We start from the raw sequence: 70,082 nt of genomic DNA, 5'->3' as shown, positions 1-70,082 counted from the left end.
ACAACGAAGAGCTTTCTGAAGTAAAAGCTGAAAGAAAAGGGGTCTGTTTTCCTTTTTGCAGGATAGAAGATTAATTTAAAAATTTTTTTCGTTTGTGTTTGACCCTTGCAGGGACCACTGTCGAAGTGTCCGTCTGTCTGTCTGGCCTTGCAGCAGCAGGGATGAGCTCGAGTCTGCACATGGGGTGCGGGAGGGTGGGTGCTCCCAGTGCAGAGTGGTCCTGGCTCCCAGTCTCTGCCCTGCCCCTTCTCACCGCGGGGTGATCCAGTCCAAAGTACAGACACCCTTGAGCCTCAGTTTCCCCCTTCATGAAATGACTGCGTGGCCAGTTCCTTCCTCAAGTGGTATTACAGGGACGAGACTGCAGGGGATTGGTGAGCACAGAGGACTTTAGCCACCATTGGCACCGTGGCCTGTGGGTGGGGCCCCGGGGCTAACAGCTCCTGCTTTCTGAAGGGAAGGTGGGGGGGTGTGGGGGCTGCAGGGGGTGGGTGTCACTCAGAGGGGAGCACGGCAGAGAGGGGGCCTATGGCAAGTTTCTGGATCAGAGGGGCATCGACACAGAGCTAGAACCCTGAGGGTGAGCTGGGAAAGGGCAGGGGAGGGCTCAGGGCTTCAGCTCTCTCCTGTCGCAGCTGCCCTGGCCAGGTAGCCCAGTGGGACGAAGCCTCCTGGTGGCAGATGCTGCCTCTCATGACTGTTGATGTGCCAAGAAGGTATGGCCAGGGGCTATCCTGGCTGGGGCTGGGATGGGGGACGGGAGCCAGGATCCCAGGGTGGAAAAGGGTGGATCTTAAAGTCCATGCCACACCCCCCAACCCAAGGTGGATTCTCCTTCCTGCCGCACCAGTCAGGGCCTGGGGAATGAACCGGCCGCTAAGGGTCACGGGCCCCCCCCCCTCAGCTCCTCTCCTCATCTGTAAATGGAGGCAGGGAGGAGTCATTGCCTGGGGCCACCGGAGGCCAGCAAGGCCGGGCTGCAGAGCCACTGCCCAAATGCAGGCTCCCAGGCCTTCTCCCAGACACTGTGGTGTGGGCGCCTGAGACCCTGAGACCCTGAGAGGCGGCCTCATGCACTGGGGTGGGGAGCCAGAGCGAGGGCACCCAAGGCCTCCCACACCAGCCTCCTTGATGTGCTGCTCCCACTGGGCTTGGTGCACACAGTAGGTGCTTATTAAATGTGTGTTGAGTGAAACAGACAATTGCAAACTGGTAGAGTGGGGGCTGTGGGAATAGGCACAGGAGCCCAGGGGCTGTAATCAGGGCCAGGCTGTGTGGTGCAAGGGCCCTGGAGGAGGGGTCATCAACCTTAGGTCACCTCCTGCAGGCCAGGGTGCACAACGTGAGACAAGAGGCAGGACCACGCCAGCCAACAGGGGACAATCCTATCAGACAGGCCGGGGACCACACCATCAGATAGATAGGCCGGGGACCACACCAACCACGCCATCAGATAGGCCAGGGACAAAGCCATCAGACAAGCCGGGGACCACGCCATCAGACAGGCCAGGGACCACACCGTCAGATACATAGGTCGGGGACCACACCTTCAGATAGGCTGGGGACCACACCATCAGACAGGCTAGGGACCACGCCATCAGATAGACAGGCTGGGGACCATGCCATCACATAGATAGACTGGGGACCACACTATCAAATAGCTCAGGGACCACACCATCAGACAGGCTGGGGACAAAGCCATCAGATAGGCCGAGGCCCATGCCATGGGGCCTGAGGTGGTGTCTGCTGTCACCTGGTCAGGGAGTACAGCATTGCCCATCAGTGCCACCTCCCTGAGGCCCTGGCAAGCGTCATTCTCTAATGCAGACAGATGGCTGGGGCGCCAGCAGGAGCCAGACTGCCGCGGAGCAGGAACTGGGCGACTAAGGGTGATTTGGGCCGTAGAGAAGTGATTGATGTGGACAATGGAGCCAGCAATGCGGGCCCCGCGCCACCCTGGCTCCCTGTGTGAACCCAGGGCTCTGCTGGCCTGGCAGGGCTGACTCCATGGACAGGGGTGGCTCATATAGGGCTGACTGGAAGTCATCATGTCACCCCCTGTAATCATGCCCCAGGAGCTTAGAATAGGACCCTGATCCCTCCTTTCTGTCCTATCCCCTCCTTTCCTTCCCATCTCCTCCTTCCTGCTTCATCTCTTCCTTCCTGTCCCATTTCCTCCTTCCAGTCCTATCTCCTTCCTGCTCCCATCTCTTCCTTCCTGTTCCCATCTCCTCTTCCTGTCCCGCCCCCTCCGTCCTGTCCCGGGCCCTCTTTCCTGTCCTGCCCCCTCCTTTCTGTACCTATTGACCTCATCTGGGCTGCAGCTGGTCACTGCTCCAAGGGGTAGGGGGAACAGTGTAAAGTCCTGGCCCGCTCTCACCTTCAAGGGCATCCCTGAAGGACCATATCCACTGTGGACCTCCTTGGGATCAGCCGAGGTTTGTAGAGGTGACATCATAGCCCAGCGCATCCCTCCGCCCTGCCCTCCTCTCTGGGCAGCTGACTTGGAGTTTGTGATCTGAGCTCTCCAGGCCCCTGAGCGGCTGGTGCCTTGGCCCTGCAGTTCTGCGGCCGAGACCCCTCCTCTGGGATCTCGTCTTGCCCTGCTGCTCGCACCAGGGCTGCATGAAGCAAGGGTGAATGGCCCTTCTGCCCTCTGCCTTCTGGCCCCAGGACACCCTCTTGTCTCCAGGGCTTCTGTGCTCCTGTTCCCCGTGGCTGCCCAGGGACAGGTGTGTGGGATGGAGGAGGGCGGGAGAGGCTGAATCCTCCCCAGTGGGCCCCCAGGTGCAGACCCTGAGGCAAGGGAGAACAAGACAGTGAAGTAAAGAACACAGCCAGAAACCAAGAATGAATCCCAGCCCGGGCCACTGTGAGCAAAGAGAGCCGAGCCCCAGGGAGCCCTGGGACAGTGTGGGAGCGGAGGCCTGGGGCCCTCTGGGGCAAGGCGGAGGGGTATTTATGTCCGAAGCCCTGCCAGTCGTGGATGGAGACACACACTTCAGTGTGGGCTCCAGAGACAGAGGGAGCCCCAGGTCAAGAGCTGCGGGTGCTGGGCCAGGTGGGCGTTGGCCAGCGTTGCCCCCACTCATGGCGGGTCCACCTTAATTCGACGGGTGTGACACTCTCCTCACACACGTGCACGTTCAAGAGGTAGTAACTGTCTGTTTCTGTAACTGGGTGCATTTCAGTCTGGAGCCATCGAGCCGGGGGTGGCCATGAATCCCAGGCAACTTGGGGGGCCCACTCCAGGGTTGCCTTTTGGGGGCCTTGGGGTGGCTAATGCAGTCCCACGTGCTGTTAAGGACCTTGAGATGGGAGATTATCACGGATGGTCGGGGTGGGCAGTGTAATCATAGCCCCTGTAAGAGAGGTTGGGAGGGTCAGAGTCAGAGGAGGAGAGGGCACGACGGAAGGGAGAGAGAGGCTGGGAGATGCTGTGCTGCCAAGGAGGGCAGGAGCCTCTGGAAACCACAAAAGGCAAAGGAAACGAACTCCTCTGAGGCAGAGACCCAGGGCTGCCCCGCACCGTCGCGCAGACCGCGCACTGCCCTGCGCCTAGGGAGACCCGGGGCCGCCCCGCACCGTCGCGCAGACCGCGCACTGCCCTGCTCCTGGAGCTCATTCACACAGGTGACTCTGGCTGTGGGATCCCTGGGGCTGGGCTATCTGCCGCCCTGGGGGATGCTGCACCCTGCTTTCTGTCCCGTCTACTCCAGCTTTTCACACTCTCTGGTGCCCTTGTCCTTGGGCATCTCAGGAACTGGAAGGAATTGGGTCTTGAGACACAGCTGAACCTGTGAGTGCTGACCTGAGCAAAGGAGACGCCGGAATGAGACATCTCCACACACAGAGAGCTGCAGCCGACGCCGGCCGGCGACTTGGGACTTGAATGCTTAACGGGAGGCTCCCCCTCCCTTGTAAGGGTAGGACGGGGTTGGGGGCACATGTCCCAGGGGCTGGCTGCACTTGCTCCTCAGCCCCAGCAGGTGCATCTCCCCCCACGAGGCCCTGGTTGCCGTCATTCTTCTAGAAGGCTGCACTGAAGGGACCCTCTGATCCTCATGCCAGCTGCTCCACTCTTAAGACAGAGACAGGAGCTCCTGGGCTCATGCACCTCCCTCTGCAGGTGTCCAGGAGAATGGGCACTTGGGGGTCACAGTGTGGGCTTGTGGCCCATGAGGTGGGACTCGAGCCTGCTCTGCCTTGGGTTCTGAGCCCAGAAGCAACACCTCCCTCATGCGGGTCCTCACGAGGACCAAGTGGAAGACTGGCAGGGGGCGGGGCCTCAGAACTCCACCCACATTTGCACACTCAGCCTTCCCACGCCCAGCCACAGCTTCCGTCCCTCATCATTGTCCTATCGTGGTGGTGAAAACCATATCTCTGTCAAAGGGGTTTATTTTCTCCACTCGTTTTCCTCAGGTTGTAGTTTGGGGCGGAGGTTTGAAAATTGCCTGTTCTTGGTAGTTGGTGGGAGTGCTGGGGCACCTTGTCTTGGGGTCTTCTCTTCACACAGACCCCTGTTGTGGCTTCCATGGTCCCCTCAGTCCCTGCCTGGAAGGAGCACGCAGGGCCCTCCACCTGCCCCAGTGGAGGGAGCACAGAGCCCAAGCAACCCCCTGGAGCTGTCCCCAGCATGGCCTCACGGTCTCGTGGTTTCTTCTCCAGGTAGAGAGCAGTGAGGAAGGGAACTCAGCCTCCATGCCTCCTGCCAGCCCAGCTGCACCCCGAATCACCTCCCTCATGAAAGGACGTCAGCCTCTGCTTGGACACCACGGAGACAGGGCCCTCCTCGTGCTTCAGAAGCAGCGACATGTCGGAAAATCATCTTAACGCCAAGTCTGGAGAAAATGGCTTTGAGGTTGTGCACACAAAGGAAGGAGGGAGAGCCCCAGGTGTCGCCGAGGGCGGTGCGGCTGACAGAGCCAGCAGGGCGGTGGCGTGTGAGCCGTGCTCTGGATATGTAAGGATCCGAGGCTGCTGGCAATGTCTGGGCTCTACGCTCGCCCGTCTGTCTGCCACAATCATCTCTGGGTGGGATTAGCGGAGACTTCACTCCGTATGATCCACTCTTTCATATTTAAATCTTCACGAGAGAATGAATCACTTTTACAATAAAAGAGAAAGGCTGTCCATGTTGTCAATGTGCACACAGCAAGTTGGAAGGCTGGGGAGGGCAGCGGGTGGGGACGCTGACCCAGGTGCCGCCCTGCAGCCTGTAACAGCTCCGGGCCCGCTCCACTGTCCCCTCGGGGTTCCCTGTGGAAGAGGCCACAGAGTGGAGGGGCTGGTGGGTAGAGGGTGTGGAGCTGTAGGTGTGCAGTGCGGCTGCACCTGGCAGAGGTACTTCATTATCAAGCAAAGGCCGAGACAAGGTACTTGGAGCTCCTTCATTCGCAGCTGGTAACCCCCTGCAGGCACAAGGCTGGGCTGGACTGGGGTCTCCGGGAACCCATGACAGCCTTGGGCAACCTGGAGCCCACCGCCGCCCCTCCCCAGGTGCTGCCCCTCGAAGCTTCGCCCCACGACTTAGTATTTTAGGGCTGGCACATCTCATTTGGATGAGAACAGCCATCACAGAAACAAATGCTCAGAGTGGACCGGTGTTTTTTCCCGGCCACCCTGGGATGAGCATGGCTCACGTTGCACACCAGGAAGCCCAGGAGCAGGGAATTGAACCAGTTCCATCCAGTCCCTGGCAAGGGACCACCCTGTGTCCGAAGGCCACGTCCATTTTTCAGATTGCAGGAAATGGCTCAGCCTGAAGTTCAAGTTTTCCTCTGCGCTCCTGTTGATTAATGTGGCAGAGAGAGCATGCTGTGGAATACGCTGGCAGAAATGTCAGGCGAGCTAAAGCGTTTCATTGCGAACACTCAGGCTGGCGGGGAGGTGCCTTGGCACAATTCTGCAGAGGGTATTTGGCAATAACAACAAAATCACAAAGGCACAAACAGTGTGACCCAGAAACACCAATTTCGCGGTAGGAGCTGATGCCGCAGGAGTTTGCCCGGAGCACAAGGAAAGATGTGCTCGCTGTGCTCGCTGGGACAAGCAAGAGATTGGAAACAGCTCGGTGTCATCATTCAGGGTGTCGTCTGTATCTCCTGATCGCTTAAGGGGTTCGAGGCTGGGCCCCAGGGGAGGGGCTCCTGATCCGGCAAGGGCCCTGCCCCCTCCCCAGCACAGAGTTGGTGAAGGAAGTGGACATTCATTCGTTCAAGATGTTCTGAGTATTTCAGCACCACCAGGCCCTGTGAAATCAAGGTCTCCGCAGATGACGGTGGCAGTTTGAGTTCTGGCTGAACTGTCCTCTACAGCAGTCACTGGGGGTTGCGTTTTTCTCACACTGACTGGTCATGTGGCACACAGAAGCCGTCCACGTGCCGTGGGGAAGTGCTTTGTCTCCTGCCTGGGCGCCCACCTGAGCCAGTGAGTACAGCCCTGCCTAGTGACAAGGTGAGTGTCCTGTTCCCAAGTCATGAAGATGCTCTTCACTGGGGCGGGTCTGCCGAGTTGGGAAGGGCACTTACGGTTTAAACCGAGAGATGCTCCCTGCATTTGAAATAGAGAACATAGAGTTCTTTTTTTCTTTTCTTTTCTTTTTTTTTTTTTTTTTTGAGACGGAGTCTTGCTCTGTCTCCCAGGCTGGAGTGCAGTGATGCGGGTGATGGGGCAGACAGTCAGGGCGGTCAGGTGGGACCAGGTGGGCATTTCCCGAGGATGACCCTGGAGGTCAGCTGCCCGGTGTGGGCGGCCATGACCTTGGCAGCCTGTGACCTTGGTGGCCGTGACCTTGGGTGACGAAATTTTCTTTTTCTTTCTTTTTTTTTTTTTTGACACAGAGTCTTGCTCAGTCGCCCTGGCTGGAGTGCAGTGGTGCGATCTCGGCTCACTGCAAGCTCCACCTCCTGGGTTCACACCATTCTCCTGCCTCAGCCTCCCGAGTAGCTGGGACTACAGATACCCGCCACCACGCCCAGCTAATTTTTTTTTTTTTTTTTGTATTTTTAGTAGAAACAGGATTTCATCATGCTAGCCAGGATGGTCTCGATCTCCTGACCTTGTGATCCACCTGCCTCGGCCTCCCAAAGTGCTGGAATTACAGACGTGAGCCACCATGCCCAACCTGGTGAGGACATTTTCTTCTGCCAGTGCAATGCCCAGAGAGGCAGGCCGCTGAGGGCTGGGGCAGTGACCCCCGGGGACATCGCATTGGGAGTCCCTGGGCGTCACAGTGCAGTGTGTACTCTGCCGTGGCTCCTGGATGGCCACTCATGGGCAGTGGAGCTGGGGCAGGGACGGCATTCCAGGTCTGCAAAGTAGGGAAAGTGACGGCCCAAAGGAGCGAGGGTCCAGGCGAGCTGCACACTGAGCAGCGAGGGTCTGGGCCAGCCGCACATGGGACAGAGGCTGCAGAGCACGTGCTGGGACGGCACACACCAGGTGCTCGGCCTGCTGTCCCTAGAAAATGTGGGTCAGAAAGAACGGACGCGCCTGCGTGCTCCTTGCTGGAAGTGGCGAGCAGCTCTTCTCAGGCTGGATCTCTGGACACTCCCTGTGGTGCTCTTGCCTGGTGGTCCACCGCTGCACACGGTACATGGCAGGCTCCATCCCCTCAGTGGCCACTCTGTCTCCTCGTAAGGCACGTCAGAGAAACAAAGCCCTGGACAGCTGTGGCTGGGCTGGGCATTCCCCTCAGTCCTTCTAAGGGTGGGAAGTTTCCAAAACAATCTGTTATCCACACCAAGCTCCTTGACCAGAGTCCAGTAATGGGATGCTGGCGGTGTCCAGATGCCCCGAGACAGGCGGGAGAGGCACCGTACTGGGTTCATCCAAGGCCAGCTTAGGTCCTGGGAGCCCAGGACTACCAGAGAGGAGAAAGGCAGGGCAGGGACACAGCACTGAGACGGAAGAGAGCACGCCCAGAACAGAGACCCCAGGAGGGCAGAGACTCTTGAGAGGTCAGAGACCTCTGAGGCCAGTGACCTCCAAGAGAGCAGAGACCTGTGAGAGGCCAGAGACCCCTAAGAGTAGGGACCCCTGAGAGGGCGGAGACCTCCTAGAGGGCAGATACCCGCTTCCTTGTTTTTCCTTGTTTGCCAACGTCAATGTCATTCTGCCCTCCCTTCCCCGTCTGAGTGGGTGACCGTGGTGGCCTTAGTTACCCTCACGTGGCTTTAGGACCCTAAAAGCATAACTAAGCCCCCAAAGGCTCTGGTCTTCCAACAACACGATTCTTAGAGAGCAAAGCTCCTGCGGCTGCTGTGGGTAGGCAGGTGTGACTCGCTGTCCCTGGGAGGCGGGGCCCTGCTGGCACCTCTGCCGGTGAGAATCAGGGGTGGTCTTTCTCTGCGCGGCTGCATGGGGTGAGAGCCTCTGTCCCAGGGCAGATGTGGGGACAGGCCCTGGTGGAGTGTGCGGGCCTCTGCTGGAGCTGGGGCGCCCGGAACTGTGGTTTGTGCAGGCCCCAGGAGCCTCTGTCCTCGTGTGATCTTCATGCATTCAGGACTTCGAGTCACATCTGGATTTGGGGAAGGACGCTGGTTTTAGTTCCAGCTCTGGCAGTCACATCTGTGGGATCATGGGCAGGTCATGTTCCGTTTCCCAGCCTCAGTTTCCCCATCTGTGCAACATGCATCCTCCTGTTGTGAGGATGTGTAGGTGCAGGAGATGTCCACCTCACCCGGCCCTGTCTGCAGGCATGAGGCTCTGTGAGGCGGGGCCCTCCCTGGGGGCTCTGTGGGGATGAGGCCCTCACCTGAGGCCTCTGTGGGGCTATGCTGTCAGCTGGGTGAGGGGAGCCCTGGGCCATGGTAACAACAGGGCCAGGAACTTGCCCCTTTGCCCAGAACATTCCTCTCATCTGCCCCCTCCAGGCCTCGGCTTCCACACCTTTCCCTCCAGGGGACCTCCTGTTCCTTTCCTAGTCCCCCCCCCTCCATATTCACCTGTGCGCATGCCGGTGAGCAGGTGTCCAGGCTGGAGTGCTGGTGTCTGGGTCCCGGTCCTCACAGTCCCCACACCATGGCTGTCTCCTGATGTTTTTGGCTGACTCTCCCTGGAAGCAGAATGTGAGGCCAGGGTTGACGTGGAAGCCATTCATTTCTTTGGGAGGTGACTCAGGAAGACAGGGAGTAGGGAAGGGGGCACGCCGGGAAGGGCTGATGACTTAGTACCCCTGCTGAGCACCCTCCAGTGACTCCCCCGGAGCGGGAAGGAGGCTGAGTATTTATCCAGCTCCTGCCTGTGGGGATAACAAACGAGGGATGCGACTGCCTGACACCCGGCCTGCCCCGACCCAGGCAGAGAGCCCTGGGCAGAGCCCCCTATTGCTGCCAGTGTCCTTTCCTGGCTGTCATTCTCACTGCTGTACTTGCAGCGTGGTGGCCCAGCCACAGGTCCCCCCCACCCCCAGGGTTCTGCCCCATCCTGACAGGGCTGGCCTAGAGCCTGGCATTGGGGACCCGAGATGAGACGTCAGTGCCGCATGGTGCCTGGGGTGGGGGACCGACAAGAGTGGGTGGGAGGCAGGTGCTTTCTGAAGTGTGCCTGGCCTGGCCTTTGTCCAGCGAGCTCTAGACACAGCTGCTAACCCTCAGGGCTCCTACGCCTGCCCCTTTGCCTAACTGCAGACTGGCCCTCAGTGGCCATGGGTCTTGAACCAGGTCAGGTGGTGGGGGTTGAGCTGACAGGACCTTGCTGCAGGCCCTGGGTAATTGGCTGGGGTCTGGCCCTGGCTGGGGGTGTCCCTAATGGCTCTGCTAGTCGCCTGGTTAGTTGGCCTGGCAGGATGAGAAGTGGCAGGTCTCACAGACCCAAGGAACGTGCCGTTCCTAGTGAGATGGGAGGCCCTATGCAGGCTGAGTGTGCCCGAGTGTGAGCACTTGTGCGTGTGCACTCATGTTCACATGCCATACCTGTGTGTGCGTGCAAGCATGTGTATATGCACTTGCACGTGTGTGGGTGAGTGTAAATGTGTGCATGTGGGTGCATGTATGTGCACAAGTGTGCCGTGTGTACACACGAGTGTGCCTGTGTGTATGCATGTGCTGGCACCTGTGCATGGTGTGTGTGCCCATGGGTGCATGTATGTGCACAAGTGTGCCTGTGTGTATATACGAGTGTGCCTGTGTGTATGCATGTGCTGGCACATGTGCATGGTGTGTGTGCATGGGTGTGTGTGTGCATGGGTGTGTGTGCATGCTGTGTGCATGTGCGTGGGGTGCATGTGTGTACGTACATGTGTGCTGGGGAGGGCCTGCTCACCACATGCTGCAGGCACCGTGCAGGTGCCAACCCCTCCTTGTCTGCCTTGCTCTCGCTGCCCTGCCTTGGCTCCCAGCCTTCCCCTACCTGGTTCTCTCTCTGCTTGGCGTCATTCCTTTCATAAATTCAGCCTGGCCATGGTTTCCATGGTGCTCTGATAAAACGGGAATTCCAGTCATAATTGCAGGGAGTGAGGGAGCTGGGAGAGAGGGAGGAGGCGGTAGGAACCTTTTCTGTACAGAAAGCTCAGGTCTCAGTGGCTGTGGCTGGTTTTTCTTCCTTCAGAGGTATTTAGAGTGTATAGAGTTCTCTCCCAAGAGCTCCCCTGTTGCCTCGCGATGGCGACCGGCCAGCACTGTCCTCCTGGGTGGGTCTTACAGCTGATGGGCTTCTGTCTCTGTGCTGGAACAGCGTGGAGCTCAGCAGACCTGCTGGGTGGGGAGGGCTTGACCTGGGCTCTGGCTTCATGGGACTGGTGATCGAGGGTGCCTGGGGTGGCTGCCTGGCCAGTGTCCCCAGATCTCCTGCTCCATGACGGTGAAATTCCACGATTGTATTTCCATTCCTGTGATGTTCTAATCAATGTCAGTGTTCCTCGGGCTGGGGTGCAGTGATCTCCTACGCCTTGCAGTGAACAGGGGTTGTGAGAATTCCCTGCAGGGGCTGGGGCAGCAGAGCCCTACATCCTCCGTTCTGTGCCAGCCAGGGGGGTGACGAGTCAGCCAGGTCCCGAGGAGCACGGAGCAGATGAATGAATGAATGAATGGATGGATGGGTAGGTATAGGGAGGTGGCTCTCCCACCCCAGGGCACATCTGACTCTCCTGGAGAAGTTGTTAACATGCAGATTTCCAGGCCACCCCAGCTTCTGATTGCCTGGGGCTCAGCTGGGGCCTGGGAAGCTGGTCTGGAACAGGCTTCCTGGTGGTTCTGACGTGAGCCCACCCATCTGCCTGCCCAGGAGACACAAGGCTCAGGGACAGCGGGAGCACTGCAGGCCTGTGGCTGGGAAAGGGGCTTTCTCTTTGTTCCCCAGAGGACAGCGTTTTGGCTGTCAACAAGGCCCTGCCTCTGCCCTAGAGGCTTGGGGCTGGGCGGGGGGGCTTGAGGAACCCTGTGCGTGAGATGGAGGCAGAGGCAGGGAGGTGGGAAGGGAGATGAGGCAGGGACACGCCCAGCACAGAAGGCACTTCTGTGGGGTGTCAGCTCTCCGGGAGGGGGTCCTCCTGTGGGGATGGGAGGGACATCCTCATCAGCTCACAAGCAGATAGTGGGTGAGTTTTTCCTTCCTTCCTTCCTTCCTTCTTTCCTTCCTTCCTTCCTTCCTTGGTTGATGAGACCATGGTCTTCAAGCTCAGGGAGGCTGTGGGATCCTGGCAGATTACCAGAGCCTTGGCTTCCTCGGCCAGTCAAATGGGAACAGTGACCTAAGGATACTCAGCCCCAGGGCGGCCGGAGGCTCCCTGCACACAGCTGGGTTCAGCCGGGGCTCCCAGGAGATGCCTGGCAGAATCTGCCCTTAAAGTCCTATCTCTCAATCCTCTTCCTCCTCCTCCAGAGATGCAGTCAGAGAGACAGCCCCCAGCTCCAGGGAGGAAGCTGCGAGAGGGAGGGGCAGGGAGAAGAGAGGAGAGGGAGGAGGGGCTCGGAGGGAGGCTCAGAGGGGAGGGAGGTTTAGACCAGGGAGAGGCTTGGAGGGGAGAGAGGCTCAAGAGTGGAGAGGACAGCAGGGACCTGGTTGCAGGCAGTGCTATACCCTGGGCCACCTCCAGAGTGACAGGAGGGGTGGCACCAGGCTCTGCGGTTGGTGGAGGGGGCTCAGACTAGACCAGGGCAGAGAAGGAGCCAGGCAGCCAGGCACGAGGCTCATGAATGACACCAGTTCCTTAACCTTAAACATTGCGGAGTGTCAAACCCTGGGGACGAATTGGGCCACCGTCCTCCTCTGAAGGCTTGGGGGTGTGGACAGGTTCAGGCAGGGAGCCTGTGGAGGGCAGCAGTCGAGGGTCCAGGTGCCACTCTGGGCCAGGAGGGACACTGGCCTGGCCGCCAAGGCCCGAAGCCAAGGAAGGCAGCCTCCGCCTCCCTCCCAGCTCCCCTGGCGGGGCCAACCTTGGTCCTGTGGGCAGGGCCCTGAGTGCTAACTTTCACCTTATCCCACGTCCCAGCTCACAGTGGAGAGCTGGAGTTCGGCCCAGGACCCTGTGCGTCAGCCCCTGTGCCCTCACAGCTGTGCTGTGCTGCCTGGGGAATAGGGAAGAGCTGGCATCCCCTCTTCACCCAGCGCTCGCCACTCAGCCTCTGGGTGCACAACGCAGGCCCCCCAGGGGCTCCACATGGTGAGTGCCCTCTCCCTGTGCCCACCTTGTGACCACACACAGCCGAGGGGAAGGGGGACCCCAAGGCAGCAGGCTCTCCTTGCCCCCATCCGGCCTCCTCCTGGCTCTGGGCTTTCCTCTGTCGGGGATTTAAGGCTTCCTGGAGAGAGCAGCTGTTGGGTGACAGGGTCTTCCCAGAGACCCTGCAGCCTCTTCTGATTCAGGGGCCCAGGAGTCCTCTCTCCAGCCACCCCCACCTCCGAGCTGGGCAGGTGCGGCGTGGAGAGGAAGGTGGGGGACCGAGCTGGGCAGGTGCGGCGTGGAGAGGAAGGTGGGCGACCGAGCTGGGCAGGTGCGGCGTGGAGAGGAAGGTGGGGGACCTTGCCCCTAGGCTGGGTGGGGTTGTTCTGTGTTTTTGCTGTCCTTTGGGTAAAGGTGGGGGGATCTTTGTTACCAGGAGATGCTGTGGCCACTAACACTTTAGCACAGACAAGGACAGGCTGAGCCTGGTGGGGATCTGGGGCAGCGCCCCTTGGGAGGGCAGGTGAAGGTGTGTGCTGGGTGCTGGGAGGGAGGGGCCTGGCAGCATGTGCCAAGACCCCATGAGATGATCAGGGTTATAGTTTATCTCCCCACCCTCACCCAGACCCCTCCCAGCCCTTCTCCAGCCGACTGCCTCCAAAGGAAGGAGTCCTGAGCCCCCAGGCACAGGAAAACAACACTTAGAGAATCTCTAAGTGCTGCAGGGAGGGGCAGGCAGGGCCAGGACTGCTGAAGATGGCCAAGAGGACCCCCTCAGAAAGGGGTGCTCCCTGCCATCAGGAGCCAGGAACCATGGCAGTCTCCTGACCATGGGGGCCCCAAGGCTCCTCTGCTCTGCCTCCCGCCAGGGCCCTACTCAACCCCTCCATGGGCGCTCAAATCCCTCAAGCTCCCGACCCACCTTCTCCCTCCCCTGCTGCTCCCCTAGCACCTGTCCTTGTCCTCTCCAGCCACTCTGAGCCCCACATGTCCCTGGGGAGACCCCTCACTCCTGCCCTCTCCCTTGCTCAGGCTCTGCCTCCCACCGGCCCACCTGCCTCCTCCTCCAGGCAGCCTTCCTGGACTGTTCAAGCCCAAGCAAATGCTGCTTCTGCTGAGCTCCACAGGGTGAGCCCAGCACGCCTAATCCTGAGGTCCAGGAGGCTTGTGAGAAAGACTCCAGGGCCCCACCCTGCAGACTCTGCTGTCACCAGCCTCTTGTGGCTCAGGCTCAGGCAAGCAGGAGAAAAGCTGTTGGTGCCCTAAAAGGGAGCACAGCAGAGAGCCAGAGCCGCCCATCCAGGGATGTAGAATGACCAGGGCCTTGGCGGGGGAGAATCGGAAACAGTGGGTCTGGGAGGTGCCTGGGAACCCTCATTTTTAGAGCAGATGTCCTGGGGTGAGGGTTCAGCTGCATCTTCTGTCTCCTCAGTGGCCTGCATGGGGTTGGGCCCAGGCCAGTGGCTCAGTACTGCACCCAGGCCTATCTGTCCACTGCTAAGGCCTTGACAGGGCCATGACCCCACCAACCACAGGACCCCTGGGTTGGCTAGAGGGGGCCATGGAGATCTGAGCTGAGTGGTCATGGGACCCCGGGCTCCCCGCTTCACTGAGCCTCCTCTGTGTCCAGTGCACAGATCAGGAGACTGAAGCTCAGGAGACAGTGAGGACTTGCCCACACAGGCCCCTCAGTGGTCACTAGGCCCTGCAGGAGGTCTGCTGCTCCTTGAATAATTAGGGAGGGCGGGTGGGCTGTGAGCAGAGGGATTCTGGCACCCCCGCCCGCCAGCCTCTGGGGCCAAAGCCCTGTGGTGTTTGGTAAGAGGCCCAGTGCAGGCTGGCTGCTGCGTCGGTGTGTGTCTGAATGAACGAATGAGCGAATGAATGAGTGGGTGGGCACGTGCAGGCCCTCAACACTCAAGTCCACATCCAGGGCCCTTCGGACACCTTTATTGAGAGATAGGGGTTTGTTTTCGTCAACTGCAGATGGTGGGAGTGGGGGTGGGCGTTTGAGCTACAGGGCTGCGTCATCACCGGGGGCAGCTCAGGGGCTCCAGACTCCATGACCGACGCACTCATGGCAGGCAGGGCCAGCTTCTGGGCACACCTCGTGACCTGGCCGCAAGCTAATGATATAAGATCAGGTGTCGTGGGTATGTCTGTGGTGCACGGACATGTGTCCCTACCTACAGCAAGTGCACAGAGAGGAGCATAAAAACATCAATAGGAAAAACCGACTTCAGTCACAGTCACAGTCACAGACTCCGCCCTGGAGATCCTGCATCTACCGAGGGTCTGGGGCAGTGCGGCATCCACGTTGCCCTTTCTCAGAGCACCATCCTGAGAGACACCATTCTGTCTGTTCCAGGGTGTGTCCTCCAGAACAGTCCCATCCAGGTGAGAGGGTAGAACAACCACACCTGTTTTTTAGACGAGAAAACCGAGGCTCAGAAATTATGGCCCAAGGTCCAGGAGCCCCAGAGAAGGGTCTGAGGCTCCCCTGTCTGGCTCCGAGTCCAGGTCCGCGTTCAGAGCCCAGCCTGAGGGGCCTTAGCATTTGCTAAACTCTGAGCCCACTCCTAGCACTCCTGAGCAGGGGTAGGGGCTGCACTGGCCTCTGGACCCCCCTGGCTGGCAGCAAAGCTCCTCTGTCCAGAGCAGACCATGTCATGGGAGCTCTGTGGGGGAGGAAGGTCCCTCTGTGCTCGCCCTGTTTCCCCGGGGTTGGTGGCCCTCGGTCGCTGGGAGGGCTGCCTGGCTGACAAGACTTGTGGGAGGCAAGGTTTGATAGGAAGTGCAGCGAATGGGCCTGACTCCCCTGGGCCCTGTTCTTGGCGAGCCGAAGGGTCCTGTGGCTGGAGAGGGATTTTGTGGGGCTCAAGGAACCCATCAACTCAACAGCCAGATCCAAGTGACTGCAGATACTATATCATTCAACTCTCATTTCACAGACAGGGAAACTGAGTCTGGAGAAGGCAAAGTGGCTGAACACAGCTCAAGATCAGGTGTCCGGGTCCCAGGTCCACGTGGCTGGTGCAGGCAGCCTGCCCAGAGCCCACTTCCCCTGGGCAAAGGCTGCTCCGAGACATGGAAATCCTTTGAAGAAAAGGCTGACTTTTGCTTCCTGTGGCTCCCAGCTCCTGGCTGGTCCCGGCCAGCTTCTCCTGGGAATGTCTTCTCTTGGGCTCAGGCAACCTTCTTAAGCCAGGGGCCTGGCCAGTCCTGTCCTCCGTGGAGCCTGGATCCTAGAGACCAAGGAGGCGCCAGCTTTTTCAACTGCTTGGAGGCTGGGGCTAGGGCTGCCGCCGCCAGAGGGTGACAAATGAGTCTGTGCCTCAGCCCAGAGCTGCCAGCCAGCGATGCCTGGACGCACGGCTCCTTCTCACCTGAAGCCTGAGTTCCTGGGACCTGGAGTCTTACTCAGGGACCAGGCACCATCGCCCCTGTCCCACATTCCCCTTTTCAAGGCCCCACCCTGAAGCCAGCTCTGGGCATGGCTGCCAGACGTCAGCCTGCACAGCCACAAGCAGAGCACACGGAATGCACACCCCGTCCTGGCCATGGCCACGTGGGCAGGTGCGGGAGACCAGGCCCCTGATCCGGTGTCCCTTCTGCCGAGCCTGAGAGGCCACAGCTAAAGATCGTGAGGCTGAGGCTTGAGCCCCCTCCCACTTGGTGTCCCAGCAGAGCCCCTGGGCCTTGGCCTGGGTGAAGATGGGAGGGAGGAGGGGAGGCCGAGGTCTGGGCGATTCCAGGTCAACCCATTTTTGTCCTTTTTGGGCTCATGGTCCCTTATGGGGGCTACGGCTGCCTGCGGCAAGGGTGGTGGGAGGGACCCCTGGCCCCAGCAGTGGCCCCCAGCTTGCCAGGCCTGAAGGGGAGAGTCAGGGGGCTTTCTTGGAACTGCCTGAGGAGGGGGGCATGGGTCTGCCTGGCAGGGTCTGCAGGCAAGGCCCAAAGGCACGGAGCCTGTGGGACTGGGGCTGGACTCCCCGAGCTAGACAGAGGGGGTGCAGGCCTCAGAGATGTGGACATGGGAACAGCAGCCCGGACATCAGAGGCCCAGCCCCACACAGCACCTTTCATTTCCTTCTCTGGAACCATCCATTAGTCCGGGAACAAAGAAAACGCCTTTGGCTGCACACTAATTTCTCCTTGTGAGAGGCCCTTTTCGTATCTGGGAGAGGAGCGCTCTCTTGTTCTGGCTTTCAAAGAGGAGATGGGGGAGGGGTGGGGAGGAGTTGGGGACAGGCCCGGGAGACGCGGATGAGAAACAGGGGTTGGGGGGTGGAAGGGGGGGTCCCAGGCCTCAGACTCCAGCACAGGCTGGCCTCTGCCCGACCCCCATCAAGGCTCCCGGGTGGGGGCTGCTCTGTTTGTCGGGGGCAAGGACCCATGGCCAGGCTCCTCCTGGACACGGCCTGGGGCGCAGAGCCTAGTACAGCGTCTCGCGGGTGGCATTGCTGGACAGGGTGTGGTTGCTGGACACGCTGTTGGCCTTCCTCGAGAAGGCTGGCCTCTTCCTCCTACGCCGCCACACAGGGCAGAGGCAGGCCAGTGTGGCCAGGAAGATGTGGCGGAAGTTGGCGGAGACGAGGTTGTACAGGATGGGGTTGATGGTGGAGCTGACGTAAAAGAGTGCGTTGGTCACCATGTAGAAGTAGTGGTAGAAGTCGTAGAGGAACCTGCAGGGAGAGGAGGCATTCAGACCCCAGACAGAGCTCTTGAGGGCCCCAAGGCGGGGGTGACAGCCGGGGCCACAGTGGCCGAGGGATGTGGTGGCTCAGACGCTAATTAAAACACCACTTGAGAATGGCTGCGCATGGGGACATTTCACAACTAACTCCAGGGTCTGGCTTCTCCTGAGCAGCTGCAAGTTCCAGTTGTGCTCCTGCCCAGCCTGGGCTTCTTTAGGTGGGGCGTGGGCTCTGCTTGTCCATCCCTGCCTCTCCCTGCAGCCGCCTGCATTGCCCTTCGCAGCTCTGTGCATCCAAGGGTCCAGGGCTCAGCTGGTCCTGGCCTAACCAAACAGCCAGGGCAGGAACCCCCTCCACGCCTCCCCAGCAGCCACACACCGTGCCCTCCTCCCTCACCAGGCAGCTCAATTACCACCAGGCAGTCCCGAGTTTCAGAAGCTTTTGTGGTGACCGCACTCTGTTGCCTGTGCCTTCTCCCCCACATTGGTCCTAGGTGCGCCCTCCCCAGTGGTTGTCACTGGAAGGAACCTGTTATTCTGGAATCTGGCAGTCCCACTGCACAGAAAACAGCTCACAAGTAGGTCCCAAGGTGCCATCTTAGGACAGCCAGCGGCAAGGCTGGCCTCTGGCTGGTGCCTGGGGCTTTGGATTTGGGAAGGCTCTGCCATTTTCGGATGAGGGGGGCTCCCTGCACCTGAACTGTTGGTGCAAACAGTAGGGGTTTTGCCAGGCAGTGGGTGCCCCTGTGATCAGCCCCCACATCGTCCCATGAGGCTCCTCTGGGAGGGGGCCCTGGAAACTGCATCTGGTCTCCCCCTGACCCCACTCCATGTGTCTTTTCCCTTTGCTGACTTTGCTGTATAAGCAAAGTTTGTCAGTATTGCAGCTCTTGCTGCCATAAGTCACAGCCCTGAGTATAACTCCAGGCTGAGCCCTGTGGGTCCAACCTGGGTGGCCTTGGGGCTCTGACAGCTCCCATATGAGCAGGTGACACCCCCACCATGTCCCCAGCAGAACCAGGGATGTCTCTCTTTACACCTTCAGGAAACTGCCTGGGCCATCTCTCTTAGGACCGACTTTCCTTCTCTGCACCAGACTGGCCTGCACAGTCCCTGCCCTGAACCTATCCCTCCATGGCCTTCTCCCGGCCCCAGTCACAGCACACCCCTGCCCAGGGGGTTCACCGGGGGACACACCACACCCCTGTCCTGAGTGGGTCCTCTCAGCAGTGCCTGCCACACCCACCCACTGTTTTGGGAGCACTTACTTGTCCAGCACCCAACCTCCCAGTACTCACGGAGTCCACTGCTCGTCCGAAATGTAGCAGAACATGAGGCGCCGCACGTGGTAGGGCAGCCAGCAGACCACAAAGGCGATGACCACTGCACCTGAGGCACAGAGACGTGGGCTCAGAGATAGGACACGGGCTCAGAGAGGGAGAGACGTGAGCTTGGGGAGGGAGACACAGGCTCAGAGACAGGACACAGGCTCAGAAAGGGAGAGGCATGGGCTCAGGGAGGTAGACACTGGATCAGAGACGGAAACGTGGCCTCAGAGACAGAGAGATAATGGCCTCAGAGAAAGAGACACATGGCCTGAGGGAGGTGCAGGGAGACATCCCATGTTCATGGATTGGAAGGCTTGATATTGTTACGGTATCAGTGCTACCCAAAGCCCTCTACAGATTCCATCCCTATCAAATTTCAAGAATGCTTTTTGCAGAAATAGAAAAATCTATCCTACAATTCATATGAAATCTCAAAGGATCCTGGGCAGCCAAAACAATCTTGTAAGAAAATAAAGTTGGAGGTCTTACACTTCTTGATTTCAAAACTTACTACAAAGTTACAGGGTTGTGCTGGCTTAAAGATAGACAAATAGACCAAGGGAATACACTAGAAATCCCAGAAACGAACCCTCACCTTTATGGTCAAGTGATCTTCAACAAGACCATTCAGTGGGGAAAGGACAGTCTATTCAACAAAGGGTGTTAGGAAAACGGGACATCCACTTATATGAAGGTGGATCCTCCCCTCACACCATATACAACAATGGACTTGAAGTGGATTAAAGACCTGAACATAAGAACTAAAACCATAAAACTCCTGGGAGAAAACATAATGACTTCACAACATTGAGTTTGGCAATGATTTCTTGGGTATGACACCAAAAGCACAGGTCACAAAAGAAAAAAGTAGATAAATTGAACAACATAAACACTAAATTTCTGTGTATCAAAGGATGCCATCGGGAGAGTGGAAGTCGGCGCATAGAAAGGGAGAAAATATTTGCAAATCACATCTGATAATGAGTTAACCTCAAAATTATAGCTTTCTTGGCGGTATGATGGCTCAGCCTGTAATCCCAGCACTTTGGGAGGCAGGAGGCAGGTCACGAGGTCCAGAGGAGATCGAGACCATCCTAGCTAACAGGGTGAGAACCCGTCTCTACTAAAAATACAGAAAGAAAACTAGCGAGTGAGGTGGCTGAGAGCCTGTAGTCCCAGCTACCGGGGCTGAGGCAGAATAAAGCGTGAACCGGGGAGGCTGAGGAGCTTACAGTGAGCTGAGATCTGGCCACTGCACTCCCAGCCTGAGGCGGAAAACAAGGCAGGCCAGTCTCAAAAAAAAAAAAATTATAACTCTTAAAATATTATGAAAACAAAAATCCAATTCCAAAAAATGGGCAAAGGACTCAGATATTTCTCCAAAGAAGATACAAATGGTCAACAAGCACATGAAAGATGTTGTGTCCATTAATCCTAAATACTAGAAATGCAAATCTAAACCTGTGAGATGCCTCAAATCTATTAGGATGGCTGCTACAGTAAAACAGGCTGCATGGGCAGGACACACCTGGGGTGGCAAGCCAGCAGTCCTGAGCTGGGGCTGGTCCTCCCATGGGGTTTGACAGAATGGGTACCCTGCCTGTGTGAGCCCACGCCCAGGCTTCACTAGCCCTGAGAGCTCTGTGTCCAAAGCTCTGGCTGGTTCCCATGAGCAGGGAAGGCTGAGCCCAGGGCCAGGCTCCCTTAGGATCCTGGCAAACCATATCTCGAACCGACCAAAGGAAGGAAGCAACATCATAAACAAACCGATCAAACAATCTCGAGATCGGCGATCGTTGAAAGAGGATAAAAGTCGAAGGAAGAAGATCGGTAAAGGTCGAATAAAGATCGTCGATGGGAGGAGGGAGGAAGGGAGGGAGGGAGAGGTAGAGGAGTGAATGGAGGGAGGGAGAGAGGGATGGTTGGATGGAGGGAGGGATGAAGGGAGGAGGGAGGGGTAGATGGATGGAGGGAAGGAAGGATGGATGGATGGAGGGAAGGATGGATGGATAGAGGGAAGGAAGGATGGATGGATAGATGGAGGGATGGAGTGCAGAATGGCACTCACCCCTGGGGGGAGCTGGCACCCTTGGGTCTTGGCCTGATAGCTCCATCCCTATGTCTTTAAACCTTGCCCAGGCTTGGGGTGGTTCAGCGCTCGCTGCCTTTGCTGGCCCTGGCCTGCCTCCCGCCCCTGGAGGGCCCAGAGGTTACGTACGTAGAACGCGCACGCCGTGCCGCAGGGCCTGGACCCTTCCGGGCTCGATGGCCATGCTGAATGTGCTGTGCTCGCCCCCAACCGTGCACACCTGGCCCTGCTCGGCCGCCTGGCGTACCATGACAGTCAGCTTGTTGGCAATGATGGTGTTCAGGACCGAGATGACCACCATGGGGAATATGAAGGACATAAAGGTGTTGACCTGCGGAGAGGAAGGGGGAGGCCGTCAGAGCCAGCAGCGGGACTCACGCACCCCCACCTGGGATGCCTGCCGTGCTGGCTGGAGTGTCAGGCCTGCTAGGTGCGAGGCCCTCAATCAACACAAGTTCAGGAGGTCCGGCCCTATCCCAGCTGCCCGGAAGACACAGCCACCCCAGCCGCTGTTCCAAGCTGGCCCTCAGCCTGCTCCCGACCCTGCCTCGGACTGGGAAGTTGTTCACAGACTCCCCCACCTTCATGGGCCCCTCCTGAGGGTCCCACTTATACACAGCAAGGAACACAAACACTGGGGTGTCCCGGCTGTGGCAAAGGCCCTGGGCTCTTGGTTCCCAGGTCTGGACACGTTGTGTTTATGGCTGAGGCCCGCAAGCACGTGGCTGCCCCCTCCGAGGCCCGTCTTGTGGGACAGCCAAGCTCTGCCCTTGCAGCTGTGTGCAGACGGTTCTCTTAGGTCCTGATAGCTCACACTAATAGAAGCCCCTTCCTCTCGCCCACCCCAGCTACCTCTCAGGGCATTGAAAGGTACAGGGCCCCTGTTATTAGCACCTGGAGCCCCGCTCCCCAACTCTAGCTTCCACATCAACCCACAAGGCTGGGTCATCACAGCTACTCGGCACCTGATCCAAGTCCTGGACAGGCTAGTGGTCCTGCCCAAAGACTCCAGCGCAGGAGGGGCTGCGCCTGGATCTGAGCCTGGCCCGAGCTGAGTCCCGCTCCTTCTGCGACTCCTGGCTGAGACGTGACTCTGCAGGCACCGGCAGCGTGGCCATGGCTTCCCCAGATGGGGCAGTGGCTCAGCCTCCTCCTCAACCAGAGCTGCTGCTCAGAACAGGAAGGGGATGCGTCTGTGGACGCGCAGCAGGAGAACCCGCCAGGACGGCCACGGCCCAGCTTCCAGTGGAGAAACCGGCACCCCTCCCCGGGGCAGTGGAATAACAGCCATCAATGGCTTTAAAACCTTCCTTGGCCTTGGATTCTTTGTATGATGCTCTTCTCTGCAAGCCAGATCTTGGTGCCTTTGGCTTCCGCACTTGCGGGTTCGATCTGGTGCCAGAGACGGAGGCTGTCCCCTCTCTGCCAAGCTGCCTGGGATCCTCATGCTGAATTTCTGATTCCAAGAAGCTTTTGGGAATCTTGGAGAAGTGGCGTGTACTGGCTCTGCGGCCCGTGGCTGTGATTTCAGTAGAAAGTTCAGGAGTATCTGCCGTGGGATTCCCTGGGCTGGGCTGCAGGGGCCACCTCCCTCCCGACCTCCTCCCACCAGGGAGGGCAGAGCCGTGTGGCCTCAACAGTCCAAGTCAGGACGGTCCCAGTGAGGACAATCCTCACCGTGTCCCGCTAATGAAGGCGGCGGTGGCCATGGGACAGGGCAGCCACTGAGAGGTGCCGGGTCGTGAGAATGTCGGTGGGTTTTCTCCCTGGCCCCCTCTGGGCACTGGCTGAGGCACCTCTGAAGGTCCTTCCTGCTCCCACTGAAGCTCCCGGCTCCACTCAGAAGCACTCAGAGGCCTTCAGGGAGGAGGCAGCCTGAGTTCACCCTCATGTTCCATTTCAGCAGAGTTCTGCTAACAGATCAGAAGACATGCATGGAGAAGGGGCACTCAAACCCCCGGAAGGCAGCGTCCTGCACCTGCCAGCCCCGCGTCCCTCGCTCCTGCCACCTGTGTGGGCTCCTGACAGCCACTGCCACTGCTGCTGACCCTGGCTGGACGACGGGTCTCTTCTGCCCTCCCCTGCATGGGTGTCTGGATCTGAGGCTGCCCCATGTCCCTCATTTCTGCTGCTCTGGCTGAAGTCCACCTTCTGCAGGACAACAAGGTGCTGGTGGGACTGGGGGCAGGTAAAAACTCCCTCTTCCCACTCGGGCTGCTGGGAGCGGGGACGGGGGATGGCCAGGCCCAGTCTCAGGAGACAAATCAATTCCCTGTGAGTCACTGCAATCCGGGGATAGTTTAAACAGCACCAATGTATCCAACACAGATTTTAAATGTCAAAACATTTAAAATACCAACCTCACCGACACGGGCGGCAAAAATAGCTACCTCTGGGGGCCGGTGGTAGCTGCCCCAGGGCCGGTGGTCTGGCCCCGGCCCCCTGGATGCCCCTGTGGAAGGATCCTGCAGTTTCCAGAGGGAGGGAGCAGAGGCTGCCGCAGGGCCGTGTGTGGGGACAGAGGCAGGGCAGCCCCGCCTTGCAGAGGGAGTGTGGCCCTCCCCCGCCTCCCCCACCTGTCCACCCTGGAGACTGAAGCTGAGTAGGACTGGGGGGTGAGGGGAATGCACCCTGACTCCCGGGGCCAGCCTTCTCTTCCCAGACGCACAGCTGGAAGCAGGGCTTTGGCTCATGGTGTCCTTTCCTGTAATCTCTCCCTCTCTGAGTAAGGAGCTGCCCTCACCTCCACGACAAGCAAAGGGAGCACGTCCGTGAGCAGCGCAGGGCTCGGAGGAAAGGCTGCGATGCTGCCGGGGTGAGGGAAGGACTGAGCAGGGGCAAGGACAGGCCCCTTCCTGGACAGAAGGACCCGTTGAGATCACCTCTGTACATCCAGTCCCCATAAAACACGAGAGCTATGTGCATAGACACACGGACTCTACAATTCAAGTGGGAAATAGTCTCAGAATGGCCAGGAAGGCTCTTGAAAGGCAGTGTGGCAGGTCACTGAGACAAGGGAGCCTCAGCCTTGCCAGCCACCGGGATGTACCTGAGTGTCACTGTGAGTGACCTTAATGAGGGGAATTCGGCATTGACTGTGCCAGATCAGACAGAAGCTCCGTCTGTGATGGAGACAGCATCCAGATCATCGGGCAGAAGACTGGCCACCCAGGCATGGTGCTGGACAGCTGATGGCCTGGACCACAGCCTCCTTCCCCTGGGGAGCCGTGCACCCTCCATCCAGCTGGCATGTGGCCCAGACCTGGCCAATCAACACATCCCAACAGGCCTGGGTGGACCCTCATTGGACAGGTCAGCCAAAGATTTGCACCAATCACATTTGTCTGATGAGGGCCGGCCCCAGGCCTTTGTTAGACACCAGCTTTGCCTGGGCTCACTGAGCGGGAAATGCATCTGTGGCCATCGGTGCCGTTTTCCTACCTTTTAGGGAAGACCTGCCAAAGAATGGAGCCAGCACCGGTGGAACAGAGCACCCTAGGACGTCGTTTGTGCTCTTGGATCAAGCGGTGCCTGTTGGACTTTCAGTGTGTCTTGAGAGAAATAAATATTCCTTTTTTTAAGGGATAAGACAATTTGACTTAGTTCCTGGAGCTTGTACCATAACTCAGAGATCTTACACCAAAAAAATTCCAGATGGCGAGAAGATTGAAATGATTAAAACCTAAAACCAAAAACCTTCATGGAAGTTTTAAATTTAAATGTATGTATTTTTAACCTTTTCCCACAGCTTTATTGAGGGATAATTGACAAACAAAAATTGTATCTATTGGCCAGGTACCGTGGTTCATTCCTAGAATCTCAGTATTTTGGGAGGCTGAGGCAGGAAGATCCCTTGAGGCCAGGAGTTTCAGACCAGTCTGGGCAACATAGTGAGACCCCATCTCTACAAAAACTAAAAAGTCATCCAGGCATGGTGACATATGCCTATAGTGCCAGCTACTTGGGAGGCTGAGATGGGAGGAGTGCTTGAGCCCAGGAGTTTGAGGCTACAGTGAGCTATGACTGTGTCACTGCACTCCAGCCTCAGTGACAGAGCGAGATGCCCATCTCAAAAAATTTGTATCTATTTACTGTGTACGATGTGATGTTTTGATCTATGGATAATTGTGAAGTGATCACCACCATCAAGCTAATGAACACATCCATCACCTCACATAGTGACCCCCTTTTATTGTAGTGAGAACACAAGATTTATTCTAGGAAATTTTGAGTGTGCGATACAGTATTGTTAACTCTGGTCCTCATGCCGTACCTCAAAGCTCCAGAACTTACTCGCCTTATACCTGAAACTTCGCAGCCCCTGATCGTCCTCTCCCCGTTCCTCATTCCCCTCCGCCAGCACTTACTCGCCTTATACCTGAAACTTCGCAGCCCCTGATCGTCCTCTCCCCGTTCCTCATTCCCCTCCGCCAGCACTCAGCGCTCTGTTCTCTGTTTTCACGAGTTTGGCTTTTTCAGATTCCACACATAAGCGAGATCACACAGTATTTGTCTTTCTGCGCCTGGCTTATTTCACTTAGCATAATGTCCCCAGGTTTATTGAGGTTACTGCAAATGACAAGATCTGCTTGTTTTTCAAGACGGAGCAGCACTCCGCTGTGTATCCGCACCACGCTCTCTCGATCCGTGGGTCTGTCGAGGGACACTTGGGGTGATTCCGTATTTTGGCTATTGTGAACAGTGCTGCAGTGGACATGGGCTTGCAGGGATCTTTTCAAGATCCAGATTCCATTTCCTTTGCATAAACACCCAGAAGTAGGATTGCTGGATCCTATGGTGGTTCCATCTTTAATTTTTTTGGGAGTCCCCATACTGTTTTCCGTAACAGCTGTACCCGTTTCATACATTCCCACCAACAGTGCACCAGGATTCCCTTTTCGCCACATTGTCCCCACCACTAGTTATCTGCCTGCTTTTTGATGGTCGCCATCATAACAGGTGTACGGGGGTAGCTCACCGTGGTTTTGATTTGCCGTTTCCTGATGACTAGTGGTGTTGTGTTGAGCACCTTTCATAAACCCATTGGCCATATGTAGCTCTTCTTTGGAAAAATGTCTACTCAGGTCCCTTTTCCATTTTTAAGTTGCTTATTTTTCTCCCATTTTGTAGACTGCCTTTTCATTTTGTTGTTTCTTCTGCTGTGCAGAGACTTTTCAATTTAATGTAGTCTCATTTACGTTGTTTTTGTTGCCTGTGTTTTTGCTGTCATAAAAAAATCATTGCCGAGACCAATGTCAAGAAGCTTTTCTTCTATGTTTTCTCCTAGCAGTGTTACAGTTTCAGGTTTTATGTTTAGATCTTTAATCCACTTTAAGCTGATTTTTTTTTTTTTGCATGGGGTGAGATAAGGGTGCAATTTCATTCTTTTGCATGGGGATATCCAGTTTTCCCATCACTGAGGAGACTGCTTTTTCCCCACCGTGTATTGGTGCCCTTGTGTCTAAGTCCATTTTATGTTGCTTATAACAGAAGACCTGAAACTGGGTAATTTATAAAGAAAAGGCATGTATTTATCATGGTTATGGAGGCTGGGAAGTCCAAGGTCCAAGGGATGCAACTGATGAGAGCCTTCTCGCTGGGGGGGACTCTTGGAAAAGTTCCACCATGGCGTGGGGCATCACATGCAGAGGGGGCTGAGCATGCTAGCCCAGGTCTCTCTTTCTCGTCTCATAAAGCCACCAGCTCCCCTTGTGTGATCGCCCCTTAATCCATTAACTTATTTATTTATGAATGGATTAATCCATTCATGAGGGCTGAATCCTCACAGATCCCATCACCTCTGAAAGGCTCTACCTCTCAATCCTGTCACACTGGGGATGAAGTTTTAATATGAGTTTTGGAGGGGACATTCAAACCATAGCACCTTGTCAAAGATTATTTGACTGTACAAAAGTGGGTTTATTTCTGGGCTCTCTGTTCTGTTCCATGGATCTATGTGGGGTTAGTACCATGCTGTTTTGATTACTATAGCTTTGTAATATAAAAAGAAATTAGGAAGTGTGATGCCTTCAGTTTTGTTCTTTCTTAATATTGCTTTGACTATTTGAGCTCTTTTGTGGTTAAATATGAATCCTAGGATTTTTTTTCTATTTTGCATAAAATGTCATTGAAATTTTGATAGGGATTACACTGAATCCTTAGATCACTTTGGGTAGTACAAAAATTTTAACACTATTAATTCTTGCAAACCATGAACATGAGATATCTTTCCATTTATTTGTGTCAATTTCTTTCATCATGTTACATTCAGTGTACAGGTCTTTTACTTCCTTGGTTAAATTTACTCTTTTTGATGTTATTGTAAATGGGATTGTTTTCTTGCTTTTTTTTTGTTGTTGTTGTTTTGAGACAGATTCTCATTCTTGTTGCCCAGGCTGGAGTGCAATGGCACCATTTTGGCTCACTGCAACCTCTGCCTCTCAGGTCCAAGCAATTCTGCTGCCTCAGCCTCCCAAGTAGCTGGGATTATAGGCATGTGCCACCATGCCCAGCTAGTTCTGTATTTTTAATAGAGACTGGGTTTTGCCATGTTGGCCAGGCTGGTTTCGAACCCCTGACCTCAGGTGATCCACCCGCCTTGGCCTCCCAAACTGCTGGGATTATAGGTGTGAGCCACTGTGCCCAGCCCTCTTGATTTCTTTTTGGGATAATTCATTGTTAGTGTATAGAGACACAACTCATTTTCATATGTCAATTTTTTATCCTGCAACTTTATTCAATGTGTTTATTAGTTCTAACAGCTTTTTTTTTTTTTTTTTTGGTGGAGTCTTTAGGGTTTTCTATACATAAGTTCATGTCATCTGCAGAGAAAATTTTACTTCTTCCTTTCTGATGTGAATGCCTTTTATTGCTTTGCCTTGCTTAATGACTCTGGCTAGGCCTTCCAGGACCATGTTGAGTAGAGCATCCTTGCTTTGCCTGACCTTAGAGAAAAAGCTTTCTACTTCTTACCACTGAGTGTGGTGTTAGCTGTGGGTCTGTCATATGTGGTCTTCACACTGAGTGTGGTATTAGCTGTGGGTCTGTCATACGTGGCCTTTACACTGAGTGTTGCGATAGCTATGGGTCTGTCATATGTGGCCTTTACACTGAGTGTGGTGTTAGCTGTGGGTCATACGTGGCCTTTACACTGAGTGTGGTATTAGCTATGGGTCTGTCATACGTGGCCTTTACACTGAGTGTGACGTTGGCTGTGGGTCTGTCATACGTGGTATTTATACTGAGTGTGGTGTTAGCTGTGGGTCTGTCACACATGGCCTTTATTGCGTAGCATGCCTTCAATACCCAATTTGTTGAGTGTTTTTATCATGAAAGGATGCTGAGTTTTGTCAAATGCTTTTTCTGGCTCTTGTCCTTCATTCTGTTCATATGGTGAATCACGTTTACTGATTCGCGTGTGCTGAACCATGTTTGCATCCCAGGGATAAATCCCACCTGCTCATGAAGGATGATCCTTTCAACATGGTGTTGAATGCAGTTTGCTAGTATTTTGTTGAGAATTTTTGCCTCTTGGTTCTTTTCTCATAGCGTCATTCTCTGGCTTTGGTGTCAGGACAATGCTGACCTCGTAAGATGAGTTAGAAAGTGTTCCTTCCTCTTCACATTTTCAGAATTGTATAAGGACTGGTGTTAATTCTTCTTTAAATGTTTGTAGCATCCATCAGCGAAGCAACCTGGTCCTGCCCTGGGGTTTTCTTTTTTGGGACGTTTTTGATAACTGATTCAGTCTCCTTATTTGTTATTGGTCCTTTCAGATTTTCCATTTCTTCACGTTTGACTCTAGGAAGCTTGTGAGTTTCTTTACATTCTAGGAATGTATCCATTTCTTCCAGGCTGTCCAGCTGGTTTGTATAAAATTGTTCACAGTTTATTATGATCCTTTTGATTTCTGTGGCATCTCATAAAGTCTCTTCTTTCACTTCTGATTTTAGCTACGTCTTCTCCCTTTTCTCTTGGTTAGTCTAGCTTCCCTCCACCTTTCTCCCTTCCTCCTTCCGTCCCCTCCCACAAACATCACTGCCTTGGAGAAGGCATAGGAGCCCCTCCCATCAGGGGTCCTGGATCCTGGGGAGGAGAGACCACTGACAGAACCACCTGCAGTAACTTCAGGGCCAATAAGAGCTACAGACACAGCGATGCTTGTGGCAGCCTGGCTGCGGTAGTGCTGGGGGTTCCGGGAAGGCCTCTGCTCAAAGGTGACTTCTCCTCTCTGACCTGATGGCACCCACGAGCCTGCAGGGACCCTGAGCACTCCTGGCATACGGTCCTGCAAACTCAAGGACCTGAGAACTCAGAGGGTGAGAACTGAACAGGAAGCAGATGGCCAGGCTGGGGTAGTGTGACCCGCCGGGCGGCAGCCTGGACCTTCCTCCTGGCTGACCCCTTCTCTGACCCCTGCTAGGTCTGGCCCCCGTCCCTGCCCAGGCTGAGCGTCTACCTCTCTAGGCGTCTCAGCCCTGGCCACATAGGGTGGCCTTGAGGGACTTTGTGTAGTGGACTCAAGCAGCTTGAAGGTCACGCAGGGCCGGCCAGAGGACGCCTCAGCACCCTGGAGTCTTTCTGTTTGTCTCTAAAGAGAGCAGGGAGTCACCTGGCCCAGCCCCATGAATATTCTGGGGGACGCGTGGTGGCTGTGACTCCCAGACCACCTGGCTTTGCAATTCCAAGCAGCAGGGGAGGGTCGCGGCCGACATCAGGGAAGCCCTGGGGACGGCGAGGCTGTCCAGTCCCAGCGGGGTCCGCGCCACAGCTGGATTTGGAGGCGACACAGAACATGTGTCTCTGTCTCTCTTTGTGTCTTTCTCCTGTGATGTCTCTGTTTTTCTGTGACTCTGTCTCTCTCTCCTTGTATGTTTTCCTTCCTGTGCCTGTGCCTCTGTGGTGTCTCTCTCTGCATATCTCTGTGTGTTTTCCTGTGTCTCTGTCTCTGTGTGTCTCTGTTGTTTCTCTGTGTCTCTATCTCTGTATCTCTGTGTCTCTGTTCTCCTGTGTCTCTCTCTGAGTCTGTTTTCCTGCATCTGTTTATCTCGGTTGTATCTTATCTGTGTCTCTGTCTCTATCTCTCTCTGTTTTCTTGTGTCTCTGTATCTCTGTCTCTGTGTCTCTCTGTGTCTCTCTCTCTGTATCTCTGTTTTCCTCTGTGTCTCTGTATCTCTGTCTCTGTGTCGCTGTCTGTCTGGGTCTCCCTCTGAGTCTGGTGTGTGTACCAGCACCCTCAGGTGGCAGGAACTGGCTGGGCCACCCACCTCGGAGCCGGCTGGGTAGCTGGGCTCTGGGCTGTGGGCCTCAGTGGCTGGGTCTGAGGTTTTGGGGGTGATTGTTTCGGAGCAGAAGGTCGTGGTGGGAGACAGGGGTGTCTGCTGTGACAGCCGTGGTGGTCTGGAGGTGGGGCTGCCTCCATGGGAATCTCATTCGTGCTTCGGGCAGTATCCTCTGCTGTGTGCACCCCTCAGCGGCCATCCCCTGCCTCCTGGCCCTGTCTGGGTCTGGGGGATGGCGTTTGAGTGGCTGGTAGGGCCTCAAGTCTTTGGGAGGCAGCCGAGTGCCTGGGGTTTGGTGCCAGGAAGGGTGGCCTGGCTTGCTCCCTGGCCAGCTGTGAGCTCGGCAGGTCCTCCTGGGCTCCATTTCTTTTTTCTTTTCTTTCTTTCTTTCTTTTTTTTTTTTTTGTGTGTGAGACCGAGCTTTGCTCTTGTTGCCCAGGCTGGAGAGCAGTGGCGCAATCTCGGCTCATCGCAACCTCCACCTCCCAGGTTCAAGCAATTCTCCTGCCTCAGCCTTCCTAAGTAGCTGGGATTACAGGCACGCGCCACCATGCCCAGCTAATTTTTTATTTTTTATTTATTTTTAGTTTTTTTTGAGACGGAGTCTTGCTCTGTCACCCAGGCTGGAGTGCAGTGGTGCGATCTCGGCTCACTGCAAGCTCCGCCTCCCGGGTTCACGCCATTCTCCTGCCTCAGCCTCCCGAGTAGCTGGGACTACAGGTGCCCAGCTGCCACACCTGGCTAATTTTTTTGTATTTTTAGTAAAGACGGGTTTCACCACGTTAGCCAGGATGGTCTCGATCTCCTGACCTCATGATCCGCCCACCTCAGCCTCCCAAAGTGCTGGGATTACAGGCGTGAGCCACCGCGCCCGGCCCCTCAGCATCATTTCTAGAAGAGTGAGCCCAGAGGTGCTGCCTCAGTTCCCGGAGCACTGACTGTGCTCCCTTGGGTGTAGAAAAGGGAGCAAATTGGGGGGCACAGGGCTGTGACTCGGGAGGCTGGGATGGGACACGCTGGGGCGACGGCTGGTGGGGCCAGGCCTACGGGAGGGACAGCCTGGCCTCTGCCCCCTCACATTTGTAATTTTGTTGAGGAGGAGGGAGGTTGAGTGAAAGGTTAGACAATGAAACAGCAGGTGTGTTAGGGGGATCTGGGTGAGGCTGCAGCCTCTGGGTGGTTGGTCTGAGCTTGGCCGTGGAGAGCAGGTGGGGAGTGGGAGGGGTGCACACAGTATGCCTGTCCACGGGTGAGGGCACAGCCAGCCAGCAGGAGGGTGCCCCTGACACAGGCTCCAGACAGCCGGCCTCAGCCCCTCAACCTCAGGCAGGGCGTTCTCACCTCACTCTTCGAGAGCAATTGCTTGTTTTGTATTCTGCCTTTCTCTCTAATTAATCCCCTCGTGTTTAGATCAAGAGACAGCCCCAGACTGGCCCACTGCTTCCCGGCTCCATGGCCAGCCTGTGCTGAGTGGGAAGGTGCAAAACACTTTTGCTTTGCAGAACCCACAGGCTTTGTAAGATGGGTGCAGAAGCTGTGCGGCGGGTGGGAGGGGAGGCTCCTGTCCACACCCTCCCAAGGTGGTGACCGCTGGGGTGGCTTTGCTGGGCTGGCAGGGGATCGCCCCCTCCCTGAGAGGATGACCAGCCCCAGCAGGGCCCAGGCTCAGGGATGGTCTCTTCTAACCTCCCAGACAGACTCCAGGTGGAGAGGCCCCCGCTGGACCCAGCAAACACTGACTTGGGAGCAACCCTCAGGGTTCTCATGACTCCGACCTGCCTTCCCCACCACAGCTGAGGCCAGGAACGACGGCAGAGTTAATTCAGAAACGCTGTGTGCCAGGGCTGTCAGCACAGGCTTGTTCAAAACACCAATGACTGCGGAACAACTCAAAGGCCCACCCTTTGAGGCTGGTCACCATGTCCTGATGCACTCACACCACGGGGCACTCGGCTGACTGGACTGGGGGCAGGGGGCAATGAGGCAATGGGTGGGCCTGAGATGGCCGGGATGCGCGTCCAGCAGGGGCGGCTCCGTGCTCCCCTCCAGCCTGACTCTGGATTGGACCCCACTGAGCTGATCTGGGGAGAGGGCAGGGTAGTTGGGACGGTCTCAGGTGTGTTCCCCCAAAGCCAGATTCCCACAGTGAACTACCAACATGAAGCTGAAACTCAGAGAACGTTCCACTTGCCTCTGCTGTGGATGTGTCCTGCGACAGGTGCCCTGGGATGAACAGGAATCCCACAGCCACACCAAAGCCACTGTGACCACCTCACAGCCCTGAAACTGGGGAAACACTGGGGGAGAGAGATGGGAACCCTGGAGGGTCCCTGCTCCCCATGCCAGAGGTGGGGTGCCAGGGCCAAGAGAGCAAAGGGATCTTTAAGGTGACACAGCCCAGTCCTTTCCAGGAGTGAGGTCATCCAGGAGGCTCTGACCAGTGGCTGTCCTCAGAGGAGACACCATGGGGGGACCCAGGGAAAAGCAGCGGCCACCGTGGGCCACCCACAGGACACCTGAGACCTAGGACTCTGTGTAAGCAGGTGTCTGGGGAGCAGAGGACGGAAGGCATAAAGAACTGGTGGTCTGACCTTGTTCTAGAAGGTTCTGGTAGTGGCCAGCTTGGGATACTGTGCTGTCCCTCAGTCCCCAGTCTCTGCCCTCGGTCATCCCTCCCAGGCATCTAAGCAGTTTCAGGCCCGGCTCACGATGCTGCTGGGATCTGGAATGCAAAGCTGTGGGACTTGCTGCCCAGTGGGGACATGCCTGACCCACGGTGGATGGGAGCCTGGAAAGCCGTGCATTGCCGTGTGGTCAGCAGTGACCGCAGACCTGGCCTGAGGAGGAGCCCACACACCACCTCCTGGAACGCCAGGGTTTCTGAGTCCCTGAGGGCAGGACTGGGGAGAGGACAGGCGTATGACCTGGAGGGGCCATGTGAGCCACCATGGTGTCTGTGGGACCACCGTGGGGAGGGGGTGAAATGGACAGCACAGCTTCTGGCTTGTACTTGGCCCATCACGACCCCATCCACACCTTCATTAGAGAGCTCTGATGTGCAGGTTTTGGCCCAGTATTAAAAAATAATGGTTTGAATTCCTCTAACCTGCACTTTCTAGCTGACATCGACTGTCCTGGGGTCTACACATCTCTGTGTGCACCACCCCAGGCACACAGGTCTTGTCTGTGAGGCAGAGGCTCCTGTCAGCCTCATCTTGTAGATAAACCCAGGCACAGCTGTGAACCCAGGGGCCTGATCCCACAGCATGAGCTCTCACTGCCTCCATCAGGGACCAGCCTACTAGCAGGGTCCTCCTCTCCACTGGTGAAGCTTTGGCGGCACGTGCCTCACCTGAGCATGCGCCTTCTGTGGGCCACTGCCAGGTTTTTTTTTTTTTTTTTTTTTTTGAGACGGAGTCTCGCTCTGCCGCCCAGGCTGGAGTGCAGTGGCCAGATCTCAGCTCACTGCAAGCTCCGCCTCCCGGGTTCACGCCATTCTCCTGCCTCAGCCTCCCGAGTAGCTGGGACTACAGGCGCCCGCCACCACGCCCGGCTAGTTTTTTGTATTTTTTAGTAGAGACGGGGTTTCACCGTGTTCGCCAGGATGGTCTTGATCTCCTGACCTCGTGATCCACCCGTCTCGGCCTCCCAAAGTGCTGGGATTACAGGCTTGAGCCACCGCGCCCGGCCAGTGCCAGGTTTTGAGAGCCTCTAGTCCAAGGCTGTGGCTCCTTGCTGACCTCTCAGGGACAGAGCCTGCCCCACAGCCTCTGTCCATGGCTCCTCCACTCTGGTCCCTGCGCTTTTCTTCTGGTTTGGAATTTCTGGGAGAGGCTCAAGAGAATGCCAGAGCCCCAGGGAGCCTCAGGGGTTCAGTACCACGGACAGTGCCCGGGCATGCTTGAAGGGGCGCACAGACCTGGGGTGAGGAGGAACATGGTGTGGGGCAGGGGGCCGGTGTGGGGACCCCCAAGCCAGCGGGGGGCAAGGATCCCATCAGGAGAACTCTGGCTACCTGCAGACCCCCTCCTCTGAGCGGGGCAGGTGAGTCACCCGTCACCTCTGCAAGAGGTGTGCCCTCCTCTCCTCTTCCAGGCAGCAGGGAGCCCTGAGAGTGGGAGTCGGAATCTTTTCCCTCCTGATTGCTGGAGCCATAGAGGCCACTGTCTGAGTGGGGACTTGGCAGAACAGAAGCCCCTGGAAGCCACATCCTGTCTGTGCCCGGCTGACAGCCTGGCTGCCAGGAGACCACTGACTTAGCCCAGAGGGCCTCAGTTGGATTAGGGAAAGGGCCTTCCTGACATCCTCACCTCCTCCACCTGTGCTGGGCAGGTGCTCTCCAGGACAGGAGGAGGGGAGGCTCCTGGCCCTCAGCCCTGGGAACGGCCCTCCCCTCGCTCAGCCTGGCCGGGGCCCAGGACCCTCAGCAGCATCTGGGGAAGGTATGCCCCATTAGTCACTCTGAGGGCAGTGCTGGGGTGGCGAGTTGCTTTTCAGCTGCTCCAGCATTTCTCAAGAGTAAATCACAGGCAGCGACAGATGACAGCCAGCGGCTGAGGCTGTGGGCTGCGGGTCTCTGCCATGTTTTCAAATATCTGCCAGCTTCAAGCCCATGAGAATGCCCACACCCACGAGGCACCTGCTGAGAAGAAATGACGGAGCTTTAAAAACTCTTGACAAGCACAGGAGGCTGCGCAGAGCAGTGAGTCGCGGTGGAATTCTGGCCCCAGTCACAGCCCCCACCTCTCTGGGGATCTGAGCAGAAGGATCCCTGGTGGGGCCTCACACTCCTGTTTCTCAGATGAGGAAACCCGTGGCCAGGTGGGGGCTCCCCTGGGCCTGAGTCCACAGCTCTCGTCTCTACCCTCAGACTGTCAGCACAACCCTTTTCCTTCTGGCCTGCATGACTTGTGAGATCTGCCTGCCGCTCACCCTATGACTAAGAATGAGCCCATTTGATCAGGTTTGCTAAAGCTTTTGTTTACACTTTGCTAGAACGCAGGGCACTAACCTGACAGATTAGAAGTGGGGCCAACACACTTAGCACAGAGCGTTTTGGAGCCCGGTCCCTTGACAAAAGCCATGCCATCGGGAAAAGTTCTCTGCTCCATGCAGGAAAAGCCCAGAGACCTGCAAATGCAAGCCATGGGTTTCCGGGGAGTGTGTGCAAAGCCCCAGCTATGACCAAGAGGGGAGGCCCTGCAGCTGGGGACGAGGTGGTGCTGCTGGGGGCCAGCAGTCCCAGCAGGACTGAACTTTCCATTGCAGAGCGCACATTTGGAAAAGAGCGAGTGTTCCCAGCTGCCTGCGGGACAGCCATGCCCGGGCTGTGTGTGCAGGACATGCCCTGAACCCCACTGGCCTGTTCTCCAGTTCTGGCCGTCACTGGCCGCTGCACCTCCAGCCCCATGGTTCTGTGTGCCCTTCTGCCATGCAGCCATATGGGCATCAGGCACATCCTGCCCCTCCCAGCGCCCAGTGGCCACACACTGGTCAAGCTGGCCACTGTGTCCCACGGACGTCTGGCTGTACACAGCATCTCAGCAGTGTCAATGGAATTAGTTGTGCCCTGCCATGGTGAATCTGATTATGGAGGACACAGAGCCAAGGGTCCTCACCCACCGGAGGAGGCTGCAGGGGTGAGAGAGGAGGGCCGGGGCTGCCCCTCACACCCCCGAGTACCTGCATGGGAGGGACTGACTCAGTGGTATCTGGCTCTCCTGGCTTCCCCAGCTGCCCAGCCCCTGGGCTCAGAGGGGCCCCAGGCTCTGGCTTAACTCTGGATCTCCGCCCTTTGTGCTTCAGCCAGGCCCCTCCTGTGTGATTCCAGGGGCGCCAGCCTCCACCCTGCGTGGCCAAGAGGAAGGGCCAGTGCTCTGGAAAGGCAGTGGGACCCAGGGCCGCCCCATCAAATGCCGAGTCTGGGAATTCAAGAGCATGGGACACGGAGACTCGGTGAACTGAGAGAGCCCAGGGGCCGGGGCCAAGCACAGCCAGAGGGTCCTGCTGCCCAGAAATGTCCTGAGGAGCCTCTCGGCCTCTCCCGGTTCAGTCTCAAGAGCCCGACGGGCCCCAACGTCGCCACACGACATGAGCTTCCACAGGCGTCTCCCTCACAGCCAAGCAGGGCTTTCCTTTCCAACAGTGAGCAGGCTTTTCTGTTCTATGAATGGCTCAGTGCATGAAAACACGCGTGTGTAGAAGACGGATCACTACGGAGGCGGCAAGTCCCAGATTTTCCCTGTTTCTAGATCCTAGACTCAAGAACAAGGCAGCCCAGGATTTTGGCCCCACTGAACGACCCTGAGCTTATTTCCCTTCTCGTGCTGGCCCTGTCTCCTCCTCATGATGGAAAGGGATGGGCTGGTCCATTTTGGAGATCTCTGGCCTGAGACCTAGACCCTCCGCCATCTCTGCTGCCAAGAGCAGCAAGGCTGGAGCCACCTGAAGGACCAGTGTGAGCCTGGGCGTGTTCCCAGCCTCCAGCCCGGGTTCCTGCCATGCTAACCCTGCAGGCAGAAGACAGGCTGTGCACAGGGCTCCCTGCCCACCCAGGTGTGGCTGAAGGCCCCGACCCAGGCCCGGCTGAGGCCTGTGGCCGCCTTGCAAGGTATGAGCTGGTGAAAGCCAGAGAAGGCTGATTGGCTACAGGAGAAGCCTGTCTCTAGAGAGCCAGATGCGCGGCTCACAGGCTCTCTGGGAGATTTTCCCAATGCTTCGCTCATGGCCATCAGCCTGTCCTTCCACCCTGCAGGGACACGTGGCAGCTGAGGCCATTTCAGGAATGAGGCCTCCCCATGGCTCAGCTATTACTGCCGGCAGCTGGGAGGCTGACCCCGCGGCTTCAGGCTTCTCCCCAAGCTGGGCTGCAGACCTGAGCAGGGAGTAGTTTGCCTGACTCTTCTTGGAATGTTCCAGAACTCAGTGGCTGCACCTGCCTTGTCTGTCCTTTCCCTGGGTTCACCCAGGCCGGCCGTCTGCACCCTCCAGCACCCTCTGTGTGCACTGAGTGCCCAGGCCTGCCTCATGGAGCCTTCACAAGCCCTGACGGTGCACCTGAGGCATCTGAGGCGCCTTGCACAGAGGCAGAGGAGGGGGTGGGGTGGGCAGACGTGGGCAGATGGGCACTGCAGGGAAAGGGATGCGGCTGTGACAGAGGACCAAGGGGCATGCAGCGTGGTCTGGGGGAGACAAGGGGCCATTTTCCAGAGGAGGGAGCTTTACGCAGAGGCTCCAGGGCTGAAGGGCATCTGTGGGCCGGGAGGAAAGAGGTAAGAGTGTGTGAGGTGGTGCAGGTGTGTGGGGGGCGGGGAGGACCGGGGGCAGGGGTCAAGTCATCAATCCTGGCCTTGGAGTTGCTCAGAAGTGGGAAGCAGCAGCAGGAGGTAAAGGAGGAGGCCGCTGCAGCCACAGTTGCATTTGGGCTTTGCTCTCAGGGCTGGGGCCGGGGGGGACCCAGGTGTGTCCTGCATCTGGGGCGGGACCTGGCGATGGGCAGATGTGGGGGCGAGGGCAGGTGGGAAGGAAGGAGGATCGCAGCGCCCAGGCAGGGATGGCATCTCTCTCCAGGCTCTCCTCAGCCCCTGAGCGGGGCAAGGCCACCGAGGGTTGAAGTGCAGGTGTGGATGCTGTGTCCCATGCTCAGCCCCTCCCTGCAAGTGGGACAAGTGGCTCCACAGGGGTCCTGTGCCTGCCATTGTGCCCGATGAGCAGGGGCGCAGCTGTGAGTCCAGGGGCTCTCCAACAGCACAGAGGGAGCCATTTCACCTCTGGACACGCATCCTAGGGCGGGGCAAGTGGATGCTTTCTGTGAAGGTCCGGAGAGTGAGTCCCTGTGGCTTCGTGGGCCAGAGGATCTCAACTTTTGAGCAGAACCACTCACAGTGGCTGACGCGCCACAGCAGTACGCAGAGGAGCAGGTGGGGCTGATGAACTTTACAGCTCCAGGTGGGGGTGGGTTGGCCCCGTCCTCGTGAACACAGGGCTGACCATCGCACCATCCATCCGGAAAAGACTGGGTCCAGGCCGAGGGTCTGAGTCCATTTTCACACTGCTCTAAAGAACTGCCGAGACTGTGCAGTTTATAAAGGAAAGAGGCTGAACTGACTCACAGTTCTGCAGGGTAGGGGAGGCTCAGGAGACCTACAGTCACGGTGGAGGGAGAAGCAGGCACTTTCTTCACAGGGCAGCAGGACGGAGCGAGTGAGAGCAGGGCAAACGCCAGACGCTTCTAAATCATCAGATCTCGTGTGATTCACTCACCATCCCAAGAACAGCCTGGGGTGAACCGCCCCCATGAGCCAGTCAGCTGCACCTGGTCCCGCCCTTGACACGGGGATTATGGGGATTACAATTCAAGATGAGATTTGGGTGGGGACACCGCCGAACACATCACTAAGTAACTCCTAGGCAAGGTGTGTGCATGTGGCCTGGGTCCTGGTCACAGACGGAAAACGAAGCAGTAAAAGAGAGGAGGGCCTTGGCTTGTGGGTCCTATGCTGAGGGTCCAGGTTGTTCCCTGGGAGCCACAGGCCAGGGCCTCAGAGTCTTCTCTGGGAAAAGGGGTCTCCCGGAGGGTCGGGCCTGCCCTGCAGAGCTGGAAGCCGTCGCTTCGCCCCACCTGCAGGTGGAAGTCACTTCCCTCCTCTCCCCAACCCCCTCTCCTGGTTCCCCAGTTGGAGTGATCCACAGAGGAGATTCTGCACCTAAACTGGGACTCAGGGAAGCTTCTGGAACTGTGAGAGGGGTTTGGTTCCTGCCTTTTTGAAAACCAAGTGGCACCTGTCTTTCAGGGGATTGCGCCTGAGGTACAGGGAGTGGGGCTCTGCGTCTGGGCTCCCAGGGTCTCCCCAGCTGTCAAGGGCAGCAGCCCCAGACCCAGACTGGGAAAGGAGGCTGGCTACCCTTCCCGCCCTGCGCCATGGGGCAAGTGCAGAGAACCCACAGCCATGACGCCCCTGCCCGAGCACCCCAGGCTCCAGGCAGATCTCAGGCCTCCTAATCCAGGCCCTGCCCTGAAGGGACAGGTTTCAGAACAAACCGTCCACTGGGCTAATACCCCGGTTTTTGTAATCACCACACACTCGTTTCTGTCGAGGGATGAACACTGACAAATTTAAACGGGAATTACTGGGCTCTGAAATTTGTTCTTTGTAATGAAGGGAACAGTTGAATACAGAATGTGAATTTGGGATTCAGACCAGACCCCCTCAGAGAAAGTGCTGAACCCGTGAGGAACTGAAGGGTGAGGGGGCCTGTTCTCGGCGACTCCTGTCCCATTTCCTTTTGGGATGGGGGCTGCTCCTGCCCCCTGCACGGCCCCATAGGTCACGGTGGGGAAGACCCCGTCCCTGGTCCTCGGGCATCATGTGTGCCCTTTCCTCCTTCCCTGCGCTCCAGCCTCAGGAGGTGAGCTCCCCTCGCCGTGTCGGGGGGCTCCCGTGTTACCCACCCCCCGAGCCAGGGAGCGGCCTCCAGGGGAGCGTGGGGGAGGCTGAGGCCACCTTGCGGTGAGGCTGTTCCTGGGGCTGGGACGCCTCTTCCTGAGAACCAGCCCCACCCACAGAAGGAATTCATCTCACTCCTAATAATGTGTTTGCCACAAAGACATGATCGGCTTATCTGTGAGACGCCGGCGTGCGCAGTGGTGCTGGCTCTTTGTTGTAGACAGTGGCAGTCTCACTGCAAGGCTGCCAGGCTTTGAGGAAAGTGAAGGAGGCACCCACTCTCTCCCCACGGGGCCCCTGCTTCCCTGGCAGTGCCACCTCTTCCGCCTGCCTCCATCGCAGCAATTCCAATAACTATGAATGGGGTTACCCGGGAGCCCCAGGTAGCATCCCTTGCTGTGGGGACAGGCTGACCATCCTGCACAGTTTCCTCCCTGTGCTGAGAACTGCCCCTCTGCCAAGGACCCCGCAGGCCTGGTAGCTCCCCAAGGGCGCCCGCTGCCTCCTACGCCCTGCCCACAGTTTTGGCACTGAGCTGGTGGCCGGGTGGGGGGGAGGAGGGAGCTGGGCATCTTTCTTTAGCGTGCACATCACTGCCCACAATAGCATCCCGCTGGTTACTGCCCATCGCGCAGGGCAGCCTCCATATGGGGCCTCAGCCGGCGCCTGGCACCCCGCACTCGGCACCCCACCCCGAGGGGAGGCTGCACGGGCTCTGGACATGCCCCGAGGCCACCTGAGGGCTTCTTCTCGTTGGCAGGGAGGGACTCGGGCCGCACAGTCCTGTGGAAATAGGACGCAGGCCACGCGAGGCTTAAATGTACCAGTAGCTATGTTACAAAAGTGGAAAGAAAACAGTTATGATAATTTTAATACGATATCTTATTTAACTTAATGTATTCAAAATACCATTTCAATGTGCAACGGTATTAGTGAGCTATTGTACACCTGCCTTTCTGCATTAACTCTCTAAAACCCGGTGTGGATTTCAGGCCGAAGCTCATCTTCACTCAGACCAGCCATGTCTCAATGCCCAGTGGCCACGTGTGGCCCAGGCCTGCCACATTAGACAGGGCTGCCTGCAGCTTTTGTGGGACGCCACCTGGGCCAGGCACACCAGCGTCTGCCCCTCTCTCCCCAGGCGTGGTCTTGGCCCTAGCTCTGCTCGGCAGAGAACCCAGGGCCTCCAGGTCAGCCCTGGGCAGAGGGCGTGGGCATTGCACAAGGTCAAGGATGAGTTACTCATTTTCAACCATCTAAAAAGACAGCCCCAAAATGAAGCCTGGGTAAGATGAGCGGGGCCACGTCCTTCTGGGAGCAGAGCTCGGCCTCCTTTGCATTGGCCATGACCCCCCGCTGCACCAAAGCCCGAGAGCTGAGCCAAGACTTTTTTTTGGTGGGGAGGGGGTCACACTCCAGAGAAGGCTCCAGAAAGGTCTCACCCCAGGCCTCGCTGCCTCCGCCCGCCCCTCACGCCGCCTCTCTTGCCCGTCCCCCACCAGGGCTGAAGAGTGAACTCAGTAGTGACCCACGTGGCTGAGCCAGAGAAGGAGGCTGCAGAGGGGACAAGGCGGTCGCTTCCAGGATGAGAAGCACAGAATTGAGGTCGGGCAAACCTGCCGCCGGCCCCAGCTGTGTGCATCTGAGCACGTGGCTTCCCCCAGCCTCAGGCTCCTCATCTGTGAAATGAAGCCCCCTCCAAGCTGGGCTGGCTCAGCATCCAAAACCGTCATTAAAGATGCGACCTTGTCTGGGGGCTGTTCAAATCCTCTATTGAGATAAAGTAGCAAATCATATATTCATCAGTCACTACTCCCCGCTGGAGGCCTCTTCCCCAGCACAGAGCCTTCCCTCCCTCAGCCGAGACCCCAGGCAAGGGCAGGGAGGAGAGGATGCCGTCTCCCTCCCACTCCTCCCCTCTCTCTCCTCTGTTCCTCCCTTTATCTCTGTGTCTCTCCTCTCTCTCTTTGTTTCTCCCTCTGTCTCTCTCTCTCTGCCTTTCCCTCTCTCCTCTCTTTCCTTTTCTCTCTCCCTCTCTCTTCTCTATCTCCCTGTTTCTCCCTGTGTGTCTCTCTGTCTCTCTCCTCCCCATCCCCAGAAGCCAGCCCACATGGCTCACCCTGCATTGCTAGGTGAGACAGGCTGGAGCCCTAAGCCAGGAGTCAGCCACAGCCGAGCTTTCTAGAACTTTCTAGAACCTTCCCTTTCCGAAGTGGAAATCTGGACTGGAAGGCACAAGTCCCACTGAAAAGCTGCCAGTGGCTCCCTGCCCAAGAGAAACACAACTGTCCCGAGAGATGCTCATTTGCCCCCAGAAAGGAGCGCAGAAAGCTTCAACCAAATGCTTCAGGAGGAAACCAAGAGCTTCATTTTCCCCTAATTGGTGCTAATTTTCAGCTCCCCCAGAGCTGTGCATGGGAGGTGCGGAGGCGCCTCCAGGGTGGCCCTGCAGGGACCAGGATGCACATTTCTCTGTTAGGCTGGTAATCAGCTTGCATTTTCTCCGACAGATCTTCTCCTGAAAGAACGAATGTCTACACGCTGCAGATGACATTTACTTCACTCGGAATTTGCAAGTCCAATACCGACATGAATATGCACGGCACTGCTGCTTGGATACGTGGCCTTGGGGCCACGCCTGTGGGTGATGTGACAAGCCCACAGACTCCCGTGGTGGCTTCTCACCGAGAAACATTCCAGCACCTGGAGGCTGCCAGCCGGGAACCTCCTTTAGGTGATGTTAGCGCCGTTGGTTCTCAGCCTGAGCCGCCTCCTGTGCCCAATGTGACCCTCCAGGCCCAGGCAGCGAGAGCCCAAGGAAGAGAAGCGGAGAGATCATGTCGGGAACCAGCGTGCCCGGAGCCATGCAGGGACACTGACTTAGAATTCTGCCATGAATTTAAGGAACAGATGATAGATATTCTCTACAGTCTCTTCCAGGAACTAGAAGCAGAGGGAACACTTTATAACTCACTCTACAAGGCCGGCATCACCCCAATAACAAAACCAAGGATGTTACAAGAAAGGAAAACGCAGACCCAGATGTCTCATGAACACAGATGCAAAACCCTCAACAAAATAGCAGCAAATCCAACACTACATACTAAGAATTATACACCATAGGATTTCCCATCCAGCACCACATACTAAGAATTATACAAATAGCAGCAAATCTCATCCAGCACTACATGCTAAGAATTACACACCACAGGATTTATTCCAGGTACACGAGGCTGCTGCAAGGTTCGGAAACAGATGATTGAAATCCATCACGGCAACAAGAACCATTTCCCAAAACCCAACACTCGTCTGTGAGAAAAACCTTTCACAAGCCAGGAATATAAGGGAACTCCCTCAACTTGGTAAAGAACATCTAGTAAAAACCTACAGCCCATATCCATACTTAATGGTGAGAAACCTGAAGCTTTTCTTCCTAAGATAGGGAAGGAAGCAGGGAGGACCCCTATCCTCACTCCTATTTAACGTCATACTGTGAGTTCACAGGATGGACACTACCTGATTTCAACACTTGCTATAAAGCCCCAGTAATCTATACAGTGTAACCTTTTTTTAAAAATGGAGTCTCATTCTGTCGCCCAGGCTGGAGTGTGGTGACATGATCTTGGCTCACTGCAGCCTCTGCCTCCTGGGTTCAAGTGATTCTCCTGCCTCAGCCTCTTGAGTAGCTGGGATTTCAGGCACCTGCCACCACAACTGGCTAATTTTCGTATTTTTAGTAGAGATGGGGTTTCACCATATTGGCCAGGCTGGCCTTGAACTTCTGACCTCAAGAGATCCACCCGCCTCAGCCTCCCAAAGTGCTGGGATTATAGGCGTGAGCCACCTCGCCTGGCCAGTAAAGTGTAATCATGGCTAAAGAACAGACAAATATTCCAATGGAACAGAAGAGAGAGCCCAGAAGTGGACAGACACATGCACGGGCAAATGATCTTTGAGAAAGAAGCAAAGGTTATTGATGTTGAAAAGACTGTCTTTCAACAAATGGTGCTGGAACAACTGGACATTCACAGGTAGAAAAAAATGGGTCTTACACTTTTTGGGATAATTAACTCAAAAGGCATCACAGACCTTAATATAAAATGCAAGATAATATAATTTATAGATAATAACACATTTTATTTAATATAAAATGCAAGATAAAATTTCTAGGTAATAAAATCTAGGTATCTTGGGTGTAAATCTAGGTATCTTGGGTTTGGCAATGAGTTTCTAGATACAACATCAAAAGCATAATCCACAAAAAGAAAAAAATGAATAAGCTGGACTTATTAAAATTAAAAAATTACACAGCCAGGCGAGATGGTTCACGCCTGTAGTCCCAGCACTTTGGGAGGCCGAGGTTGGCAGATCACCTGAGGTCAGGAGTTCGAGACCAGCCTGACCAACATGGAGAAACCCCGTCTCTATTAAAAATACAAAGTTAGCTGGACATGGTGGCACATGCCTGTAATCCCAGCTACTTGGGAGGCTGAGGCAGGAGAATCACTTGAACCCGGGAGGCAGAGGTTGTGGTGAGCCAAGATTGCGCCATTGCACTCCAGTCTGGGCAACAAGAGTGAAACTCTGTCTCAAAACAAAAAACAAACAAACAAACAAAAAACACTCTAAAAATGACACTGGTAAACGAATAAGAAGACAAGATACAGCCTGGGAGAAAATATTTGCAAAAGACATACCTGATAAAGGACTGTTATCCAAAATATATAAAGAACTTTTAAAACTCAACAATAAGGAAACAAACATTAAAAATTGGGCAAAATGTCTGAATAGACACCGCATCAAAGAAGACGTAGCGATGGAAAAATAAGCACATGAAAAATGCTCAGCATCACATGCCATTAGAGAAATGTCGATGAAAACAACAATGAGATCAAATGAGAACGGCTACAAAAACCAGAACCAGGATCCTGACAACACCAAACGCTGGCGAGGCTGTGGAGACAGAACAGCCCTCACCGCGGCTGCTGGGGTTCGAGGCAGCACAGCCGCACTGGAAGGCACTTGGGCAACTTCCTACAAAGCTCCACATATTCGTACCACGTGTTCCAACGACCGCCCTCCTTGGCATTTCTACTCCCAAAGGAGGAGAAAGTCACACAGAAACCTGCACATGTGTGTTTCTTGCAGCCTTCTTCACAAATGCCAGGAACCAAGATGTCCCTCAACAGCTGAGTGAATAAACAAGCTGTGACATCCCGATAACGGAATATTATTCAGCCGTACCAAGAACAAGCTATCAAGCCATGAAAAGACAGGGAGAAACCGTAGCTACACGCTGTGAAGGGGAAGAAGCCAGTCTGAAAAGGCTGCATACTGTATAAACCCCAGCTGTATGATGTTCTGGATAAGACAAACTGGAAAGACAATAAGAGGATCAGTGGGTGCCAGGGGTTGTGGGGAGGGAGGAATGAACACGTGGGGCTCCCAGGAATTTTTTTTTTTTTTTTGAGACGGAGTCTCGCTCTGTCGCCCAGGCTGGAGTGCAGTGGCGCGATCTCGGCTCACTGCAAGCTCCGTCTCCCGGGTTCATGCCATTCTCCTGCCTCAACCTCCCAAGTAGCTGGGACTACAGGTGCCTGCCTCAACCTCCCAAGTAGCTGGGAATACAGGCGCCGCCACCACGCCCGGCTACTTTTTTGTATTTTTAGTAGAGACGGGGTTTCACCATGTCAGCCAGGATGGTCTCGATCTCCTGACCTCGTGATCCGCCCGCCTCGGCCTCCCAAAGTGCTGGGATTACAGGCGTGAGCCACTGTGCCCCGCCTCCAAGGACTTTTTAGGGCAATGAAACTCTTCTGCAGGATCCTGGGATAGTAGATACAGGACATTACACATTTGTCTAAACCCACAGAAGGTACAAGACTGAGTGAACCCTAATATAAACTGCGGACCTTCCTTAATAATGTATCAATATTGGCTCACTGATGTAACAATATAGTAATGCAAAATGTTAGTAACGGAGACACCTGCTATTAACAAGTGGGGGCCAGGAGCCACCATGGAGCCACTGTCCTGTGGGCTCAACGCTTCTCTACAACTGTTCTAAAAAATAAAGTCTATTAATAACAATTTAGATGGCCAGGCATGGTGGCTCAGGCCTGTCATCCCAGCACTTTGGGAGGCCGAGGCAGGTGGATCACTTGAGGTCAGGAGTCTGAGACCAGCCTGGCCAACATGGTGAAACCCTGTCTCTACCAAAAATATAAAAAATTAGCCAGGAGAGGTGGTGGGCTCCTGTAATCCCAGCTACTCAGGAGGCTGAAGCAGGAGAATCACTTGAACCTGGGAGGTGCAGAGCTGAGACCGCGCCACTGCACTCCAGCCTGGGCGACAGAGTGAGACTCCGTCTCAAAAAAAAAAAAAAAAAAAAAAATGTAGAAACCCAAACCCCAAGGCCCAGGTTCTAGGTCCCTGCCCTGGAGATTCTGATCTAGTTGGTCTGGGGTGAGCCTTGGCATCTGCATTCGGGAAGCACCCCGGGAGAGATTCCTGAGCCTGTAAGGCTCTGAGCTACACCAGTGTTTCCCTTCCCTCCCCTGAGGGCCCACCCTCCATCCATCACCTGCACCCCAATCCCTGTCTCAGGCTGTGCTTCTGAGGACTGCCCTTGCTCCATGCACAGAAGAAATTCCAGATCTTTCCGCTCTCCCTTTGTCTCATCTCTCCCCAGTGGACTGGAAGCCACAGAGCCTGTGATGAACAGGCCACCCTGGGGCTCCCAGGGAGCTACTCTCTCCCCACCCTGACCTCCCCCCAGAGCTCCCAGGTTAGGAGGCGTGGCTTTGACCATGCAGATGGCCACTCCTGGGGGCTGCAGGCACAGCAGAGAAGCAGACTTGGGTGGATCCGTGGGTGTCGGGCATTTGGGACATGCTGTGAGTAAATGTGTCTGGATACAGCTTCAGTCTCAGGTTCAGCTCCCCGCAGGGCACGCGCCCTTCAGGTGTGCACAGACCGAGGACTGCACGTCCATCTCTTGGGTCTTGCCAGCAGCTTCTTCTGAGTGTCACCGGAAGGGCTGGGTGGGGTCAGGGGACAGGCTTAGGGTCCCTTTCCAACTCAGCATCTCCAGCTTCCTTCAGAAAAGAATCTACCCCAAGACCCTTCTCAGCACCCCAAAACCCCTCTGTCTGGAGTGAGGACTCCACTGAGGGCTGGTTCTGGGTGCAGGTGACAGCAGCTGGCTGGGCTGTCCAGGTGACCCGGTGGACTTGCCTCTGGCGTTTGGCGGAAGCAGCTGCCGCAAAACCTGTTTGGCCTCCGGGTGCTGGCCTGCCCTTCACGACTCATTTTCCTTTTCCTTCCCCTTCCTGAGCAATGCTGGCACACACAAAGAAAGCCCAGCTGTGCACGTGGCGTCTTCCGCAGACACCGTGGCCCAGACTCCAGCAGGCAGAGAAAACCACAAACGGCCCCCACTTTCACCGAAATGGAAGCAGCCCTGCCAAGGGGATGTTGAGAAATGAACTCTCTGCCATTTTTAGAAACTGAACAGTAAAATCCCCGGGAGTGAAGCTGGTGCTGGGAACGGAAGCTCCGCCTGCTCCTGCAGCGACGACGTCTGTCTGTTCATCACCAGCAGTGTCTGCACCCACCCAGCTCCGCCCCTTCTCAGGGTGGGGCCGCCGCACACACTGACCACAGGGATGGGGAAATGGGGCTTCATGGAGGAGGTGACCCTGGGGTCTGGCTGAGTAACCGGGGAGGAAAAGGGAGAGCCCTGACCCCAAGGTACCTGTCTCCTTCCTGTTGATCAAGGCTCAGAAGCTGGGAGATTCGGGAGGGACCCGTGCACCACTCCCTGTCCCCAACTTCAAAGCCGACTTGGCCCCTCCTCCAGGAAGCCCTCCCTGCTATCCAGTGCACACCCCTCATCCATCAATGTGGCTCTTCCTTGTGGTCATAAGGAGCCCTAGAAGGGTGCGTAAAGGGTCAGATGACAGGGCCAGGCCTAGACTGGCCCTGCCTTGGCCCTGTAGGCACCGTGGGCCTCGGGCCTCGCTGGGCCCCCAGCACTGTCTGCTGTGACAGGAGGTGAGTGAGTGCAGGCCCCGGGTGCTGGGTCGGCCGACGCCAGGAGCACTGGGAACACAGGTCTGTCCCTTTGCCCACTTGGCCCCACCCTCGCCACGGCACCCATGCCCACCTGCCCTTGCTCTTCTCCCATTCTGGCCCTCAGGAAACTCCAGAAGACTGAGGTCTGACCCAAGGCCGTGGGCACTGGCCACTGCTGTGCGGTTCTGGGGCCACGGCCATTTGCTGGCCCAGGGACCGCTGATTTCAGCCCACAGGTCCCCCTGCCACCACGCCAGACACAGGTTTTGTGATGAAACCTGTTTGTGGCTCAGGCACTCCCGCCTCCCCTCCAGGAAATCCACATCCATCTGCCCTCTCTGTGCTATCCCCTCAGTCACCTTGATGCTGGAGGCGGCGGCTCAGAGCTACTGCCCAGCGGCCGCACCGCAGTGGACTCTCCTCAGACCAGTGCTGAGCGCCGGCGGCCTGGCAGGGTGCAGAGGTGGCTCCAGACCCATCGGCAGTCTGGTTGGCACAGTCTCTGGGGCAGAACCCGTGGCCCCAGGCAGTGCCAACCTGTGTGTTTTCAGTGTTCCTTCTCACTCCAGCTCACCTGTTCCTGGCACTCTGGGCTGGGACTCGCTGGGACCCCCACTTCCACCCAGCCCTTGCTGTTCCGAGGGTGGAGAGGAAACCCTGCCCTCAGGCCTGTGAGCTGCAGAAAGTGCATCCACATGGTGACAGGTCTGTGGGGCAAGGGAGCCTGCAGGAGCCCAGCTCAGGAGGGGGGCAGTGAGGAGCCCTCATGGGCTCCTGTGCGGGGCTGATGTGTCCTGCCCTGGCTTAAGCAGGCGACCTGCTTCCCAGGTGGACGAGGCGGTCTCTCAGGGACTCCAGGAGGGCTTTGAGCCTCGGGACCAATGAAAACAGGTGACACAGAAACCCTTCTCCAGGCCAGGCGCGGTGGCTCAAGCCTGTAATCCCAGCACGTTGGGAGGCTGAGGCGGGCGGATCACGAGGTCAGGAGATCGAGACCATCCTGGCTAACACAGTGAAATCCCGTCTCTACTAAAAAATACAAAAAACTAGCTGGGTAAGGTGGCGGGTGCCTGTAGTCCCAGCTACTCGGGAGGCTGAGGCAGGAGAATGGCGTGAACCCGGGAGGCGGAGCTTGCAGTGAGCTGAGATCCGGCCACTGCACTCCAGCCTGGGCGACAGAGCAAGACTCCATCTCAAAAAAAAAAAAAAAAAAAAAGAAACCCTTTTCCTCCGGCCATGCACCCCAGCAAGCTCCGGTGAGGACCCCTTTCATCCAAGGCCACGGCTGTCCACAAAGCAGTTTCCAGATGGGGCTCAGAGAGACAGGTGCACGAACCGGCATCTGGTTCTCAAAACCATCCCAGTGTGGATGGGGCCACATTCAAAGCCTGGGCAGGAACTGCCTGGCCTGTGAGCATCTTGGCCATCTGTAGCCTCCTCCACGAACGCGGCCAGCACAGGCTTGTCTTAGGTGCCTGTGCCTCGGGGAGCATGAACCTGTTCCTCCTCACCTAGTAAAATGAGAAAAGCACTCCACGGTTGTGAAGCCATTCCCACCATCTTTTTTTTTTTTTTTTTAGACAGGGTCTTGCTCTGCTGCCCAGGCTGGAGTGCAGTAGTTGCCATCACGGCTCACTGCAGCCTCGACCTCCCAGGCTCAAGTGATTCTCCTGCCTCAGCCTCCATGGCAGGGGCTACAGGCACCGGCCAGCATGCCCAGGCAATCTCAGCGTCCTAAAGCCTGCTGTGCCCGGGATGGCTGATTCTCCCGGGGACAGGCAGACAGGCAGTGGGGATGCAGTGCCAAGCGAGGCCAAGCTGGTGCCTCTTGGGTTTCCTTTATAAGCAACCCACCCTCCTGGGTCTGGTCTCCGATAGCAGCAGTTTCTTGAGAGCAGGAGAAATGAAAACAGGTTTTATTTATGGACAGATAGTCACGGCAGTTCCCTTGACAGATGCAGGCTGATCTGCCGGCTCTTGCAGACTGGAGCCTCTCGGGAGATCCGTTTCCTCGGAGTCCTGTGCTTGGGTTTTAACTGCGGTTTCTACAAGGTGATCCCAGCTGACAATTTTGGGGAGGGAATCAGGAGAATGGCAGCCCCACAGAGAGGGTTGAGACCGGTTCGGAAGGGCTGCTCACCCCAAGGGCAGGGGAGCATGTCCATTTTGTTCTACCCCAAACGCTGTCCCTGACATTCTAGTCAAGCCCTAGGGCAGGGACAGGGCAGCAGATCTCTTGGCCCACGAGGTTGGTGGACAGAGATTTTCAGGGTGCATGGCAGAGCCACCCAGAGTCCCCCCATCCCCAAGCCAGGGCCGGCCTCCTTTCCATGCTCTTCCTGGGCTGGGTGATCCTGGGCACTGCTAGCCTCCCTCCTCCCTCCCCCTCCCTCCTTTCTCTTTCTCCCTCCCCCTTCCTCCACCTCCCTTCTTTTCCCTCTCCCTCCCTCCTCCTCCCTCCTCTTGGTTTGCTGGGATTCAAGGTAGGGGGTGATACTAGTAACACTCAGAGTTGAGGTGGCAGTGCCCATCCCCGCCTGAACCTCCCTGTGTCACTGTCAGATGGACCCAGCAGGAACCAGCTGGCACCTCCAACCAGCAACTGGAAGACACTGAGCTCAGGGACAGCAGACGAGGTGTGGACAGATGGGGCGGCCGGTTGGGTGGCTGCAGGATTCTAAGGCTTGAATCCGAGGGACTGCTTTCCACCTTATCCCCCAGGGAGCAAGAGGAGTGGGCAGTGACGGGACCGAGAGGCAGCCACGGGGAGACGAGGCCAACAGTGTGGAGACAGTGCAGTGGGGAGAAGGCGGCAAATGCCCTGAGCCCACTCACCTCCTGCCTCCCACTTCCCACCATGTCTCCCACGGCCTGACCTGGCTGGAGGCCCTGCAGGATGAGGCTGTGAAAAGTCACTTCTACCCCTGCTCCTCTTCCTTCCCCCTCGCTGGGAGGCCAGAATCATGCTGGTCTTGGGACTGTTCTAGGCAACCGAGCTGGGGCTGGGGACTGGGGTAGCTCCCCAGCCCCTTCCTGTTTCTCCCCTTGCACCTATCTGGGGCTCTGGTGCTTGCTCTCCACCAGGAGCCAGGGAGTCCCACCCTGTGCCCTGGGAAGCAGTGCTCTCGGCGAGCTCTTGCGTGCCGGGAGAGGAGGCCTGGTGCCTGCTGCTTCTCCCCTTGAATTGTGGTGTTGTGGAGTAACTGGCAGCCCTGAAAAGATGTGTCCATTGGAACCTGTGTGACCTTATTTGGGAAAAGAGTGTGCAGATGTAACTGAGGACTGAGATGAGATCATCCTGGATCGGAGCAGGCCCTAAATCTAATGACCAGTATCCTTATATGACACAGAGACGCACAGGGAGAAGCCACATGGAGACAGAGGCAGAGAAAGGAGCGATTCGGCCACAAGCCAAGGAATGCCAAGAGCCTCCAGGAGCTGGAGGAGGCAGGAGGGGTCCTCCCCTAGAGCGTCTGGGGACTGTGGGCCTGGGACCCTGATTTCCGGCCTCCAGAGCCATGGAAGACACATTTCTGTGTTTTGAGCTCCTCAGTCTGCAGCCCCAAGAGACCAGTGCCTGCCCAGGAGACCCTTGAGGTTTCTGTGGTTCCTCATGACAGGCAGAAGCACAAAAGGTGTTTGGGGTTGAAGCTGTCAAAACACAGATCTCCGCCCCGGTGGTTTTAACTGGAGGCTTTCTGAGCATCTCTGTGCTGATTGGACACAAATGCAGGTATTTTTAATACATTAGATGGGCTCTTTTTGAAGAAGCTGTCAGGAAAATCCACTGCAGGAAGTTTAATGGGTGTTAACCTTGTCTGAGTGCCCTGCAATTACCTGCTTCTAGTCTGTGGCAAGTTCACCAGGGTAGGGGCCTCGGGGACCCTCACTGTTCCAGGCACGTTTCCAGGTCACTGCACTAGCATCTGAGTGTTTGTCCCTAACCTTCTGGGCCCACGGTCCCGGGGCTCCACTGAGAGCTGCTGCCCTCTGAGCTGGCGTCTGGGTGCAGCAAGGGTCCTCTTAGCTCCTCCCAGGACTTGGGAGGCCGTGGCTCGGGTCCCCTCAGAGTTCGGGCCACTTCGGCAAAGCAAACTTCTGAGCGGGGCAGAATCTTGGACCCTCAACCCTGTGCCAGGCCTGTGGGGACAGTGGGGCCTTTTGGGCTGCCACTCCCCACTGCCTCCTACAAGTTGGCTGAAGCCACTGGGCAGACACAGAGCTGCCAGACCCCTTGCCCATGGCCCCTCTCATCTCTGCCTCCTGCCCCAGAGGCTGCTGCCTCCACCTGACCTGCTGCCATGGGAAGACCACCTGGAGACCACCCAGGGGGCAAGCGTGTTCACCTGAAGCCAGCTTCAAAGCAACCCCAATGTTCCGCTGGCTCGGCCCTGACTCCCTCAGCCCATCACAGGCGCAGGGGAAACAAAGCCCTGTGCTTGGGGGCTCCCTGTACTGAGGACAGTCCAGAGAGGAGAGCTTCAGGCTGCTGTGTCTGGGGAGGCCCCTGGCTGGAAAGACCTCTGTCTCCGCTGCCAGCTTTTGTGCTTTAAGGGTGCAGGGCAGGGCGGCAGTGATGGGAACCGCTGGCGAACCCTGGTCTGGGGATCCTGGATCTGGTCCTCTACCATGGGGCCAGCCCAGATGGAATGGCTTATCCCTCAGCTCCAGGCAATAAATAGTGACCCCCGACAGCCGCTTCCTACTGTGCACATCCTGCTGGGCACACAGCCTGAAGCCGACAGGTGGACAAATGAGCGTTCCTTGCCCTGGCTCCCGACCAGCAGATCCCGGACGGCTCCGCACACAGCTCCAGAGTGACGCGGCCCAGACACACTTGCGGTCCCTCCCTGACTCACAGGAGCCGGGGGCTTCATGATTCTGCCAAACAACGGGAAGCGACACCCCAGACGGCACATCCCACGGCTGTTGTGGGCAGTCATAGTTTAGTGATTCCCAAGCAGGAATGATTCCCAAACGGCTCCTGCACTCGCTGAACGCCGAGAGCCTGGAAGTGGGAGTTTTTAAGGAGAGGAACCGTTTTTGAGTTATAAGAAAACAAGGCTCTTGAAAGAATTCTCTTAGCCTTTAAATATGTCAAAGGAGAGTTACTGAAATTTACAGTAAGTTCACCTTTTCACAGACAACAGGCTAAAAATGTTTACGTCCAAACAATGTTGCTCTTTTTCACAAGCTTCAGTGTAAGATTTACTCAAACACAGTGGCTGTCCTCAGCCTCATGTTTCTTGGATAACTCTATTTCTTTGTTCTGTGTTCTTTTACAACATTGTTTTAATAATTCCTTTGAGCCCGAGCCTTTTATCATAAGCTGCCCCAGATCTTTTTGAAAGTAGGCAGTGTTTAAAATCTACGGATGACTTTCACCAGGGGTACTGGACTAACTCTCCTGCCATAAACAGCCATAAAATTGTACACGATGTATCAGGCAATTGTTTTTAGACCCTGGACAAACCTCAGGACTGTGGCCCCTGAGGGCAGGGATACTTGCAAGGTGAGCCCGTCATCACCACGCCTCTGTTTGGGGACAGTTTTCTGATGGAGACATAAGAGCTGAGGTCCAGGCAGAACATTATTATCTGAGCCAAGAAGGCAGAGATCAGAGACAGGGGCTGCGGCCGTGGCTGCATCTGCAGAGCCAGGTGCTAGAGAGGGGGACTGCATGGTGACGAGCCTCAGAAGCCTCCGCTGGCTTTCCTATGGGATCTGTGCTGGCCCAGTGTGTACAGAACAAGGCCATGAAAGGCTTATTGGAGGGCGGCTGGTATCCTGGCAGAGCTAGAGGGAAGAAGTCTCATTAACACATGGAGCAGCCAACAGAGATGCCAGGAAGCCCATGGCACAGGAGGATGGAGAAGCCCTAGAGCGAGGCCTCCAAAGCCACCCCAGCCAAGACAGAATCCACAGAGGAGGCTGAAGGTACACGCTGAGTTCTTCCAAGTGAGAAGGAATTGGAAAATGCCTTGTGCTTTCCGTAGTTGTTTACTCAACAAAGCATGAAACCAAGCCAATACAAGTTCAAGATGACGAGTCTGCCACTGAACTGCCTGCTAAAATAAGCATCAACACTTTCCAAAGGAACATAACACAATCCAGTCTCTTTAGTGTGTCATCTACAAGGTCTAGTACAGATTGAAAATGACTAGATATGCAAAGAAAGGAAAATGTGACCCACTGACAAGAAGAAAATGAGTCCACTGAAACAGACCTCAAGGTGGAAGTGAGAAGCAAGAAGTGTCAGGTATAAATCAGCATGATGTGAATCTGATCAGACTCTGACCACTCAGAGTCCACTCAGAGGCACACTGATATTCCAGAGCAACCATTCCAAGAGCAAATACAGAGAGGTGGATCTAAAGAAGTCAGCAGAGGACATAACATGGAATACTCTGGCTTCCTGGCTGGAGGACTAAGTAAAGGATCCCTGGAAACTAGAGAGTGTGAGAGGAAATCTCAGAGAGGCGAGAGCTGAACAAGGGGATCCCCCAGTTCTGTGTATGAGTCAATACAAGTCCTGCAGTTACCATATATAAGGAACATAGCTAAACAATTATAGTCAAGGGCTTGAAAACCGCTATGATGTAAACCATCTCCAAGATCTAAGCTTGCCCCTGAATGGCGCTTGCATGTGGAATGGTTGAACAGCAAAAGACCCAAAAACAGGCCTGACATCAGAACCACTACGGACAGACGGTGAGACAAAAGCGGCAGCTCTGACCAAGATGACTGCCTCTCCAGGGGATTTTAACATAACCCAAACAACCACAACGAAATTCAAAATGTTCGGGAATTAATTCAAAATTACTTAACAGAAAAAGAACCATGGAAATGGGACTAACTCTCAAGGAAAAGATAATCAATAAATGCCGCCCTCAAGATGACCCAGAGGATGGATTTACCAGACAAAGACTTTAAAGCAGGCATTATAACCATGCTCCTTGATGTAAAAGTAACTCTCTTGAAATAAATGGAAAAATGAAAGTTTTTAAAAGAGAAAAAGAAACTATATTAAAAGAACCAATAAAAATTCTAGAATTAAATACTATGACACTATCAAATAAATTGACCTTCATGGAATAATATACCCAGCAATAGTAGCACAACACATTCTGCTCAAGTGTGCATGTGACATTCACCAGCATAGACCACTATCCTAAACCATGAAACAAGCATTCACAAATTTAAGAATTTAAGTCATGCAAGTTTGTTCTCTAAACATAATAGGGTTAGATTAGAAATGGATAACAAAATAATATCTGGAAAATCCCAAACATTTGGAAACTAAACAACACTCTTCTAAGTAACTCAAAGGTTAAAGAGGAAGTCTCAAGAGATATAAAAATATTTTGATCTAAATTAGAAAACAATGTTCAAAAATTTTGAGATACCACGAAAGCACTAACTAGGAGGACATTTATAGCATTTCATGTTTGTGTTAGAAAAGAATAAAGATCTTAAATCAATAATCTAAGCTCCCACCTTAGGCAATCTAGGAAAAGAAGAGCAAATTAAATCCAAAGCAAGCAGAAAAAGGAAATGAAATATAAATAAATAAAATTGAAAGCTAAAAGACAATAGAAAAAAAAATAAACAAAACCAAAAGCTCATTATTGAAAAAGAACAATAATGTTAATAAAATCCTAGCCATACTGACCAAGGAGAAAAGACAGAAGTCACAGATTACCAATATTACAGACCCCACAGACATTAAAAGGATGATGAAAGAATACCACAAATAAATCTATGCTCTAAAATTTGACAAAATAGATTATATGAACCAATTCCTCAAAAGATACAAATTACTAACACTTACTCATCAAGAAATATATAACCTGAATATTCCTTTATCTTTTAAAATAATTTGTTTTTTGAGATAGAGTCTTGCTCTGTCACCCAGGCTGGTGTGCACTGGTGTGATCTCGGCTCACTGCAACCTCTGCCTTCCGAGTTAAAGTGATTCTCCTGCCTCAGCCTCCTGAGTTGCCAGGACTACAGGCGCCCACCACCACACCTGGCTAAGTTTTGTATTTTTAGTAGAGATGGGATTTCACCCTGTTGGTCAGGCTGGTCTCAAACTCCTGACCTCAGGTGATCCACCCTCCTTGGCCTCCCACAGTGCTGGGATTACAGGCATGAACCACTACACCCGGTCTCTTTGAAAAGAATTGAATTTATAAAAACCTTCCTACAAAACTCCAGGCCCAGATGGTTTTGCTGGAGAATCTACCAAAGCTTTAAAGAGGAAATCATGCCAATTCTACACAGCCTCTGACAGAAAACATAAAAGGAACAAGAACTTCCCAGCTCATGTTATGAGGCCAGAAAACCAGATGAAAATAATCCAGGAAAATAAAGTTACAGACCAATATTTCTCATAAGCATAGATCCTCTCATAAGCAAAAATCCTCAGCAAAATACTAGCAAGTCAAAACCAGCTAATACACGACCAAATGAGGTCTGTCCCAGGAATGTGAGGCTGGTTCATCATTCAAAAATTAACCAAGGTTTTCCACTTATATTAGGCACCTGGAGTGGTCAAATTCATAGAGACAAAAAGTAGAATGGTGGTTGCCAGGGGCTGGGGGAGGAGGAAATGGGGAGTTAGTGTTTAACAGGTGCAGAGCTTCAGTTTGGAAAGATGAAAAGCACTCTGGAGAGGGAGGGTGGAGAAGGTCGCAAGACAATGTACTGAGAGGGAGGGTGGGGATGGACACGTGACAATGTACTTAGTGCCACAGAACTGTGCACTTAAATTGACTAAAGTGGTAAATTTTATGTGATGTACATTTTATCACAACTGGAAAGTAATCAATATAATTCGCTACATTCACTGACTAATGGAGAAAATCCACAGGATCTTACCACATGATGAGACAGAAAAATCATTGCACAAAACTTATTCATTCATGATTAAGAAAAAAATCTCTCAGCACACTAGGAATACAAGGAAACTTTCCTAACTTTATAAAGAGCTCTCCCAAAAGCTTAAATAAACGAAAAACTTCATACTCGATTAAAAAGACTACAAACTTTCTGCCTAAGATCAGGAACAAGGCAAGAGGTCAATTTTCACCACTCCTATTCACCATCATACTGGAAGTCATAGCCAGAGTAATAGGGCAACAAAAGGAAATAAACATATACAGATTAGAAAGGATAGAATAAAATTTTCTTTATTCACAGACAGAACGACTGCCTACACGGAAAATCCCAAGGATCCTACACAAAAACTGTTAGAATTAAAGAGTGTGTTTATCATGGATGCAAATATAAGGTCAATATATACAACTAATTATATTTATATGTACTAGTCATGAAAAATTGAAAAGAGCAAATTTCAAAAAAGGTACCATGTGCAATAGCACCAAAACCATGAATATTTAGGTACAAATCTAAAAGCAATGAGTAGGATCTACTTGCTGGAAACTACTACTGATGAAATAAATCAAAGAAGACCTGAATAAATGGAGAGATGTGCTGTATTCATGCATTGAAAGTCTCAAGGTTAGGATGCCAAATCTCCACTACACATTAACAAAATCCCAGCAGACTTTTCTCGTAGCTATTAACAAGCTAATTCTAAAATTTCCATAGAAAGTGAAGGAACTGGAATAACCAAAACAATTCTGAAAAAGAACAAAGTTGGAAGACTCACGCTACCTGAAAGACTTAGTGTAAAGCTAAGGTAATCAAAAGAGTGTGGGATCGAGATGCTAGGGATATACAGATTAAAAGAACAGACAAGGCCGGCCACGGTGGCTCATGCCTGTAATCCCAGCACTTTGGGAGGCCGAGACGGGCGGATCATGAGGTCAGGAGATTGAGACCATCCTGGCTAATATGGTGAAACCCCGTCTCTACTAAAAAAATACAAAAAACTAGCCAGGCGATGTGGCGGGCGCCTGTAGTCCCAGCTACTCGGGAGGCTGAGGCAGGAGAATGGTGTAAACCCGGGAGGCGGAGCTTGCAGTGAGCCAAGATCCGGCCACTGCACCACAGCCTGGGCGACAAAGCAAGACTCCGTCTCAAAAAAAAAAAAAAAAAAGAACAGACAAAAGTGGGTATAGGCTGGGCACGGTGGCTCATGCCTGTCATCCTAGCACTTTGGGAGGCCGAGGGGCAGATCACTTGAGGTCAGGAGTTTGAGACCAGCCTGGCCAACATGGTGAAACCCCATCTCTACTAAAAATACAAAAATTAGCTGGGTGTGGTAGCACCTGCCTGTAATCCCAGCTACTCGTGAGGCTGAGGCAAGAGAATAGCTTGAACCCAGGAGGCGGAGGTTGCAGTGAGGTGAGATGATACCACTGTACTCCAGCCTGGGCAATAAAGCGAGACTCAGTCTCAAAAAAAAAAAAATAATAATAATAATAAAGAGAAAGTAGATGTCGACTCCACAGATGTGGTCAGCTTACTTATCTTGACCAAGGCACAAAGAAGCTTCCATGGAGAATGCTGTCATCGTGTTATCAGATGCTGGCACATTCGCATATTCATATGCAAAAGAGGACCTATACCTCACACCTTATAGAAAAGAGGACCTATACCTCACATTATAGAAAAGAGGACCTATACCTCACACCTTATAGAAAAGAGGACCTATACCTCACACCTTATAGAAAAGAGGACCTATACCTCACACCTTACAGAAAAATGAACTCAAAATAGCTGATAAACATAAATATAAAACTATAAAACTTCTAGAAGGTAATACAGAAGAAAATCCTTGTGGCCTTGGGCTAGGCGTTGAATTCTTAGACACCATACCAAACGAGTGATCCATAAAATTTGTGATATGTTGGACTTTATCAAAATTGCACCTCTTTGCCATGTGAAATACAATGTTAGGCAAATGCAAAGAAAAGCTACATGGGAGAAAATATTTGCCAATCACATATCTGATAAAGGTCTCATATGCAGAATGTATTTTTAAAACTCTCAAAACTGAACCATATGAAAACAACCCAATTTCTTAAATAGCAAACAATTAGAACAGGCATTTTACCAAAGAAGATAAGTAAATGTCACTTAAACACAAGAAAAGATGCTTAACATCATTAGTCACTAAAGAAATGCAAATTAAAACCACAACAAGATACACACCTATTAGAATGGGTAAATGAAAACAAAACAAAACAAAACAAAAAAACTGACAAAAAAACTAAAAAGTAACAACTTTACACTTAATTAGAAAGACTGAAAACTTTACCCCTAAGATTGGGAGCAGGGTGGGTGTGGTGGCTCACATCTGTAATCCTAACGCTTTGGGAGACTGAGGCAGGAAGATCTCTTGAGTCCAGGGGTTTGAGACCAGCCTGGGCAACATGGTGAGACCCCATTGCCATAAAAAATACAAAAAATTACCCGGGTGTGGTGGCATGTGCCTGTAATCCCAACTACTCAGGAGGCTGAGGCAGGAGAATCGCTTGTGCCTGGGAGGTGGAGGTTGCAGAGAGGTGAGATTGCACCATCGCACTCCGGCCTGGGTGACAGAGTAAGATCCTGATTCGGAAGAAAAAAAAAAAGATTGGAAGCAAGGCAAGGATGTCTACTCTCATCACTCCTATTCACCATCATACTGGAAGTCATAGCCAGAGCAGTGAGGCAAGACCAAGAGCCGGCCAGGATGCAGAGTGACCGGTGCTCTCTTGTGGGTTAGGGCTAGGGTTAGGGACGTTCAAAACAGCGCATCGCTTTGGAAATGCTGGCAAACACACTTTCTGTATGACCCAGCAATCTGAAACCAATGTATTTACTCATGAGAAATGAAAATGTATATTCACACAAAATTCATCATATGTCAATATTTGTCGCTACTTTATTCATAATCGCCCAAGCCTAGAAACAACCCAAAAGTCTTTCAGTAGCAAATGCATCAACCAAACGTGGTCTATCCACACAATGGATCTGACTCCACAGTCAAAAGGAACGCCTAGTGGATGCAGGCAACAGCTCAGAGGATGGAGTGAAGGAAGAAGGCCTGCTCGAGAGGCCACGGCCCAGCTGGCTCCACTCACGCGACACCCCAGAAAAGGCAAAGCTGTGGGGAAGGAGAGCAGACCAGTGGGTGGAGGGGCTGGCATCGGGGGGGTGGGCCACAGGGTTTGGGGGCTGGGGCTCATCTGTCTTCTGAAGTGGGGATACAGGGCTGCGTTTATCGAAGCTCAGGTGCGAACAAGCACAGAAGGGAACCTTACTGCATGTCAGTTGAAAAATGAAGTAGGAACAAAGAAAAGCACGTATCTGGTATCCTACCCCTCTCCACCACCTTCTCCACCCCCACCCTGGCCTAGGTCACCTTGGTCACTCCCAAGACATCCGGCAGCAGCTTCCCAACCACTCTCCTGACCCCTAAATGCATTCTCAACAAAGCACTCAGAGCTGTCCCTTTAACATGTAAGCTGCATGGCGGCTCTGCCCAGAATCTCCCACGCCCACTCACTTCTTCTAGAATAAAAGCTGCAGTGAGGTCTATGAGGCCCGGCGGGATCTGCCGGTGGCTTCTCATACGGCCCTCTGCTCACTCTGCTCTGGCCACCCCAGCCAGGCGAGCGCTGTTCCTCCGGCACACCCAGCACGTGCCTGCCCCGGGGTCTTTGCACCTGCTGTTCCCCTACCTGGCATCTTCCCCGACGCCCACCAGAGTGCTCCTGCAGGGTCTGCATGAGGCCTTCCTGACCTGCCTGCACCCCCGCGCTCCCCCCATGTGGTTTTCTCTGCAGCTCTTGATACTCCCTGCCAGTCATGTATCATGCCTATCTATTTTGCTTATTTTCTATCTTCTCTGGTGGGACATGAGTTCAGGGGGCCAGAACTTTTTGCCAATTTTTTTGGGCTGCTATACACCCATCCTGGCTTGTAGTAAGTGTTCAGTGAATGAATGATGAGTGAATGAAGGAAGGAAGGAAAGATGTTAGCCCAGATGCTCAGAAGAGAATTCCTCCTGCCTGGGGAGGCTCCCGGCCCTCCCAAGTGCTGCTGCATTTCTGCTGCTGTTCAGGGGAGAACACAAATCGTACGCGTGGGTAATTGAGTCCTTCTTCCGCCCTAGGCACAGTCTCTAGCATTTTATGTCATTAACTCATGAGTCCGCAGGGCAGTCGCTACCTCCAGTGGGCTGATAGGGAAACAGAGGCACAGATGGTCACACCACTTGCTCAGAGTCATGCTGCTGGCCAGCGATAAAGCTGGGATTTGAACCTGGGTTCTAGCAAGCCAGCCATTCCGAGCCACTGGGCACAACCCAAAACCACCGATTCTCGGGAAGCATTCCCCTGATCTCCTTCTTGCTCCCCTGCCTGCCTTCAGGAGCCAGCCCTGGGTATGCAGGACGCAGCCCCCACAGGTGCACAGGGATGTAAAGTCCCAAAGCAGGTGTGGGTGGCTTCGGGTGGGTCAGCACGCTGGGCACCTCCCCTCTCCAACCTGTACCAGGTCCACGTGGCACTCCAGACCCAGGGCTCTCTCCTTGGCCTCCTGGAGTGGGTGGTGCCCCACTGGTGATGCTTTTGGGAAGAGCAGTGGGCACAGGGGTGGGGCAGGTGCCTTGCCCCTCTCTGGGCCTCGGTTTCTTCACTGACGCTGTGGAGCCCGGTGGTCCCCCTCTGGAGTTGTGCATTCCCCTTGGGATGCCATGTGGATGGGGCCAGCCCCTCGGCGACTGCACCTTCACTGGCGGTGACAAGGTCAAACTCCAGGGTGTGGCTGGGGAACAGTGGGGGGTCTCTGGGGCAGGCAGACCCCATGGCTGTGACCTCAGGAACACCATCCCCCCAAGTGCCAAGAACCAGGATCTCTATTCCCCTCCATGCCCACCTTGCAGAGCTAGCATTGTGCAGGCAGCAGCCTGGTCAGGGCGTGAGGGGCTGCGGGGTGGGGGGCTCGTGTCCCCACAGCCCTTCATGGCCGTGCAGAGGAGGAGGATCTTGAGTGCACACAGGCTGGCAGGAGGGAGGACCTGGCCACCCGAAACAGCCTTGAGCGGACGGCAGCTTGGCCACTCTCTGCTGCTGTTGTTTTTCACAGACTCACGGAGGCAGGACTAACACATGCTGAAATCCACCCCTCAGCCTACAGCTCCATGAGCTTTGAACCGCAACCAACACGGACTCACAGGGGCAGGACTGACACGCGCTGAAACCACGAGCTTTGAACCACAACCAAGATATAGAACATTTCCATCACCCCAGAGTTCCCAGCGCCCCCATGGCCACCCCACCCCTCCGCTGACCTTCCTCCTGTCCCAATGGCTCAGCCTTTTCCAGAACCTCAAGTGCTTGGAATCACCGGGGCCTCGGAGTCCGGTGTCTTTCAGCATAAAGCGCGCCTTCTTGAACCTGCATTTTAAAGAAGACCCAGGGGAGGCCTGAGATTCTGCCAGCCTGAGTCACCCACCTCACCGAGCCAGAAAGCAGCAAAGAGGTCACCAGGCGCTGGGGGTCAGGGTTTAATGGGGACAGTTTCAGTCTGGGGAGAGAGAAGGTTCTGGAAGTGGATGGCGGTGACGGTTGCATAGCAATGTGAACGTGCTTCATGCTGCTCAACTGCACCCTCACAGAGGGCACAACAGCACGTTTTAAGTGATGTGTGTTTCACCATGATTCAAAAATAAAGAAAAGCTTTTTTTCTTCTCTTAATACAAACTACTAGATCACCACTTGGGAATTTATTTCTGCGATTGAGAAAAACAAAGGCAGCCTCTGGTTTGTGCACAGGCCGGATGCCCTCTTGGGCCCTGCTCAGCCCAGGGCCCTCTCTGCCCATCATCAGATGCTACCAGCTGGGAGCCCTGGTGCCCCTGAGAACAGATCTGGAGATCCCTGGGCTGCTGCCTGAGGCCCTGCCTCGCCTGTGGGGTGGCTTGCAGTGGTTCTTGGCAAGCACAAGGTGGCCGTACTCCCTTGCTGCCCTCAGCACCCACAGAACTGCAGGCACAGCCCCACGACCCCGCTTATCCTTGGAGTTGAATGTCCTCAGAATACTGTCAGTCCAAGTGTAGGACAGCCTGGGAGAGCTGACCCCGGGTCCCAGTGCAGAGCCGTGAACAGGTGAGCCTGAACCGCTCTGGGCCAAGTCACTCTTGAGGACTCCAAGCCCAGTCAGAGCCAGCCATGGCCAGCTCTGGGCCCCTCATGCTCCCACCCTTGCCCGTCTCACTCAAAAGCCTGACCGTTGTCCCCATGGGGATCACCGCAGGGTCAGACTAGGTTTCCCCTGCTGAGAGCACCTCCAGGCCCTGTCTCTCCAGCCACGTGATGTACACAGGTGGCTCTGCCCTCTGCTTAATCCGGGAAATGGGGTTACAAGGTACAGACGTGGACTTGCATGTCTGCAGGTCCTCTCCCTGCCGTCTCCCACCTGGCTCCAACAGGCAGATCTAGTGCCTGGAACAAGGCCAAGGTCGCCTCCTTGTCCTGTCCTGCCCTCTCACCCCCCACGGCCTCAGAGTCACCGTCTGAACGTCTGATTTCTCTCGCCAAATTCTTTATTTCCAACATATAGCACTTTAACCTTTTGAAAACTTGTAATTACTAAATTTTTCAAACACACACCAAAAATGTCATCGACACCCCCTTCCCACGATTATAGACTTAAGACCAATCTTGTCTCCTCTGTTGCCATCCTATAGCCCCTTCCTCCAGACCATGCTTCAGTAAATCTGAGACATTGTATCATTTTGTCCGTAAACACTTCCATATGTACCTCTAAGAGATCAGGACCATTTTGACAACCATACCCATAACAGCTCTGGACAAGAATTTGTAGCTATTCAACTACCCAGGCTTTTCTCGCTGTTTCTTGGCATGAGGAATGATCGGCTTTGGTGCCGGCATTCTGCAACAGGTTGACTTGTCCGAGTCTTTGCTAAGAATCCAGGCCACCGTCTCCGACTCCCTCACTGTTTATTTGTAGGACAGACTGAGTTGTTTGTCTGGAGGTGTTTCTTGTGGTCTGGGTTTTGCTGGCTGTATCCTAATGGTGCATTTGTCCCTGTTCCTCTGTCCCTGGTGTGTCCTGTGTGTTGGCAGTGGCATCAGGGGCTCCATCAGATTCAGATTCAATGGCTTTGCTCCAAGGATGCCATGGGGCTGTGTGCACACCAGGGCTCACCTCACACCTAACTCTCTCCCCTTCGTGACACCGGCAGCTACCAAGAATCCATGCCGGCATCCATTGTTTGATCAGGACTGCACCTGATGAGTGGGATTCTGACACTCCTGCTCCTTCTTCACTTATTGGTGAACATTTCTGCACTGAGACGCTGCCCTTTACCTACTCTTGGGTTATTCTAAAGTACCGTTTGAATAGAAAAGGCAGGAAAAATGCTCCACTCCTTTCCTCTAAAGGGTCATGGGCTTTTCAGACTGGAGGAAGTGTGTGACTCTTGGCCTCACACCAACAGCACTCGAAGCCCTGCGCTGCAGGTGAGGACACTGTGGCCGCCACAGCCGGAGCCAGAGCCGCCCAGAGCTGCATGGTGTGGGTCCCCTTCCCGCCCCCAGGGGAGGTCAGAGTGGGGCAGGCTGTTCTAAGGACCCCTTGAAGAACAACTTCTTCTGTAACTTTTTTTTTGAGACGGATTTTCCCTCTTGTCACCCAGGCTGGAGTGTGGTGGTGTGATCTTGGCTCACTGCAACCTCTGCCTCTGAAGCTCAAGCGATTCTCACGACTCAGCCTCCTAAGGAGCTGGGATTACAGGCATCCTTCACCACGCCCGGCTAATTTTTGTATTTTTAGCAGAGATTGGGTTCCCCCATGTTGGCCAGGCTAGTCTTGAACTCCTAACCTCAGGTGATCCACCCGCCTCAGCCTCCCAAAGTGCTGGGATGACAGGTGTGAGCCACCGTGCCCGGCCTTCTGCAACTTTCTAACTAGAAAAAGTTCCCACTGCTGAACAGTCGCAGGAAGAATACCCAGGACGCTCGGCTGCCCGTGGCAGGTCTGCAGCCCAGTGCCGCGTGGCCCGCGAGCGGTCTCCTCCCTTGATTCACTGTCTGCTTGCTCTCCTTCCATTTGGCCACACCTTTTTTCCTGAATGATTTGAGAATAAGTTGCAGACTCCACACTCTAAACACCTCTGTATCCTTCCTAAGAATGAGGATTCTGCCTGTGGAGGGTGCTGGGCACAGCCTGGGGCACGGGACAGGAGCCCTGAAATAATCCACGGCCGGATTTCACTGGAACCCGTCTCCTTCCCTGTCTCAGCTGCCTCTCCTTTCCTGGAATTCTGCCAGCCCTGAACAGCCGGGGTGTTCGCCAAGTCGCCCTGCGCTCTGTCTGTTCCTGGAGGCCTCTGGAGCAGGGGTTGTAGGAGACCAGCTCCTCCTGCATGAATCGAGGCCTCGTCGGCCCCTGGGAGGGAGCAGGTGCCCTCTGAGTTGGGATCTAACCCAGCAAAGAGCACTGCTGTTTGTACTCAATATGAAGAAGGCTTGCAGAGAAAACAAAGGAGGAGGCAGGGAGGCTGAGCCTGCAGGAGCGGGACTCGCTTGGTGCAGACAATGGCAGTGATGAAAGGAGTCCTCACGGCCACTCAGAAGGATCTAATGGACTCGTGCCTGTGAGGCCGAGAGGGTTTGCTTTCATGTGGGGCCGTGGTCGGGGCGGGTCTTTAAAACTTTCAAAGGCTGCAGCCACCTCATCCCTCATCTGATTTGAATCGGATACCTGAGGTCCCAGGCCCCTGCCACCGTGGGTCCCTGGACACACACGTGTGCATACGTTCAGTATACACACCGTGGATGGATAAGCATGGGACTCTGATGACCCACCATCTGGGCCATCAGCCCTGAGCCCTGCCACACAGAGCCTGTGCCACCGGGACCTTGTCACAGCCGAGGTCAAACCTGGAGGTTGGACCTGTGCCATGGGGGACCATCCAAGAAGCAAGGGCCATCTGCCTGTGTGGGGCCACGTGTGTGGGTGGGCTAGAGGAGGGGTAGGACAGTCCAGGGGAACCCAGGAGCACCCGTAGGTCCCTGAGCCCCCAGCACCTTCTCCCAGTCACACTGCTGGCACTGGGGCCAGGTCTGGGGCCTTTGGGAGGGTCCTGGGCACCAGGTCCTGTCTGCTGGCCTGAGAGCCCTGCCCACTCCACTGTCGACTCCCAGCCCCAGCTACACACTAGGAAAATGCCCAGCTGGCTTCAGGGAGGATTACGGTAAGTTGCTCCAAAGTGTTATCACCAAACCACCTCATTTCTAAACACAATTTCTGTTTGCAAGTGCCCAAGTCAAAATTTCGTAGGGGCCCCTGGGGCAGGAAAGGACCCCTGTTTTGGAAAGAGGGGCCATTTGATTGGCTACTGCCCCAACACTTCCAAACGTGGTCACTGAGAGGCAGACACTTAGCTGAGGGTATCCAGCCCCTCCTCAGTCAGACATCATCGTTTGAAAGCTGAATGTTCACCCAGATCTGCCAGTGGCCCAGAAGCCCACGGGGAGACCATAAACCCCCTAATTCTGGGGAAACCTCTAGTAAAATGGCAAATGGCAGAGCAGGGGTCGGGGGAAGCCAAGGCCTCTCCTACAAGGAATGTTCTTTTTGAGCACACGGAGCAGCCGGCATTAGGGCCCTGGAAAGCCCCAGGCCGCCAGCATCGGATGGAGGAGCACCCTTGTAATCAGCCGCTCCCAGGCACGCAGCTGAGCCCTTTAAAGAAAAGTGGAAACTACGTTCTCCAAGGGTGTGGAGGATGCCAGGGGCATTCAGCAACGCTCGGCCAGCATGGCATCTGCAGGGCATGGGGCCGCTGTCCCAGGGTTGAAGTGTCACAGGCCTCTGTGAGTGGACGAGTGCCTGTGGCTGGCCGCAGCATGACTTGGCCAAATCTGCCTCGCAGCCTCGAAGCAACAAGGCTGGGCAGGTGGTGCTTTGGGAGGCAAAATGATGTCCCACAGGTGCCCAATCCCAAGTACCCAGCAGAGAACCCACGCACGCCAGGGAGGACACTTTCTTGGGGGTGGAGCCGAGCTGTCGTCACGCCCCTGTGCTTTTCAGCTGTTTGTTTTCCAGGATTGTGGAGGTTGGTGAGCTCCTGGCCTTTTGCCAGGGGAGCGGGAGGATCAGGGGTCTGAGCGGGGACACCTCCTGGGTGGGCAGTGACAGCACTGACCCCTCCACTGCTCACCTTCCGAAGGATTGGGTGGCTGTCGCCCCTGGGGCCCCTCCACGCCGACTGGGGATAGGTTCCCCCTGGCCAATGCCGATCAAAGGCAGGAGCTTGGGGAGAGCAGATGAAGCCTCAAAGGGAGCGAGAGGTCACTTATCACTGCGTTTACCCCACGGGCCGTGCCTACTTCTGCCTCTGGGGAGGGCACGGACTCTTGCGGCAGAGGCAAAGCAGCCCTGACTCACTGCCTGCTACCAGTGTCTGTGGGAGGGGCCTCCCCGAGAGGAGACACCTGTGGCCACCAGTTCTACGTGCAGCCGGGGAGACTGGGAGCTCAGTTCTACCCCCCACCCCCCAGTCCACCTGGGTGGTGGCCAGTGGAGGGTCAGTTAGGGCCCAGGTGACGCCCTGCCCGGCACTGCTGCCCCCACCCCCACCGGGCACACTGGCATATGAGGGCTGCCCAGGCAACTACAGAAGCTTAGCTGGGAGGCTGCCGATGCTGGTGTGTCGGGAGCCAGGGGGACAGCCAGCCACCCCAGCCCCTCTAGCTGGGCAGAGGTGGGCGACTCTGCCTGGATCCTTCACCCTCTGGCTTCCTTAGCCCACCAGAAATGGAAGAAACCCCACACCTCGAAGGCTGCTCGTGTCCAAGGTGCCATCCAAAGTGCCCGACCAGCCCTGACTTCCTCCCTGGACACCAACCTCCGGCTCGGGACTTTGGTTTGATCAGTCCTCCCCTCCAGCCACGAACCTCAGCCAAACTGATTCCCAAGGGGGCTTCCCACCTGCATTCCTACGGCGCTTTGCTCAGACCCTTGGGGGGCCCTTGGTCACTCGGCTCCAGTTTTATGCACCTCACCACAACACCACCACCACACGCAGAGCCTCACAACCTTCCCAGCCGAAACATCGTCCCCACCATCCAGCCGTAACAGTACCTGTGAGCGCTTCTACGTGTCGGGGGCCATGCAAACACTTCCCATACATTCTCTCTCAAATGCTCTACCTTCTGAGGTCAATGCTAAGACTACCCCATCATACAGATGGGAAAGCTGAGGCTAAACTAGGAACCGGCCCAAGATGGCATCAGGTTCTGCTCTGACTCCCCAGTTTGGGTCAGGGCAGGCAGTTGGGAGGCACTGGCAGAGTCAGTCTGGGGGCTTCTCTGCAGAGGAGAGGAACGTCACCTGTTGGGGGCACAAAGCCTTTTGAGAAGCTGATGAAAGGGACCTCTTCCTTTGGAGACGCAGGTGCCAGCGCACATGTTTCCATTAGAACTTAAGGAATTCACAGACGTCGGAGGCCCAGCCACCAACCCCAGGGAGGTCACAGGCAGGGGCTCCATCCCCTCAACAGGAGGGGAGAAGATAGGGGCTGAGCCTGGCAACTCCGGAGCTGCACCCAAGCTGCCCCAACCGCCTTCGCAGCCTCACAGGAGTAGACTGTCTCTGTGACATCTCTCCCACTCCCTACCCAGAAGGCACACCACTGGCGTTGCTTTTGGGGTGAAGGAGAGGGGAGCCCCGGGGCTGGTTACTGAGGCTTACCTGTATGACGACTTTGACAGTGGCGGTGTGGATGGTGGGGGTGCACACCAGGCCGCCGGCGTGCTGGCCGTCGGCGCTGCGGTTCTGCTCGCCCATGGTGAACAGCATGGGCACCGCCAGCAGGGCCGAGGCGAGCCAGATGGCGCTGATGAACTTCTTGGTGCGGCTTCGGGACATGAGGGTCTTGGCCTTGAAGGGGTGGCAGATGGCCAGGTAGCGCTCCACACTCAGGCTGGCCACGTTGAGGGCCGTGGCGTAGGTGCAGGCGTCGCGCAGGAAGTAGTAGCCGCGGCAGCCGGCGTCGCCGAAGGCCCAGGGGTGGTGCACCCAGATGAAGTTGTACAGCTCCACCGGCATGGCCAGCAGCAGGGTGAGCAGGTCGGACAGCGCCAGGCTGCCCAGGTGGTAATGCACGGTGCTCTGCAGACTCTGCAGGGACTTCTTCCGCGCCAGCGTGAACGCCGTCACCGTGTTGCCCACGGTGCCCACCACGAAGAGCGCCAGGTACACGGCGGTCACCAGCACCTTGGAGTAGATGTCGGTGTTCACGTCCAGCTCGCTGCTGGGTGCCGCCAGGACGCGCTCCGAAGCGTTGCCCGAAGCGTTGCTGAAGCCCGGGGCTAGCAGCCCCGCCTCCAGTCCTGCCTGCGCCCGCTGGAAGGGGTCGGCGGCCGGCGTGCCTGGGGTTCCCGGCGTGGAGCTGTTGAGGCGCATGGTGGGCGCTGGGGTCCGCGGCTCTGTCCGGCGCCTCCGGGGCTGGAAGTCCGGGCGGGAGTGGGCACGTCTCAGTCGGGGACCGATGAACGGGAGCCCAGAGGAGGGCGCGTGGCGAAGACCAGCGGGCGCGCCGTCCAGCCGGGAAGCGCCAGACCCAGACGCGCTGCCCCGAGCTCCGGGCTCCGCGCTCCTCCGGACTCCCAGCTCCGGGCTCCTGGCTCCAGACTCCGCGGTTCCTCGGGCTGTCTCCGGGCTCGGCGCTTGCCACCGGTTCCGGGTGCCTCTGATTTCCAAATCGCGCGGTTCCCCAGGCTCCCGAGGACAGCGCGCAGCCTGCCTCCGGCTGCGCGGGGCGAGCTTGTGGCGCCGGGAGGAATGCACGCACGGCTGCCCCGGCGCGCTCCCCTCCCTCGCTCCGAATCGCCTCCCTCGCGCTCTCCGCGCACCCTAGCCCCGCACACTTCCCGCCGCGCCCGCGCCCTCCCGGCTCTGCGCGTCTCCACGAAGCCGGCGGCCGCGCGGCGCGCCCAGCAGTTGGGGGTGGCGGCGGAGGAGGGAGGCAGCCCCCGCTGTCGTCCCCGCCCCACCCGGGTGCAGCCTGGCGGGTCGCCCCCTCGCGCTCCCCGGGGCAGGGCAGGCTGGGTTGAGCGCTCCAGGGAACCAGGATTCCGGGCGGGTGCGGCGGGTATCGTGCACCGGGCCCTTCCTGCCACCCTTTTCCCTGGTCTCCGCAATTTCTCGCTCCGGCTAGTAAGGGAACTATGCACCTCCCCCAACCCTGGGCTCGCTCAGTAGGGGTGAGGGTGTATCCGGAGGGCAGGGAGGGAGGAAGCTCCCCGCTGGCAGGGCTGGGCGGCTGCGCAGCTGGTTGGGCCGCCCCCCCCCCCCCACTCCTGGGTGTCCACAGGGTGCCAGAAGCTGGGTGCCCAGGGGGGCTCCAGGACCACTAGAGATTACATTTCTTGTGATTCCTTTTAAAATCTAGCCGCAGTCATGGGTGTGCCTGGTCTGTGAATGCATATTTCTGGGATATGCCCAGTGGGAATGGTGGGGGCTCAGGGCATAGTTATCACCTGGGGCAGGGGCGTGAGGCAGTACCGAGGGACACCTGCAGAGGCTGAGGAGCTGAGGGGCTGGGTCCTGCAGAGGCCAGGAGCCACAGA

At 55.5% G+C, this 70,082-nt stretch overlaps 1 protein-coding gene across 1 annotated transcript; it reads right to left on the bottom strand.

Annotated features, from left to right (window-relative positions):
* Nucleotides 1-14,524: 14,524 nt before the first annotated feature.
* NTSR1 (neurotensin receptor 1) lies at nucleotides 14,525-69,275 on the bottom strand. The gene is made up of 4 exons (XM_009215792.4): nucleotides 68,203-69,275; nucleotides 20,850-21,051; nucleotides 18,602-18,692; nucleotides 14,525-17,292 (listed from the first exon to the last, which is right to left on the bottom strand). Exons 1-4 carry the CDS (start codon nucleotides 68,914-68,916, stop codon nucleotides 17,043-17,045), a joined length of 1,257 nt encoding a protein of 418 aa, XP_009214056.2. The 5' UTR covers nucleotides 68,917-69,275; the 3' UTR covers nucleotides 14,525-17,042.
* Between the last annotated feature and the right edge of the window lie 807 nt (nucleotides 69,276-70,082).

Source organism: Papio anubis, chromosome 16 (genome assembly GCF_008728515.1).
Source record: "Papio anubis isolate 15944 chromosome 16, Panubis1.0, whole genome shotgun sequence".
Lineage (NCBI taxonomy): Eukaryota > Metazoa > Chordata > Mammalia > Primates > Cercopithecidae > Papio > Papio anubis.
This window is presented reverse-complemented; position numbering and strand designations above follow the sequence as displayed.

What these genes read in the sequence shown, in the direction of transcription:
- NTSR1 (XM_009215792.4), bottom strand. Translation starts at nt 68,916, where the DNA reads ATGCGCCTCAACAGCTCCACGCCGGGAACCCCAGGCACGCCGGCCGCC. An exon ending in GCACGGCGTGCGCGTTCTAC is followed by an intron (nt 18,693 to 20,849) that starts GTACGTAACCTC and finishes TCTGTGCCTCAG; the next exon opens with GTGCAGTGGTCATCGCCTTT. An exon ending in TCGGACGAGCAGTGGACTCC is followed by an intron (nt 17,293 to 18,601) that starts GTGAGTACTGGG and finishes CTCTCCCTGCAG; the next exon opens with GTTCCTCTACGACTTCTACC.